Here is a 55,378-nt window from a genome sequence, read left to right as displayed (position 1 = left end):
AAATAAAGGTGTTCTCAACTTGCCTACCTGGTTAAATAAAGGTGTTCTCAACCAGCCTACCTGGTTAAATAAAGGTGTTCTCAACTTGCCTACCTGGTTAAATAAAGGTGTTCTCAACCAGCCTACCTGGTTAAATAAAGGTGTTCTCAACTTGCCTACCTGGTTAAATAAAGGTGTTCTCAACCAGCCTACCTGGTTAAATAAAGGTGTTCTCAACTTGCCTACCTGGTTAAATAAAGGTGTTCTCAACTTGCCTACCTGGTTAAATAAAGGTGTTCTCAACCAGCCTACCTGGTTAAATAAAGGTGTTCTCAACTTGCCTACCTGGTTAAATAAAGGTGTTCTCAACCAGCCTACCTGGTTAAATAAAGGTGTTCTCAACTTGCCTACCTGGTTAAATAAAGGTGTTCTCAACTTGCCTACCTGGTTAAATAAAGGTGTTCTCAACTTGCCTACCTGGTTAAATAAAGGTGTTCTCAACTTGCCTACCTGGTTAAATAAAGGTGTTCTCAACTAGCCTACCTGGTTAAATAAAGGTGTTCTCAACCAGCCTACCTGGTTAAATAAAGGTGTTCTCAACTTGCCTACCTGGTTAAATAAAGGTGTTCTCAACTTGCCTACCTGGTTAAATAAAGGTGTTCTCAACCAGCCTACCTGGTTAAATAAAGGTGTTCTCAACTAGCCTACTTGGTTAAATAAAGGTGTTCTCAACCAGCCTACCTGGTTAAATAAAGGTGTTCTCAACTAGCCTACTTGGTTAAATAAAGGTGTTCTCAACCAGCCTACCTGGTTAAATAAAGGTGTTCTCAACTTGCCTACCTGGTTAAATAAAGGTGAAATAAATAAACACCAGCGTTTATCCTGTCAGCGCCTGTCTTTTCCCTGCCTCTCTTCTTCTCATCCTCCTGGTTTTTGACCCTTGCCTGTCCTGACCATATACCCGCCCACTCTGCCTGTCCCTGATCCTGAGCATGCCTGTCGACCTGTACCTTTGCTCCTACTCTGGATTATCGACCACTGCCTGCCTTGACCTGTTGGTTTCCTGCCCCTGTTGTTACAATAAACAATGTAACTTCACACAATCTGCACTTGGGTCTTAACTTGATACCTGATATAAACTGTACTTTTCATGAAGACAAGTACAGTTTTTCCATAAACTTTTAATTGTTAACTTTGGATTTTATCAATTGACATATCATTCATATAATGGGAAGGATCCTGTAAAACAACTCTGTTGAGGAAAACTTCCTGGAATTAGGCAGAACATATTTATTAGCAATAACATTTCATTCAAGCAATTGCAGGGAAGTTCACTCTCAGGATATAATGGAGAGGAACTGAATTATTACAGAATCACAGTCTTTATATACTTCATCTACATGGGGCTCCTGAGTGGTGCAGCGGCCTAAGGCACTGCATCTCAGTGCTAGAGGCGTCACTACAGACACCCTGGTTCGAATACAGGCTGTATCACACCCGGCTGTGATTGGGAGTCCCATAGGCCGGGGTGGCACATAATTGGCCCAGCGTCGTCTGGATTTGGCTGGCGTAGGCCGTCATTGTAATTAAGAATTTGTTCTTAACTGATTTGCCTAGTTGTATAAATAAAAAAACACAAAGAGCTGCTTACCCCTCCTAGGGGGAGGCAAGCTTATATGAGAGACAAGGGGTACTTGTCTACATCTCCTTAAAGTATAATACAAACAAGAACAGTTTCTAAACAGTTCTCACAGTCTATGTATCTAAGATAGGGGAGTGATAAGATCTTTAGAGCCTAAACAGATAGAACAAGAATTCACCCTGGCTGGGCCTTTGGTGCTCTAAAGATAAGGAGCCAATAACAAATCACTCCTTTGTGTGCTGTGTGAAGAGGGTACTGGACAACTGTGGAAAATTACCAGTGCTATTGACCATATAGTACTTTTCAACTTAAGCATTTACAAAGCATTAGATTGTAACAGAACCATTTTGAATTAATGTACCACTCCGAATAAATAAATACTGTGCCTTTGAAGATTTGTCTCTGGTCATGCAAGTACCATGCAGGCATGCAGGCATTACCATGCAGGCATGTCAAAGCAAAGTCAATTCTGAATGTGAATAGATTTTTTGATTCATTCTCATCTTTGACAACATTCTAGAACTGAGTTATCACTCATCGAAGTCTGGTATCCTGGGCAATCTGGTTAATGATTATATCATTGATTTAGTGGTTCTTTCCTTGTAGAATGTTGACAGTTGTATAGAACATATTTTATTGCTAAGATGCTCAAACTTAACTTAATAGCTACACTCACAGATACAGGACAAACGTTATCCCTCATGCTGGCCCTGACCAAAGTGGTAAATTGCCCCTCACCAGAGTTGTGGACTTAAGTCACATGACTCGAGTCATGTGGATGCAGTCTATCACAGTGCCATCCATTTTGTCACCAAAGCCCCATATACCACCCACCACTGCGCCCTGTATGATTTCGTTGGATGGCCCTCGCTTCATACTCGTCGCCAAACCCACTGTCTCCAGGTCATCTACAAGTCTCTGCTAGGTAAAGCCCCACCTTATCTCAGCTCACTGGTCACCATAGTAGCACACACCCGCAGCATGTGCTCCAGCAGGTATATCTCACTGGTCACCCCCAAAGCCAATTCTTCATTTAGCCGCCTCTCCTTCCAGTTCTCTGCTGCCAATGACTGGAATGAACTGCAAAGATCTCTGAAGCTGGAGACTCTTACCTCCCTCACTAGCTTTAAGCACCAGCTGTCAGAGCAGCTCACATAGCTCATCTGTAAATAACCCATCCAATCTTTCTCATCCCCATACTGTATTTATTAATTTATTTATCTTGCTCCTTTGCATCCCAGTATCTCAACTTGCACATTCATCTTCTGCACATCCTACCATTCCAGTGTTTAATTGCTATATTGTAATTACTTTGCCACCATGGCCTATTTATTGCCTTACCTCTCCTATATTACCTCATTTGCACACACTGTATATAGACTTTTCTACTGTATTATTGACTGTATGTTTGTTTTACTCCATGTGTAACTCTGTGTTGTTGTATGTGTCGAACTGCTTTGCTTTATCTTGGCCAGGTCGCAGTTGCAAATGAGAACATGTTCTCAACTTTTCTACCTGGTTAAATAAAGGTGAAATAAAAATGTAAATAAAGTGTATATTTCCCAAGCTGCTGGAAAGAGAGACAGGTATGGCTGTGACAGTAATTGAATAACCGTGTAACTGACAGTTATGGCTGAAAACCATAATGAAAATAAAATAGTTTAAATAGGCCTACGTTCAGTTTAGGATTATTTGTATTTATTTTTTACTTTATTGTCATGTAGATAAACTTCACCTAATAACGGGAGAGTTTAGTAATGATTATAAGCAAATATTTTGCTAACTTAGTCTGTCTGTTAATAGTTCTACATCTCCTCCTCTTTCCAACTGTCCTTTGATATGGAATCTTTTCTTAATTTATAGACTTATCAACGCTGATCAGGCCGGGTCCTGGCCGATATGTCGCCCTAGGCAAGACAAAAAAAAATGTTGGCCCTCCTATCCTTGCAAAGTAGAATAATACCCTAGGCTGTGCAGTGTTGGCCTGCAATGTACTTTCATGAATGCCGATGTGGAAGCCTACTGTTTGTAGAAAAGGACATTTCCTGTTAGAAAGCCCATTCTGAAGGTGGCATGAGAGAGATGGTGGACTGAAAATGGCAGTGCAGAATGCCTCATGTGAAATCGCAATATTCAATATCTCTAAAACTGACTAAATAGTAGCCCTACACAGATCTATTTACTTGTGGGCAATAACATTCAAGCTGGACAATGAGCACAAAAAACCTATAAGGCTGGGGAAGTTTATTGATAAATATTACGAGCGCAGTCAAGGCCAATACATGTCGGAGAGGAACCAGGGACACAATGGAGAGCCAAACTCCAAGAGAAAACTACGAGATTGCTTGACAGACACTGATGATTTCTGCTTTTCACCACCTGGTACGGTAAGAGTGGATACAGACCTGCTAAAATCAATAAATGATCAATTGGGTTTACTGGAACTATTCAGTAAAGAAATAAAGGGGATGAAGGTGAGCCTCTAAATGAGTGACGAAAAAGCTGCGAAAATGGAGAAAGAAACAAACAAGCTATAAGGTATAGTCAATACTATTGAAACAGATGTTAAAGAACTTAAAAAGGAGAATATGTTTCTGAGAGAAGCCTTATTTGGAATACAGACTAGATCCATGCGAGAAAGAATTCCTTTATTTAAGAGCTACAGATCCCAGGCGATACTCTCAGCAAAAACTCAAATGTGTACACCGTTTCGGAAAGAGAAGACAGCGATACGAGCGCCCAATCATTGCCAAATTTGCATTAAAAAAAAATCAATCATGTTTAAAAGCCTGGGCAAAGACTTGTTGGCACGAAAATAGGAATGCATGTTCAGTTCCCTAAGGAAATTGGAGAATGGTGCAAAGTACCCACTCTTCAAGGTGAATAGACTTAAAGGGAAACGCGTAGCTCTCATAGTCGATAAACTGTACATCGATAATCAACACTATGAAATAACACATATGGAATCATGTAGTAACCAAAAAGTGTTAAACAAATTAAAATATATTTGAAATTCTTCAAAGTAGCCACCCTTTGCCTTGATGACAGCTTTGCACACTCTTGGGATTCTCTCAACCAGCTTCATGGGCGGAACATCTATTCTTGGTGTGGACGGACCGTAAGAACCTGGAATATCTCCGAACCGCCAAGCGCCTCAACTCCAGGCAGGCGAGATGGGCCCTGTTATTCACTCTTTTCCATTTCACTATCTCCTACCATCCAGGGTTCAAGAATGTGAAGCCTGATGCACTTTCACGTCTGTACAGCCCCGCTACTACTACCCCGAGACCATCCTCCAAAATTCCTGTCTAGCGACTGATATCATCTGGTGAATAGAGTCTGGTCCGCAAGGTGCAGTGTTCCCAAACCAGGGGGGGACTCACCTTTCATCCTGGCTCCCGTCGGACCTTGGCTTTCATCCGACAATGTTTTGGTGGCCTACCTTGGTTCCTGACGTCTCCGCGTTCGTTGCCAATTACTAGGAGGTGTGTGGGTGCTTTGCTGGTGACACTGTCAGGGATTTATTTAGAATTCAAGGCACACTTAACCATCACGGCTATCAAATCAAATCAAATCCAATTTTATTTGTCACATACACATGGTTAGCAGATGTTAATGCGAGTGTAGCGAAATGCTTGTGCTTCTAGTTCCGACAATGCAGTGATAACCAACAAGTAATCTAACTAACAATTCCAAAACTACTGTCTTATACACAGTGTAAGGGGATAAAGAATATGTACATAAGGATATATGAATGAGTGATGGTACAGAGCAGCATACAGTAGATGGTATCGAGTACAGTATATACATATGAGATGAGTATGTAGACAAAGTAAACAAAGTGGCATACTTAAAGTGGCTAGTGATACATGTATTACATAAGGATGCAGTCGATGATGTAGAGTACAGTATATATACGTATGCATATGAGATGAATAATGTAGGGTATGTAACATTATATAAGGTAGCATTGTTTAAAGTGGCTAGTGATATATTTACATAATTTCCCATCAATTCCCATTATTAAAGTGGCTGGAGTTGGGTCAGTGTCAATGACAGTGTGTTGGCAGCAGCCACTCAATGTTAGTGGTGGCTGTTTAACAGTCTGATGGCCTTGAGATAGAAGCTGTTTTTCAGTCTCTCGGTCCCAGCTTTGATGCACCTGTACTGACCTCGCCTTCTGGATGATAGCGGGGTGAACAGGCAGTGGTTCGGGTGGTTGATGTCCTTGATGATCTTTATGGCCTTCCTGTAACATCGGGTGGTGTAGGTGTCCTGGAAGGCAGGTAGTTTGCCCCCGGTGATGCGTTGTGCAGACTTCACTACCCTCTGGAGAGCCTTACGGTTGAGGGCGGAGCAGTTGCCGTACCAGGCAACTGCCCGCCAGGATGCTCCCGATTGTGCATCTGTAGAAGTTTGTGAGTGCTTTTGGTGACAAGCCAAATTTCTTCAGCCTCTTGAGGTTGAAGAGGCGCTGCTGCGCCTTCTTCACGACGCTGTCAGTGTGAGTGGACCAATTCAGTTTGTCTGTGATGTGTATACCGAGGAACTTAAAACTTGCTACCCTCTCCACTACTGTTCCATCGATGTGGATAGGGGGGTGTTCCCTCTGCTGTTTCCTGAAGTCCACAATCATCTCCTTAGTTTTGTTGACGTTGAGTGTGAGGTTATTTTCCTGACACCACACTCCGACGGCCCTCATCTCCTCCCTGTAGGCCGTCTCGTCGTTGTTGGTAATCAAGCCTACCACTGTTGTGTCGTCCGCAAACTTGATGATTGAGTTGGAGGCGTGCGTGGCCACGCAGTCGTGGGTGAACAGGGAGTACAGGAGAGGGCTCAGAACGCACCCTTGTGGGGCCCCCGTGTTGAGGATCAGCGGGGAGGAGATGTTGTTGCCTACCCTCACCACCTGGGGGCGGCCCGTCAGGAAGTCCAGTACCCAGTTGCACAGGGCGGGGTCGAGACCCAGGGTCTCGAGCTTGATGACGAGCTTGGAGGGTACTATGGTGTTGAATGCCGAGCTGTAGTCGATGAACAGCATTCTCACATAGCATTCTGCAGCGATACACCATCCCATCAGGTAATCACTTAGTGGGTCTTACATTTGTTTTCAACAGGACAATGACACAACACCCCTACAGGCTGTGTAAGGGCTATTTGACCAAGAAGGAGAGTGATGGAGTCCTGCATCAAATGACCTGGCCCCCACGATCTCCTGACCTCAACCCCATTTATTTGACTAGGCAAGTCAGTTAAGAACAAATTCTTATTTCAGGGATGCAAACTAGCCCTACGTGATTCGTGTAAATCCGATGTGAAAGGTTTGGGCGGGGGGGTGTTTATTTGAGTTCATGGTGTGAAAAATTAGCTGGCTAATTCAGACAGCTAACATTAAGTCAGACAGCTAACATTAACTAGCTAACGTTACAACATCAGATGAGCTAACGTTAACTTTAGTAACCTAACCAATTCTCTATAGTATTAACTGGTATATGACTCCTTGCCATTCAAGTTATAATGCGTTACTTGCTTACCGGACCCTGGCGTGAAATGTTAACTAGTGTTGATGTATAACTACCAGAGAGAGAGACCAAATCACGGACGCTGGACAGAGTGGATTTCAGTTGTAACAAAAGGCAGTTTATTTAGTCAAAGATATCTTGTCAAGCGTGCACGGACCTATTCATTTAGCTCAGAAGGAGTTAGCTGAAAAGGTTCCTAAACAGAGTGTGCAGTGGATTTTGTACATAGAATGACGTAGGTTGATTCTTGTAGTTCTGTCTTCTGACTGGTTGGTGAAGGTTGGAGGCAGGTCCTGTCCAACCCTGTGCCGGAGCCTCATTGCTGCTCCTTGAAGTCGTCTGATCCTGGCTCCTGCTCAGTTGAATGGGGTGGGGTGTGTGTGCGTTGAAATGTCTGTGTGTCTGTGTGTGTCCAGGAGTTGAGATAAGGGGAACTGGAACTGACAGTTGGCGCTTCAGGCTAGGCCGTTTCCTATTTTGACAGGGACGCATGTGATAGCTTCAGTCAGACAGATGAGTTTGGTATTCTACAGTTGCTTATGAGGTTAGAATCTGCTGAGGACAGAATGTGTTTGTGTTAATGCATAAGTATGTTTTGAGCAATAGCCCCCTAAGTCTCAGTCATGGGGTGTGTTTTAATTATAGGGTTGCAGACAGACTCTGCTAGGCTATGAGTCATTAATATATTAGGGATATACTACACTAGCTAACGAACAAACTACTAACTGCGAACTAATGTTTTCCCTCTACAGTATGTGGTTAATTTTCAGAATGAGAGAATTAGGTGAAAATGAGGCGTTGCTTGTTAAAGTGCATTCAGCAATCAAGTGTAGCTGGATGCCACTATAGAGATGAAAGGAACAACACACACTTTCCCTCTTTCTCACTTCTTCAATACAGTGGATAAAAGGGGTATGTCAGGTGTACTCTCTGCCTGAAAGAGATCATTTATGCCAACCAAGGGTGTCATGCTCTGCTGGCACATTGTAGAACAGATGTCCACAGGCAGAAAGTGTACAATTGTAATAATGTGCAGTGTAGCCCAAAGATTTTGCTTATGTTGTGTTGAACTTGACAGTAACACTTGTGTGTGAGTGAGGGGGGATTATTAAAAAGTTGACTCAGTGAACATTATTTTTGCACGTATGTAGCGCATGTAGCCTTGTGCACTTGACTGATGTCTACTGTTGTGGCCACTATAGAGCGGAAATAGAATGCATGTTTGTTTCATTCTATTTCAACTTTAAGCTGTTTTTTCCCAAGTGCAATATTTAGATGTTTGTGTGTGGTCACACATGTTCTATTATAAAGGCTGTCATGGCTAACTGCAATATTAGTGTATTGTTTTTTCTCAAGACTTGTCATTTGCAGTGAAGTCTAGGCAACAAATAACATTGGATTGCTTTCTTGAATGTTTTTAGCTGTGAGTTAGGTTCACATGAACCACTTTTTATTTTACACACAGACTGGTCATGTGGATCATATTATTTGGTATTTAATTAGTTAAAACCTGCATTTCCCCCTAGCAGAGATTTTTAGCATGTTTCAATGCAAAAAAAAGTGTCACCTTTTTGGGCCATCACCAGTTTTTATCCGTTATTTACAATGACGGCCTACCAGAAGGCAAAAGGCCTCCTGCGGGGATGGGGGCTGGGAAAAAATACAAAATATAGGACAAAACACACATCACAACAAGAGAGACACCACAACACTGAATAAAAAGAGACCTAAGACAAGGACATAGCATGGCAGCAACACAACAGGACCAAAACATTGTAGCAGCACAACATGGTAGCAGCACAAAACACGGTACAAACATTATTGGGCACAGATAACAGCACAAAGGGCAAGAAGGTAGAGACAACAATACATCACGCGAAGCAGCCACAAATGTCAGTAAGAATGTCCATGATTGAGTCTTTGAATGAAGAGATGGAGATAAAACGGTCCAGTTTGAGTGTTTTTTGCAGCTTGTTCCAGTCACTAGCTGCACTGAACTGAAAAGAGAAGCGACCCAGGAATATGTTTGCTTTGGGGACCTTTAACAGAATGTGACTGGCAGAGCGGGTGTTGAATGTGGATGATGAGGGCTGCAGTTGGCATCTCAGATAGGGGGAAGTGAGGCCTAAGAGGGTTTTGTAAATAAGCATCAACCAGTGTGTCTTGCGATGAGTATACAGAGATGACCAGTTTACCGAAGAGCGTAGAGTGCAGTGATGTATAAGTAGCATTGGTGGCAAATCTGATGGCCGAATGGTAAAGAACATTTAGCCGCTCGATAGCACCCATACCTGCCGATCTATGAATTACGTCTCTGTAATTGTAATGATTTGGGATGAATTTGACCGCAGAGGAAAGGAAAAGCAGCCAACAAGTGCTCAACATATGTGGGAACTCCTTCAAGACTATTGGAAAATAATTCCAGGTGAAGCTGGTTGAGAGAATACCAAGAGTGTGCAAAGCAAAGGGTGGCTACTTTGAAGAATCTCAAATACAAAATATATTTTAATTTGTAGAACACTTTTTTGGTTACTACATGATTCTTCCATATGTGTTATTTCATAGTTTTGATGTGTTCACTATTATTCTACAATGTAGCTTGAAAATCTATGGCAAGACTTGAAAATGGCTATCTAGCAATGATCAACAACCAACTTGACAGTTGTAATCATTTTTTAAAAGAATAATGTGAAAATATTGTGCAATCCTGGTGTGGAAATCTCTGAGAGACTTATCTGTAAAGACTCAGCTGTAATCACTGCCAAAGGTGATTCTAACATGTATTCACTCTGGGGGTTGAATACTTATGTAATCAAGATACACTGAGTGCACAAAACATTAAAGACACCTTGTTAATATTGAGTTGCGCCCTCCACTTTTGCCCTCAGAACAGCCTCAATTCATCAGGGAATGGACTCTACAAATTGTCGAAAGCATTCCACAGGGATGCTGGCCCATGTTGACTCCAATGCTTCCCACACTTGTGTCAAGTTTGCTGGTTGTCATTTGGTTGGTGAACCAATCTTGATACACGCGGGAAACTTTTGAGCGTGAAAAACCCAGCAATGTTGCAGTTCTTGCATAAACTGGTGCGCCTGCCATCTACTACCATACCCCATTCAAAGGCACTTAAATATTTTGTCTTACCCATTCACCCTCTGAATGGCACATATACACAATCCATGTCTCAATTGTCTCCTTTAATCTGTCTCCTCTCCTTCATATTCACTGATTGAAGTGAATTTAACAAGTGACATCAATAGGGGACCATAACTTTCACCTGGATTTACCTGGTCATGTCATGGAAAGACCAGGTGTTCCTAATGTTTTGTACACTCAGTGTAGATAGCATGCAATATTAAATCAAATGGTGACTTTGGATAAAGTCAATTTCATGTGCCTTGGCTTTCATGCCAGCAAAGTAAAAAACCTAATGAATCTTTCCATGTGCTCAATATTTTTTTGTTGATGAATAGGCATCAGCACCAGTTCACTCTTGTTATTATCCATTTAATCTCACATGACATCATTCACGACACAATGGGTCCAATTATCTGTTATTTTCTATTTTTTTATTACATTTTTCCAAAATTACAAACAGTCATGGTAAAGCCTACACCATAGGAACAAATAAATGGGCTATACAAAACAATGCCAAATAGTAATAAAATAAATATTTGATATGTAAAATGTGTTATACAGTATTATCAGGTCTGTATTCTTGCATGCATCGAGTCTGTCTGCCATACGAACAGTGTAGCAGGGCTGTAACCGTGTGGGTTGTGTAAATCCATTTGTTTCCCCATCCAGTCTGATCTGTAGTGAAGTAATGAGGAGTGATCTGTAGCTGAGACGCAAACTGAATAATTGCATTGAGAATATGCCATCTGGGAGTATTCAATTAGAGCTGTGTGTTTCTGCTGTTTCCGTCTGCTGTCTAGTACATGGGTGTACTGTATTCCGTTGCTTGGTCTGTGGCAGGAAGCAGCTGTGATTGATTTGTTCTGCAGGGGAGGCAACAGCAGCATTGGGGGAGTGGATACTCTGAAGGTTTGATAGTAAATGGAGCAGACTGAAGCTGGGATGTTTAAGGATAATTAATAGTAATGATTGTTAGGTGATACAAGTCTGTTCTGTCAGGGCTGATGCTAGCGACCTCTAGCCCAGTTACAACAAACCCACTTATGTGTCTTTACTACCACAGGACAAAAGGAACAGCTCACACAATGTTGAAGAGAGTCAATTTGGCCTGCATTATAAGGCCAGCTGACTGCCCTTATGCACACACACAGGACACACAGAAAACAGTGAACATTAACGTCAGAAGCGAGAGAAGGGGATAAATGAAGAAAGATACTAGATTGAAGCAGAATTGTTATAAAATAAAATGTTAAAATGTTGAAATTAACTTGCCTAGTTAAATAAAAGGCTAAATAAATATATTGACTTGTGATTGAGTAATATAATGTAGTTAACCATAATGAGTCATCGGTTCAGCCATAGCCGCAGGAAGATGTTTGGGGGTGATGCAGAATTGTAATTATTTTGCATTCACTACAGACAGGTATCTGTCTGATAATGCAAGACTAGTAAAGGCCTAGTGCACTACTTTTGTGAGAAAGAAAAAAAAGTTTAAAAAAAATGTATTCTGATTTTTCAGGGGGTGATGCAGCACCCTCAGCACCCCTATAGGGTTCAGCCAGAGATGGACATTTCTGGAGTAAAGGGACCTACGCCTGGAATTGATTGTAATAAATTATTGGTTAAAGTCCGGATAAGGTTGAATCTAGACCCCAGCTAGGTAAGATAATCCTTAGTAGACAAAGTGGAAGCCCTTACCGAAGAGTGAGTAGGTTGAAAGGGGCAGCGTAGCTAGAGTATTAGACTTGGAGAATTGCTCACCACACTGTAATGGCCCATATAGACTTGGTTGAGTTCAGTCCCTAGCTGAGACTAACCTATCTATAGGATAGGATCACACACACACATCGCACCGAATGTGAATCTCCTGTTCGTCTAGCGATCATGTAGCGCGCTGTTAACGTGCGACTGACATTTTTGTGCGATTGTAAAATCTGTTTGCACCATCATTGTATCTGTGCCATTATAGCGTCTGTGACTGCCTCAATGGCTCTGCCCATGCTATCTCCATTTTGAAAGTACATTTTTCTTCTTCACGATTGGCTGATCCCTTCTGATGACCCAGTTGGACATGATGCCAACAAGGTAACCAGGAGGGATCAGCCAATGAAGTTGGAAGTCCGATCCAGTTGACTACATTAAAATAGTGGAAGCTCTCTGTTACGAATACAGGTATTCTGTGTGTGTGTGTTTCTTTTCTCTCCTTCTCCCCTCCTCACAGGTGGCAATCATCATTCTCCAATAAGTCAACATGCAGTCAATCAGAAGACTCACCTCTTTTTCCCTTACCCTATCACATTTCCCTTTCCCTTGGTTTAAAAACCCAATCAGTTGTTTTCTCAGAGCTCGACCTCTGTCAATATCTCTGTCATACAATCTCTCGGTAGTCCTCTTGTTTGTTTTAGCATCTCCAAATCACTTTGTCCCCGCCTGTGAGTATTGTTTGTGTTATGGTGTTTGATGGTGGGAAAAGGGGGAACCAAGACATTTTGCCCATGGGCATACACTACCCGTAGGACTACTTTGTCTAAGAACACTAGGTAGAACTGGCCGGACCACCCACTGTATTTTTGGTTAGTTAGTTAGCTGTATAGTAGTAGGCTAGTCTAGCTTAGGGGTGTTTATGGATATTTGTTTCTTTCCTTGGGTCCAGCCCCCCCTCCCCTTTACCGTGTGTTTGCAAATAAACCCTGAGTGTTTGACGGTAGATATTAGTTGTCTGTGGTTATTTCGTTCTCACCATTACTTTGTCACTATTACACTTTGCATGAGTTATGTTACGGGTCTCGATACCACCCCCACCACCCCCCCAGACTGCTGGGCAAAAGGGAATCGTAACACTCTCAATGGCACTGCCCATTGGACACTATTGGCCTCCATCATTCTCCATGGTTTGCACTCGGTTTGTAAGTACTCTTGGCAGGCAAATGCTATCAAGTACCTCAGCCACCCGAGCCAAGCCCTGTTCACCCAGCTACTATCGAGAAGGTGAAGACGTTACTGGCGCATCAAAGCTGAGACCAAGAGACTGATAAACAGCTTCAATCTCCAGGCCATCAGACTGTCATCACTAGCTGGCCTTCGCCTCGTACCCTGCCCTGAACCTTAGAGACTGCTGCCCTATGTACTGGTCAATTTAATGTTTACATACTTGTCGAAACGACCACTAAGGACTCCAAGTCTAAGTTGAATTAACAGATATTTATTGATGTTGTGTAATATTGACTCAGAAATGCTACACCTTTTACTGGAACTTTTGAATTCAATTTAGACTTTACTACAAAGTAGCAAAGTCGTGCAATTCCATGGAACAACCCCTTTTCTCAGCACAGAGCTTTGCTTTTCTAGCATTACATCCTTACATAACGCATATGGGTACTCCCCATATGTAAATGAAATAACTCCTCTTGTCCGTCCGCCACCATTATCTTTTAGTCCCAGCTCTTGCTTGTTCACGCCCATTAACACCCACATCTGCTTCGTGTTAAATTATAATGGTGGCAGGACCCTTTATGTAATACAATAAATGTCTTTTTTTGAATACATATGTTTCACGTATTGGTCATTTTGTTACCATCCTGTCTCCATGTTCACCTGACATTAATATGTCCAGATGTGACAAATGTAGTTATGGGCATTTGCTAATGTAGTCATGTACATTAGCTAATGTAATCATTGGCATGGGTTTTGCTCAATCAGCATATGCACTAGATGACATAATTTCTACATTTAGCCAATGTAATTATTGACATGATCTCTTCTCAGAAATAGCAAATGCAATTAGTGGCATCGAATTATCTCCCACAATATCGGCCGGAGAGGTTACAACAAACAATACTTAGAGCACAAGTCTGTCAGAAGCTCTGATGGGGTGCTTCCCCTTCAGCACTCTTTATACTCATGCACAAACTAGGCATCTGCTCTTAGGGTGCAATAAACTGATAATGACCTTGTACACAGCTTCTAGGCGTTGGGCAAAAGTACAAATGGGTTCCATTCTTTCTGCTCTTCTATCAGTTTCCTCCCTGAGAGCAAAGTGACAGAACATCCAAACAGTCAGGAAACAACATGCTACATATCACACATTTGCAGATACAAGACACAAATGTCCACTACATACTGTTCTACCCAATCTATGTACAAGTTGAAGTCGGAAGTTTACATGCACTTAGGTTGGAGTCATTACAAATTGTTTTTCAACCACTCCACAAATTTAAGGGTTAACAAACTATCGTTTTGGCAAGTCGGTTAGGGCATCTACTTTGTGCATGACAAGTCATTTTCCCAACAATTACTTACAGATTATTTCACTTATAATTCAATGTCAGATGTTTACATACACCAAGTTGACTGTGCCTTTTAACAGCTTGGTAAATTCCAGAAAATGTCATGGCTTTAGAAGATTCTGATAATTGACATCATTTGAGGTGTACCTGTGGATGTATTTCAAGGCCTACCTTCAAACTCAGTGCCTCGTTGCTTGACATCATGGGAAAATCAAAAGAAATCAGCCAAGACTCAAGACATTTTTTTCCAAATGCCTGAAGGTACATCTGTACAAACAATAGTATGCAAGTATAAACACTGTGGGACCACGCAGCCGCGTTCTGTCTCCTAGAGATGAATGTACCTTGGTGCGAAAAGTACAAATCAATTCCAGAACAACAGCAAAGGATCTTGTGAAGATGCTGGCGGAACCAGGTACCAAAGTATCTATAGCCACAGTACAACAGGTCCTATATATACATAACCTGAAAGACCGCTCAGCAAGGAAGAAGCCATTTCTCCAAAACCGCCATAAAAAAAGCCAGACTACGGTTTGCAACTGCACATGGGGACAAAGATCCTACTTTTTGGAGAAATGTCCTCTGGTCTGATGAAACAAAAATAGAACTGTTTGGCCATAATGACCGTTATGTTTGGAGGAAAGGGGGGGGATGCTTGCAAGCCGAAGAACACCAGTCCAACCGTGAAGCACGGGGGTGGCAGCATCATGTGTGGGGGTGCTTTGCTGCAGGAGGGACTGGTGCACTTTACAAAATAGATGGCGTCATGAGAAAGGGAAATTATGTGGATATATTGAAGCAACAACTCAAGGCATCAGTCAGGAAGTTAAAGCTTGGTCACAAATGGGTCTTCCAAATGGACAATGACCCCAAGCATACTTCCAAAGTTGTGGCAAAATGGCTTAAGGACGATAAAGTCAAGGTATTGGAGTGGCCATCAAAGCCCTGACCTCAATCCTATAGAACATTTGTGGGCAGAATTGAAAAAGTGTGCGTGAGTAAGGAGGCCTACAAACCTGACTCAGTTACACCAGCTCTGTCAGGAGGAATGGGCCAAAATTCACCCAACTTATTGTGGGAAGCTTGTGGAAGGCTGTTCGAAACATTTGACCCAAGTTAAACAATTTAAAGGCAATGCTACCAAATACTCATTGAGTTTATGTGAACTTCTGACCCACTGGGAATGTGATGAAAGAAATAGAAGCTGAAATAAATAAGTCTCTACTATTATTTCACATTCATAAAATAAAGTGGTGATCCTAACTGACCTAAAACAGGGAATTTTTTACTTGGATTAAATGTCAGGAATTGTGAAAAACTGAGGTTAAATGTATTTGGCTAAGGTGTATGTAAACTTCCGAATTCAACTGTATATAGTGTATTCTGGCTAATGCTATATAAACTACTGCTGTACACACATTCTATTCATATACACAACATTCACATACATATACTGTATATTTATATTCCAGACTCTGACCTTGCTCTTCTGATAAATCTTAATCCAAAAGTTAAAAAACAAGAGATTTGTGTGTTATTTTATTGCTAGATGTTGCTGCATTGTTGGAGCTAGAACACAGAGCTAGAGCGTTCTGGACATTCTACAACGACCTCCACATTCTGAGTGTCTGAACAAAGGTGGAGGTAAACAAAAGTGGTTTGAAAGAGGCCATCAAAACAATTCAAAGGGTTTTATGTGAGAACAACTTTGTTTGGAATCCAGAACAACTCCGGGAGCCTAACCAATTGACACCCAAGTGTCACAGACTAGTGCTAATTGCTCTGGATTAGCATTCACACCTAACCAATAGACACATCTGGCTCTGGCAACAGAATGTACCCAGCCTGCAAGTACACTCTAAAGTCAACAAGAATATCCAAGTGAAGGATGCTCTAGAGATAAATATCAATGTAAGTATGTAAAATATTTATTTAGAAACAAATAACAAAATAAATCAACAAAGAAATAACACTAGGTACAAAAAAAAAAAGTTTACAAAAAAAATATATACATCAATGCACCAGGTTACTAATGACTCACGTTCCCTGACAGGGTTGATTGTTTTTGTCTGCCACACGCTCAGTTGTCTGTCACAAATGTGAATCTATAACTACGAAGAAGTATAAAAGTTTAATACTAAAATACAGAACCAGAATACAAAAAGGTCTAACTACTGCAATGCAACATTGTTTAAGCTGTCAGTGTCTTGAACCATATAGTCCTGTTCATCCTTTGTCAACAAAAGGAATCGGTTTGAATTCCAGCAAAATAACTATTGAGAATGAAACTATTGATAAGATATGAGAATGTAGAAGGTAAGAGTCAAGAAGTGAAATTATGTAGCCTACAAATTCAAATAAACTGCAGTACATTTTGCATAGTCCAAATTCTGTGATCCATGCAAACAATAAACATGAGGTTTGCATAAAATATTGTTAACCCCAAACTTTTTTCAAAAGTCTGAAATGACAGTGACAAGAAAATAGCCATCCAATTGGCCACAACTTCATTTAATGTTTTTTAATGACAAAGTCTTGCAATGTTGACTGTCAGGCCTGAGGTAGAGGAGGATACTGTCAGATATATTGGCTCAGTCATTTAAGAATATAAACAATAACTACGATAAAAAAAATACCCATATTATGAACTGCCCAACCTTACCACAATAAGGTCCAATTCTGCATTAGAAAATAACAATTTTATGAAAAAGGTTATCATAAACAAAACAAAATGAAATTGTACACAGACTATATTTCCATGGGAAACAAGTTACAAGAATCAGATTGTCAACAGTCCTCACTTCACTCCTCCATTCCTTAACTGGAGGCAATACAAACTAGTCTTGGGATAGCCGCTTGAATTTCCTCTGAAAGTCCTGGAAGGCAGTGGAGGAAGACTTGGGGATTTTAGTGGGCGAAGAGGTGAGAGGACAATATCTCTTCTGAGGGCCAGCAGACCATAAACCTACTGGGAGTGTAATAGTTCATTTGTTACAATAAATAAAACCACAAAAAAAACACCTCACATTTGACAGAATGGAATAAATAGAGATCGGGAACTGCATAGATACACTACCGTTCAAAAGTTGGGGGTCACTTATAAATGTCCTTGTTTTTGAAAGAAAAGCACATTGAGCATTAAAATAACATCAAATTGAGCCGAAATACAGTGTAGACATTGTTAATGTTGTAAATAACTATTGTAGCTGGAAACTGATTTTCAATTATTTACATAGGTGTACAGAGGCCCATTATGTGCAACCATCACGCACGCCTGTGTTCCAATGGCACATTGTGTTAGCTAATCCAAGTTTATCATTTAAAAAAGGCTAATTGATCATTAGAAAACCCTTTTGCAATTATGTTAGTACAGCTGAAAACTGTTGTGCTGATTAAAGATGCAATTAAACTGGCCGACTAGTAGAGTATCTGGAGCATCAGCATTTGTGGGTTCGATTACAGGCTCAAAATGGCCAGAAACAAAGCATTTTCTTCGGAAACTCGTCAATCTATTCTTGTTCTGAGAAATCAAGGCTATTCCATGTGAGAAATTGACAAGAAACTGAAGATCTGGAACAAGGCTGTGTACTACTCCCTTCACCGAGAAGCCCAAACTGGCTCTAACCAGAATAGAAAGAGGAGTGGGTGGCCAGGTGCACAACTGAGCAAGTGGACAAGAACATTAGAGTGTCTAGCTTGAGAAAAAGACGCTTCACAAGTCATCAACTGGCAGCTTCATTAAATAATACCCACAAAACACCTGTCTCAAAGTCAACAGTGAAGAGGCAACTCCTGGATGCTGGCCTTCGAGGCAGAGTTCCTCTGTCCAATGTCTGTGTTCTTTTGCCCATCTTAATCTTTTATTGGCCAGTCTGAGGTATGTTTTTTAAAATTTGCAACTCTGCCTAGAAGGCCAGCATCCCGGGATTGCTTCTTCACTGTTGACGTTGAGACTGGTGTTTTGCGGGTACTATTTAACTTGGTGACAGGAGGGCAGTATTGAGTAGCTTGGATGAATAAAGTGCACAGAGAAAACTGCCTGCTACTCATTCCCAGAAAGAAATAGAAATATAATATTAGTAGTATTGGATAGAAAACACTGAAGTTTAAAACTGTTTGAATCATGTCTGAGTATAACATAACTTATTTAGCAGGCGAAACCCAGAGGAAAAACCATTCAGATTTGTTTTTGATTTTTTGGGGTCACTCCCTTTTCAATGGATTTTCATTGGGAATCCAGATTTATGAGGGACCTTCTTGCAGTTCCTATCGCTTCCACTGGATGTCAACAGTATTTAGAAATTGGTTGAGTTTATTCTTTTGTGTAATGAAGAAGTACGGCCATCTTGAACGAGGATCACTTGAAGTGTACTGTTAGATAGGAGGCGCGTGACCAGAAAGCTAGCTACAGTTTGTTTTACTCCGGTATTGAACACAGATCATCCTGTCTTCAATTTTATTGATTATTTACGTAAAAAAATACCTAAAGTTGTATTACAAAAGTAGTTTGAAATGTTTTGGCAAAGTTAACAGGTAACTTTTGAGATATTTTGTAGTCACGTTGCGCAAGTTGGAACCGGTGTTTTTCTGGTTCAAACGCGCCAAATAAATTGACATTTTGGATATATATCAATGGAGTTAATGGAACAAAAGGACCATTTGTGATGTTTATGGGACATTTTTAATTTTTTTAAATGTATTTTACCTTTATTTGACTAGGCAAGGCAGTTAAGAACAAATTCTTATTTTCAATGACGGCCTAGGAACAGTGGGTTAACTGCCTGTTCAGGGGCAGAACGACAGCTCGGGATTTGAACTTGCAACCTTCCGGTTACTAGTCCAACGCTCTAACCACTTGGCTACCCTGCCGCCCCAAATATTGGAGTGCCAACAAAAAAAGCTTGTCAAAGGTAAGGCATGAATTATATTTTTATTTCTGCGTCTTCTGTCGCGCCTGCAGGGTTGAAATATGGTTTCTCTCTTGTTTACGGAAGTGCTATCCTCAGATAATAGCATCGTTTGCTTTCGCCGAAAAGCCTTTTTGAAATCTGACATGTTGGCTGGATTCACAACAAGTGTAGCTTTAATTTGCTCTCTTGCATGTGTGATTTAATGAAAGTTTAATTTTTATAGTAATTTATCTGAATTTGGCGCTCTGCATTTTCCCTAGCTTTTGGCCAGGTGGGACGCCGTCCCACATATCCCAGAGAGGTTAAATCAGCACAACAGTTTTCATTTGTGCTAACATAATTGCAAATGGGTTTTCTAATGATCAATTAGCTAATACAAGTTTATCAGTTTAAAAGGCTAACAAAACGTGCCATTGGAACACAGGAGTGATGGTTGCAGATAATGGGCCTCTGTACGCCTATGTAGATATTCCATTAAAAATCAGCCGTTTCCAGCTACAATAGTAATTTACAACAATAACAATGTCTACACTGTATTTCTGATCAATTTTATGATATTTTAAAATACACATTTGTTGTGCTTTTCTTTGAAAAACAAGGACATTTCTAAGTGATCCCAAACTTTTGAACGGTAGTGTACAAAAAACACTTTCCTTACAAAAGACATGCAATGTAGGAAGCCATAATACATACATTTTCAACATGTGGTTGGATAGAGCATGCTATTACCTTGGGATTTCCGGACTATTGTTTTAGTACTCTCAGTCGTCGCAGCACCAGCACCAGCCATTTCTTATGGGGAAAAAGTGTTTCAATGTGAAAAGGGTAGGTATAAATGTCTAATTACAGGTAATCGTAATTTGAGTAACCATAATTGGAGTAAGACTAGGGCTGGGCGATATGGCCAACATCTCATAACAATATTGTTCACATTTTTGACGATATGACAGCATTTTATGTTTTTGAATAATACAAGTTCTAAATATTCAGGAGCCTAGGGTGGCAACACATACATTATGTGATTTCAATGTGGCATTCTAGATTCTGATTGAACAGTATAAAACAACTTCAACCAAAAAATAATGTTCTGCATTTCCTGCACTTTTTGTATCATTTTCACACTGTCCCGTAGGGCTGCATGATAGATAAGGGAGAAAAAAAATCTAGGCCTACAGTAGTTTATTGGCGAAGTGTTGAAATCGTGGAAGTATAATGATTATTGTAATTCAATAGTTGGAATATAGAGGGCATCACTTTGAATACATTGTTATTTGACATGACAACAAATTAATAAGCCAGGGAGGAATTATTTTGACCGGATAGGAACGTGTTGTTCAGTGTTTCCTAGGGGACCCTATACAACGTTATGTGTGTATTCTCTTACATCATGTAGCTAGCTCGAAATCATGCTTCGCCTAAAGATGGGTTAGCTGACGTCACGAAAAAGATCTGCACGCTTCAAATGGGACAGAAGTCTGAATTGTTGTGATTCTGGATAGCCAGATATCTACCAACAATACAAGAAACTGTCATGTGGGGAATCGTAAAGGACTTGTTTTGACTGATTTCATGTCAATGCTAATATGGCAACAAAACAAAAAAAATCACTAGCTAGCTAACCAACAACTGTAACAATGTATTTGAGAGACAAGTGCTCATTGAGCAAATGTATTTGTTTTCAATAAACACTGAAGAAATATAGTTTACATGTCAACAACTAAACAAATGTTTTACTCCACAGTTACGCATGCATCGGTTGTGTTGCTAAACAATCAGCCTGTCTATTCCTCTCTGATTCAGAAACATCCTGCATCAGCAATGGTATCAATTAGGCCGCATTATTGGCTAGCTACGTTTGCGCCGACTGATTACATTTGGATAACTAGTTTGCGATTAGCATTAGTGGCGAACATTATTTATTTTAGCCCCAAAGTGCCAAGAAAAGGCAAACTAGATGTTTGCAGACTAAGATACACAAACTAGTAGTGTAATTACAGAATACTTAGAAAGCAGCATCGAGGAGAGGGACGACTTGCAAGAAGCAAACGGAGTAAAAAAAAGAAAAGACATTTCACACGCCAGAGTTGCATATCTCTCACCGGAGTTGCATTTAACAAACCAAACACTGAAATATAGTTTTAGAAGGTAAAGTTAATTAAAACCCAAACTGGTTCTTGCATCAATACCGGCACCCAGTCAAATATGCTATACCGCCCAGCCCTAAGTAAGACAGAGCAAGGATATTTGTTTTGGTACTCCTTACCCTTCATTGAACCAGTCTGTGTCAGAGTGTCCATGGGGTCTTGTCCATCTTTGAAGTTGAACGACTCTGGCAGCACACTGAACCTCAGAACACTGTTCTCCTCAAGAGGCAAAAGAGCAGGGCTCCTGATCTTAATTGTACTTTTTTCCACGGTAACAGGTTTGCTGGATGGCACTGCCTTGATCCTAGATTTCTTCAGTCTGAGTTTCAGGCCATTTAAGATTCTCTCTCTTTCAAAGTGCCGCAAAGTTTGCTTGACCCTTACGGTTCTTTCTGGTGTGGCTCGTCTTTCAGAGGATAATGCACTACCATCTGTGTTGGTCGAGGTAACAGTATTTTTGGCAACTTCAGCACAAACAATCTTCGGAGCAAAGCCTCTTCTGTTTCTTAGTCTTGGTCTGCCCCTGGACTTTGTCTTCTTTGTTGGCACAAAACTGTTCTCCCACTCATTGAAGAGCCGTTGTCTGACTGGGCTTTCCACTGGCGGGCTGGTCTCGGAGGGCTCTATCCTCCAGGACTTGACATTCACACTGAGGGTTAAAGGAGGTGCTGGAGCTTTGTCTGCAAAAGTTCTAGGTCGAGAAGAATTATGGTCCTTGCGTTGGCCAGTTACTACAGTCCCATTTGTCCTCTGGGGCGAGGAACCAAACAAGGCCAGACTTACTGTTGTGACCCTTGAAATCTTGGTCCCAATTCCAGGTTCTGCTGGCTTCTGGAGATTGCGACCGTTTGAAGATCGGTCTTCTTCCAAAGACTTAGAAGCACTTGTACTGGGGGACTCGAAATCGTCATCTGTGTCAGTCAAGTTGACCTCAGGAACAAGTTGAATGAAGGGACTCAAACCGTGCCTTATTTTCCTTCGCTTTCTTGGGACAGAATGAGGACCGTCAACACATCTCTTGTGTCCAACCCCTTTTTGTTTAACCTTCCAGCTACAATTTAATTTAGGCGATAGATGCTTGTGACATCTTTGTGCCAAGGAGAGTGATGTTAGAAAACTGATTTTCTCTGCTGGTTGGCGTAGCAGATTAGAAGTAGGAATGGTAACTGTAGGAATGACTTCACTACCCCCAAGGTTCCTTTCTTCCAAAGAGACACTAGGTGCTTGTACACATTCCATTTGTTTCTGGAGTGGACCTTGTAGTTGCTGCTTTGGCTGTACATTGTCCCACACTAGCTCAGACATTGGGGTGGATACTTTAAGAAAGTCTTCATAGCTCGAGAAGACATCTTCAATTTCAACTTCAACAATGTTTGGGCACTTGCTGGGCAGGCACAGTGATGGGGGTTTTGACAATGGCAAGCTCTTTGCCCCATTAGTGTATGGGCAATCAGTCTCAGATTCACTATCAGACAAGAAAATAGTTTGGCATTCAATGCCTGTAGATTTCCCTAATTGGGGATTCCCATTTTTACCAGGATTCCCTTCCCTCTTTCTTTCTGCTGTGCCATTTGATTTCCATAAATCCAGGCTTTCCCTTTGTTCTGCATTTGTTGTGCTTGGTTCAACAGCCAAAGTTCCCTCGACAAACATCTTTGCATTCACAGTGGCCTTTTTCAAACCCAATTCAGTCTTGTACTGGCATTTGCAGGACACAGAACTGGTGGACCCACTGAACACTGCCTTCCAACGTGAGAGACAACAGTAATCTTCCGATTGGACATCCACTTCATATTTTACAGTCGTCAACTTTACATCTACTCTCTCAGATGACTTATCCTCCACTGAGTAATCTTTCAACTCATTCAGCTCCACATCCTCTGGCAATTTCAACTGGTCTTCTCCCACTTTGTCTTGCAGTAGCTGGCCATTGAAAAACCGCATAGCCTCTTCTGGTGTCAGCACGTTGATCTCCAGGGAGGAAAATGGGTCACATAAAATGGTGTTTTCACTTTCTTTCTTAACTGGTGAGAGGGTGTGTGTAGAGCTGTGTGCCAAACTTGACCCTTGAATTTCTTTAGGATCAGATTCAGAGGGTGCTGGTCTCTCTGTCTGAATCACATCAGTCTGCATGTCACTGGCAGAGTCTTCATTTTCTACAGAATTTTCATTTTCGGTACAATTCCGTTTTGGTTGTTCATCTCCTCTTCGAAAAGTCTGTTGGTGATATATTAGTGACGAAGGGAATCCAAACTCCCTGTCTATGTCATCAAGCTGCTTATTGGTGTTCAGCCATGAGGACTCTTGACCCGGGACCACGGGGTAAACAGAATCATGTTTAAGAATGACACACTTCTCTTCAACTTGAGCCCAGTTTTTGCACCTGACTTGTGAAAATATGACAGACTGTGATGACATATCTTTGCCACAAACAGATCTAACATCTCGCATTATATTCTGGAAGATACCAGATCTTACAGCATCTATAAGCTTCTGCCCATCTCCATCCCAATAGAGGCTTAGTAGCTTGCTTTCAACCAGTGTCTCAGAGCATTTTGGATGTTGCACAGTGTTTACCAACTCCTTCAATTTACCAAGTCTCCATTTGATTACAGGAACTGAGGACAATTCAAAAATGTCCTCATCTGAAACAAGTTTTTCATTTGTTTCCTCACTCAATTGGTTAACATGCACACGAGTGGTCATTTCTGTGCCAGCTAACTCTTTTCTCTGAGTGGCTTGACATTTCAAATTAGATAATGGTTGAGAATCCACTTTCTCTACATGTAAGCAGTTCGATAGGGACGGTTCAGACTCAAAATATGAATATGTCTTTGCCAGTTCAACAACTGAAGTTTCTGAATCCTGAGTCACTGTTCTTCCAGCACCCAATTCTAATGTAGCTTCTGGTCTGACCTTGGGGACCTTTTGTCCAAATTCATTTGTCAAAGAAGCAGATACAGTAAGGGTTGTTTGGGCTTGTGATGGACTCTGGTCACAAGATTCTTTCCCAGGGTTGCTCACATTTTCACCACTAGTTGAGAACGACATACCTTGGGTAGTCAAGGGCATTCTATCAGCCACGTTGAGAGATGTGTTTGTCTGCATACACTGCGATAGTGGTTGTACAACGGCGATGGCCTTCTGCACCGTAGGAACAGAGGGGGCATTACTTGCAGATGATCCTTGCCGTACCAGAGCACTTTCATTAGGTTTATCTCCTATCAAAATAACCTTTTCTGCTCTAAATCCATTTCCACTTTTGTCCTCTGTTACCGTTACGTAATAGCCCTGTCTTATGGGGTATGACGGTGGCACAGACTCACAGTTTTGCTGGCCTGAAAACTGCGTACCATGGTTTAGCACAGATGAAGATGGTCCAGTGTTGGATATCAGAACACAGGTGTTTTTTGGCTTGTAATGTAGTGTATGGTCTGAGCCTTGGTTTGGTATGTATTGCAGAGAATGTGCTCCTGCCCCAACCACATGTCCCGTCTTGTTCAGCATGGGTCCATGTGAGTGCTGGCCTGGGTATGGTGGAGGAGCGGACTCACGGGTGTGCTCGACTGAAGACTGTATACTATTGTTTGGCACAGTTGAAGATGGTCCAGTGTTGGACACCAGAACGTCTGCCTTGTAATGTAGGTTGGATACGCCTTCGATACGGGGCCTAGGATATGGGGCATGGTGTGCATTATTTTTAATGGCCCCTGCCTGACTGTTCATATTTGCACAATTTGACACAAGTCTGTTCTGTTGTGGTGGGTTGGTAAGGCCTGCAGGGCGATATCTTTGAAAATTATTAAGAGAAGGGTTATGCATAACATTGTATTGAGGATTCTGGCTAATGTTATGCATTGGCATTGACTGCCCCACTGTAGCATTTGGTAGATTGACCTGGATGTTGCTGTCATGTTGAACCCTGTTCATCTCAGTCCTGTTGTTATTGTTTTGATTTAGAATCAAATACAGTTGTTTATATGCTGTGGGAGACTGTGGAGATGTCCTTGATGGCACACTACTTGTCTCCTGTGCAATTTGCAAAGAGTTTGGTGTTTGTGGATATCCCTGATGAAGAGCTTGAACCGCCATCCTACTTGAATCCTTTCCACTCACTACAGTCCATTGATGATTGACATGATTGGGACTCCTACCCATTGCAAGAGCAGCAGAGGTACCACTGGAGGTCCCCTCTTGTCTGCCAAGTACCAGCTGCTGACTGCCACTTGCTGGTCTTTGGAGATAAATACAATTTGTATTCAGTGATGCATTAATATCAGAGGGGCAGTGAATGGTTGCACCCTGACCATCCTGTACCAACCTCTGTGAATTGTTACCATTAACACCCAAAGACCTATGTCCCCGCTGGAAAGTGGTTTGAAAAGCATCGTTAACCCTTCCAGGCAGGGTGTGATGGTATCCACTTTGTGCTGTAACACTAGTTGATTGTGCAGCTGCATTGTTAGTCAAGAGTGATGTCAAAAGGGGACTAGTGGCCATTAGGGTCTGCTCTTTTGTGGGTGCCTGTTGATTCTGGGTCTGTCCACTCAAGTAACCTACACTGGTTACTTGACTGCTGTGTGGTAAGCATTCACCACCTTGAGTATATGGGACCACTGGTCCGACTTCCCTACCTAGTGTATACGCCACCGATGGTCTGACCATCCCATATTGATGAGAAGAGGTGCTCGGATTCCCACTCAGCTGACCACTGGTGACTTGAGGACTTGAGGATTGTCCAGTGACTGATCGATCCGGTCCATTTTGGGGCCAGGTAGTCTGCATTCTCCTTGGCTTCTCAGTCTCGCCTTCTGCCATGTGGTATGGCAGAACACAACCATTTCTGAAATGAAAAACCAGGATTAGCCCAACAAAACGCACAGTAACAAATATAGCTCGAATCCAATAGTAAAAATTTAGGGTACGGCAATCTGGTGCCAGAAAGCCATCATATTCTTTGAAAGCACAGAAGTGATCGGTAGGCTAGCTGCTATTTTTTCTCCACTAATCTAAACGGAGGTGGGTCGCTCGACTGGAGACACCCAAGATGTGGGCACATTCCATCAGCACTACAGCCATGACTTAGGGTAAGCAACAGATCAACTCGTTCACACATTCGAGGTTGAGGGGTCTGGAACGGTACATTGGTTTACTCCCCGTGAGAATGCACTGATGGGAACTGAAGACAAAAATCATCAGATGTACTCAAGGTAACGGAGGAGACTTGAGTCCAGTAGAAGTACAAGCGGTCACGTCAAGATAAAACGGCTACTATAAATTGAACCCTCTCCCGAACTCAAGGTTATACATTGACTTAATTAATGATACATTCATCACTACATTCTCATGACTATGTCATGTCTCTCATAAAACATGAGTTTGTCACAGGAGATGGATTTATCACAGAGCTTAATTTTCTTTATTTATGGTACATTTTCAATCTGTGCTGTATTGTTTCCTAAGATGGAAACTGTATGACTTGCGCACCTTTTTATTGTATAAATTAGCTCATTAGTATGTGTTAGGTAGTTGGAGCTTGTGTGCATTATTTTAGCAAAAAGTACAGAAAGTGTCGGTTTCAGGTCAGACAATATTAGTTCTGCATATTAAGATGAACCTCTTGGTGTTAGGGGGCAGTATTTTCATTTTTGGAGAAAAAAAACATTCCCGTTTTAAACAGGATATTTTGTCAGGAAAAGATGCTAGAATGAACATGCATATAATTGACAGCTTTGGATAGACAACACTAACGTTTCCAAAACTGTAAAGATATTGTCTGAGTATAACAGAACTGATGTTGCAGGCGAAAGCCTGAGAAAAATCCAATCCGGAAGTGTCCCAGGTTTTGAAAGCGCTGCGTTCCATCCAATGACTCCCTATTCAGCTGTAAATGTACCATCAACGAGCTTAAGCTTTCTACGTATTCCCCAAATGTGTCTACAGCATTGTGACGTAGTTTTACGTATTTCTGTTGAAGAATAGCCGTAGGCAGCCACATTGCTTAAGTGGTCACATGGTGGCTCCGAGAGAGATTCTCGCGTAAAATACAGAGGTAGCCATTATTCCAATCGGTCCTAGTGAAAAACGAATTGTCCTGACGGATATATTATCGAATAGATATTAGAAAAACACCTTGAGGATGGATTCTAAACAACGTTTCCCATGTGTCTGTCGATACAATGGAGCTAATTTTGAATATTTTTCGGCGTTGTGGTGACCGCAATTTCCGGGCAATTTCTCAGCCAAACGTGAAGAACAAACGGAGCTATTTCGCCTACAAAAATAATATTTTGGGAAAAAAGGAACTTTGGCTGTCTACCTGGCTGTCTACCTGGGAGTCTCGTGATTGAAAACATCCAAAGTTCAAAGGTAAACGATTTAATTTGTTTGCTTTTCTAATTTCTGTGACAAGGATGCCTGCTGCTAGCAAGGCATAATGCTATGCTAGGCTATGATAAACTTACACAAATGCTTGTATAGCGTTGGCTGTAAAGCATATTTTGAAAATCTGAGATGACAGGGTGATTAACAAAAGGCTAAGCTGTGTTCCAATATATTTCACTTGTGATTTTCATGCATAGGAATATTTTCTAGGAAGATTTATGTCCGTTGCGTTATGCTAATTAGTGTCAGATGATGACAACGGTCCCGTTCATGGGATGGGGTGTCACTACAGGTTAAGGAAGTATGTAAAAGAGCAACAGTTGGGTCTCAGTTCCTGTTAAGCAAAGCTAGTTCTTGTGAAACTAGGCCGAGCAGGTGGTGGAACTCAACAGCCAACAATAGTTGAAGAGTAAGGAAACATCTGGGAGGGGGGCCAGAGCGATCGGCCCCTCCCAAAAGATAGAATTTGTAGACAATTGTCCCTCTTTCTGGGACTGACCCACAAACAGGACCAAGCCTGGCCTGTTGAGGAGTGACAGACTCCATCCTAACTGGAGGGGTCCTCTCATCTTATGAACATAGACAGGTCTCTAACTCCCCTAGCTCTACAATGAGATAGCCAGCCTGCCAGCTTAGTGGAGCCTGCCACTAGCACAGTCAGTGTAGTCAGCTCAGCTATCCCCATTGAGACCGTGTCTGTGCCTCGATCTAGTTTGGGCAAAACTAAACATGGCAGTGTTCGCCTTTGCAATCTCACTAGAATAAAGAACTCCTCCATTCCTGCCATTTTTGAAAGATTTTGAGATACCTCACATCTCAAAATAGGGCTACTTAATGTTAGATCCCTCACTTCCAAGGCAGTTATAGTCAACAAACTAATCACGGATCATAATCTTGATGTGATTAGCCTGACTGAAACATGGTTTAAGCCTGATGAATTTACTGTGTTAAATGAGGCCTCACCTCCTGGTTACACTAGTGACCATATTCCCCGCGCATACCACAAAGGCAGAGGTGTTGCTAACATTTACGATAGAACATTTCAATTTACAAAAAAATTATAATAATAAATAAAAATAAATAAAAAGACGTTTTCGTCTTTTGAGCTTCTAGTCATGAAATCTATGCAACTTACTGAGTCACTTTTTAGATCTACTGTTTACAGGCCTCCTGGGCCATACACATCATTCCTCACTGAGTTCCTATCAGACCTTATGGTCATGGCAGATAATAGTCACACGGAAAACTCCACAGACCCACTCAAAAAGGCTTTCGGAGCCATCATCGACTCAGTGGGGTTTGTCCAACAACCTACTCACTGCCACAGTCATACTTTGGACCTAGTTTTGTCCCGTGGAATAAATGTTGTGGATCTTAATGTTTGTCCTCATAATCCTGGACTATCGGTCCACCATTTTATTACGTTTGCAATCGCAACAAATAATCTGCTCAGACCCCAACCAAAAATCAAAGGCTGTGCTATAAATTCTCAAGCAACCCAAAAATTCCTAGATGAACTTCCAGACTCCCTCCGCCTACCCAAGGACGGCAGAGCGTGGTGCCTTGTGTTACAAGGTTCATGGAAGTGGAAGACACTGAGCCGGGGCAAGGAGACAAAAGGAAGAGGCACATGGTCAAGTTGAGGTGGTAGTTGTATATTGCCCAAGACCCAAAGACCAAATTGGACTGTGTATATTCCTGCCATATGCTGGTGGACAGGAAGGCAGTTCCTGGAGAGGGAAGGGGTAGAAATGAAACTGCCCCTCCTGAGCCACAAGGGAAACTGAGAAAATGTATAAACCTATTAAAAAGAAAAACAACCACTGACATGTAAGACCCTGGAGAGGGTACATCAAGGCAAAGGGACACAGGCCATTCTAGGTCCCCCATCTATAAAGAATAAGAAACTAATGTACTCCTACTCTGTCTCCACAGGGAAACATGAGGCTGGGGGAATATAGAACCAGGCATAGAGAGTGTAAGGATGGTATTGGTGGGTAAGTATTCTTTCCACCATAATCATAGTGCCAAGCTCTATAGTATTTGGATTAACCCTAGGGTTTATTCATGAGCAACAAGAAAGAGAAGTATTAAAAAGGCATAGAAATAGAACAAGAAAGATGCCAGAGTAGCATCCCCACGTATAGAGCCTTTACCAAAAGATGGGGAATACCAATACAGTGCACCCCAATAAATAGGACAGATTGTCCGGGATATCCATCAGTAAAATTAAAACAAAAATTGAATAATACCAACTGGAACGATACCTGGAACGATAATAGCAATCTAGTGGTACTATGGAAATTAATAACTAACAACACCCTGCAAGGATGGCTAGTAAACATAACCCAAGGAGCGGTGTTAGTTAACTTAGAGATAGGGGGCAGCATTTCTACTTTTTGATAAATAGCGTGCACAATTTCAACTTCCTGCTACTCATTCTTTCCAAGATGGCACAGCAGTTCAGACGTCTTTTGTCCTCGTCTTGTCGTGTTCCGTATATATATTTACAACTTTTTTCACATACATTTTATTTTTATTTTCCATCAACTCATCTTCAAAACACTCTCCTGCAACCCACCTCACCAATTTATATTTATAAAAAAGTATTATCAAATCTGTAATCCTCCAAGAAGCTAGCCAGAAGCTAGCCCAGAAGCTAGTTAGCTTCTTTACTGGCAAATCGTTAGTTTTTAGCTAACCACAGTTTGTGGTCATCAGCTATCCTTTAGCTCGAAAATCTATCGCCAGTTTTGTACGGCGCAGCGCAGCGCGGCTCGGAACATACCGGACCAATTTTTCTCTCCATGTCCCTGGATTTCAACTGCTCTCTGGACATTCATACCTGGATCTCACAGCTAGCTAGCTGCTATCCGTGTGACTATCGGCTTTCGTCGATTCCAGAGCAAACATCAATTATTCCGGAGCTAGCCAGCTCCGTCAATCACTCCTGAGTTTCATCAATCACTCCTGGGCTGCAGTCACCTATCCGGACCCGTTTCACTGCCTACGCGGAGCCCCACCAGGCCTTCACAACTGGACTGCCGACGTTATCTACCCGAAGGAGTTATCCGGCTGGCTCCTCCGTCGCGACGTTACCTGAACGCCCATCTGCAGCCTGCTAACCGTTAGCTGTCTTACCGGCTGCTATCTGAATAAGACAAATCGGACAATTTATTTATTTTTATTATTATTATTATGTTTTCTTCTTGGGCCTCTATAACTAAATCTATTGTTTTTATTTTTGTTGTTGTTGTGTGATTTGGATTAATCCCCTCTACCACACGGAACCCCACTAATCTACTGACGGAATGCAAGAGGTGGCTAATAACAGACCTCCATCCTATGCTAGCTTGCTACCGATGGCCTGGCTAGCTATCTAAATCGCTGTGACACCCAACCGACCTCTCCACTCACTGGACCCTTTTGATCACCCGACTAAGCATGCCTCTCCTTAATGTCAATATGTCTTGTCCATTGCTGTTCTGGTTAGTGTTTATTGGCTTATTTCACTGTAGAGCCTCTAGTCCTGCTCACTATACCTTATCCAACCTATTAGTTCCACCACCCACACATGCAATGACATCTCCTGGTTTCAATGATGTTTCTAGAGACAATATCTCTCTGTTCATCACTAAATACCTAGGTTTACCTCCACTGTATTCACATCCTACCATAACTTTGTCTGTACATTATACCTTGATGCTATTTTATCGCCCCCAGAAACCTCCTTTTACTCTCTGTTCCAGACGTTCTAGACGACCAATTCTTATTGCTTTTAGCCGCACCCTTATTCTACTCCTCCTATGTTCCTCTGGCGATGTAGAGGTGAATCCAGGCCCTGCAGTGCCTAGCTCCACTTCTATTCCCCAGGCGCTCTCTTTTGACGACTTCTGTAACCGTAATAGCCTTGGTTTCATGCATGTTAACATTAGAAGCCTCCTCCCTAAGTTTGTTCTATTCACTACTTCAGCACACTCTGCCAACCCGGATGTTCTAGCTGTGTCTGAATCCTGGCTTAGGAAGACCACCAAAAATTCTGAAATTTTAATTCCAAACTACAACATTTTCAGACAAGATAGAACTGCCATAGGGGGCGGTGTTGCAATCTACTGCAAAGATAGCCTGCAGAGTTCTGTCCTACTATCCAGGTCTGTACCCAAACAATTTGAACGTCTACTTTTAAAAATCTACCTCTCTAAAAAACAAGTCTCTCACCGTTGCCGCCTGCTATAGACCACCCTCTGCCCCCAGCTGTGCTCTGGAAACCATATGTGAACTGATTGCCCCCCATCTATCTTCAGAGCTCGTGCTGCTAGGCAACCTAAACTGGAACATGCTTAACACCCCAGCCATCCTACAATCTAAACTTGATGCCCTCAATCTCACACAAATTATCAATAAACCTAACTACCAGGTACCTCCCCAAAGCCTTCAACTCGGGCATCCTCATAGATATCATCCTAACCAACTTCCCCTTTAAATACACCTCTACTGTCTTCAACCAAGATCTCAGCGATCACTGCCTCATTGCCTGGGTCAGCGGTCAAATGACCTCCACTCATCACTGTAAAACGCTCCCTGAAACACTTCAGCGAGCAGGCCTTTCTAATCGACCTGGCCGGGGTATCCTGGAAGGATATTGATCTCATCCCGTCAGTAGAGGATGCCTGGATATATTTTTTAAATGCCTTCCTAACCATCTTGAATAAACATGCCCCATTCAAGAAATTTAGAACCAGGAACAGATATAGATAGCCCTTGGTTCTCCCCAGACCTGACTGCCCTTAACCAACACAAAAACATCCTATGGCGTTCTGCATTAGCATTGAACAGCCCCCGTGATATGCAGCTGTTCAGGGAAGCTAGAAACCATTATACACAGGCAGTTAGAAAAGCCAAGGCTAGCTTTTTCAAGCAGAAATTTGCTTCCTGCAACACTAACTCAAAAAAGTTCCGGGACACTGTAAAGTCCATGGAGAATAAGAACACCTCCTCCCAGCTGCCCACTGCACTGAAGATAGGAAACACTGTCACCACTGATAAATCCACTATAATTGAGAATTTCAATAAGCATTTTTCTACGGCTGGCCATGCTTTCCACCTGGCTACTCCTACCCCGGTCAACAGCACTGCACCCCCAACAGCAACTCGCCCAAGCCTTCCCCATTTCTCCTTCTCCCAAATCCGTTCAGCTGATGTTCTGAAAGAGCTGCAAAATCTGGACCAATACAAATCAGCCGGGCTAGACAATCTGGACCCTTTCTTTCTAAAATTATCTGCCGAAATGGTTGCCACCCCTATTACTAGCCTGTTCAACCTCTCTTTCGTGTCGTCTGAGATTCCCAAAGATTGGAAAGCAGCTGCGGTCATCCCCCTCTTCAAAGGGGGGGGACACACTCTTGACCAAAACTGCTACAGACATATCTATCCTACCATGCCTTTCTAAGGTCTTCCAAAGCCAAGTCAACAAACAGATTACCGACCATTTCGAATCTCACCATACCTTCTCTGCTTTGCAATCTGGTTTCAGAGCTGGTCATGGGTGCACCTCAGCCACGCTCAAGGTCCTAAACGATATCTTAACCGCCATCGATAAGAAACATTACTGTGCAGCCGTATTCATTGATCTGGCCAAGGCTTTCGACTCTGTCAATCACCACATCCTCATCGGCAGACTCGACAGCCTTGGTTTCTCAAATGATTGCCTCGCCTGGTTCACCAACTACTTCTCTGATAGAGTTCAGTGTGTCAAATCGGAGGGTCTGCTGTCCGGACCTCTGGCAGTCTCTATGGGGGTGCCAAAGGGTTCAATTCTTGGACCGACTCTCTTCTCTGTATACATCAATGAGGTCCCTCTTGCTGCTGGTGAGTCTCTGATCCACCTCTACGCAGACGACACCATTCTGTATACTTCTGGCCCTTCTTTGGACACTGTTAACAACCCTCCAGGCAAGCTTCAATGCCATACAACTCTCCTTCCGTGGCCTCCAATTGCTCTTAAATACAAGTAAAACTAAATGCATGCTCTTCAACCGATCGCTACCTGCACCTACCCACCTGTCCAACATCACTACTCTGGACGGCTCTGACTTAGAATACGTGGACAACTACAAATACTTAGGTGTCTGGTTAGACTGTAAACTCTCCTTCCAGACCCAAATCAAACATCTCCAATCCAAAGTTAAATCTAGAATTGGCTTCCTATTTCGCAACAAAGCATCCTTCACTCATGCTGCCAAACATACCCTTGTAAAACTGACCATCCTACCAATCCTTGACTTTGGCGATGTCATTTACAAAATAGTCTCCAATACCCTACTCAACAAATTGGATGCAGTCTATCACAGTGCAATCCGTTTTGTCACCAAAGCCCCATATACTACCCACCATTGCGACCTGTACACTCTCGTTGGCTGGCCCTCGCTTCAGACTCGTCGTCAAACCCACTGGCTCCATGTCATCTACAAGACCCTGCTAGGTAGTCCCCCCTTATCTCAGCTCGCTGGTCACCATAGCATCTCCCACCTGTAGCACACGCTCCAGCAGGTATATCTCTCTAGTCACCCCCAAAACCAATTCTTTCTTTGGCCGCCTCTCCTTCCAGTTCTCTGCTGCTAATGACTGGAACGAACTACAAAAATCTCCGAAACTGGAAACACTTATCTCCCTCACTAGCTTTAAGCACCAACTGTCAGAGCAGCTCACAGATTACTGCACCTGTACATAGCCCACCTATAATTTAGCCCAAAAAACTACCTCTTTCCCAACTGTATTTAATGTATTTATTTATTTTGCTCCTTTGCACCCCATTATTTTTATTTCTACTTTGCACATTCTTCTTTGCCACCATGGCCTTTTTTGCCTTTACCTCCCTTCTCACCTAATTTTCTCACATTGTATATAGACGTGTTTATACTGTATTATTGACTGTATGTTTGTTTTACTCCATGTGTAACTCTGTGTCGTTGTATCTGTCGAATTGCTTTACTTTATCTTGGCCAGGTCGCAATTGTAAATGAGAACTTGTTCTCAACTTGCCTACCTGGTTAAATAAAGGTGAAATAAATAAATAAAATGCCAGGAATATATTATATGCATATGATTAGTAGGTGTGGATAGAAAACACTGAAGTTTTTAAAACGGGTTCAATCATGTCTGTGACTATAACAAAACTTATGTAACAGGCAAAACCCCAAGGAAAAACTGTTCAGAATAAAAAAAAAATGTTTTTCCCTCTGACAGTTCCCTCAGTTGTCTTTGCCAAGGGAAATTAGATAGCGCCCATTTTACAGTTCCAACGTCTTCCACAGGATGTCACCAGTCTTTGGAATTGGGTTGAAGTTAATCGTTGGTGAAACGAAGAAGAGGCACTTCCTGGAACAACGTTACACGTTTGATAGTTACGCAAGAGGGAAAAAGGAGCATGTTTTGTTTACTTTCTCTATCGAATACAGTTTGCCTCGTCTACAATTTCATCGATTATTAACCTCTTGAAACTCTGGGGGCAGTATTTCATTTTTGGATGAAAAACGTTCCCGTTTTAAACAAGATATTTTGTCACGAAAAGATGCTCGACTATGCATATAATTGACAGCTTTGGAAAGAAAACACTGACGTTTCCAAAACATCAAAGATATTGTCTGTGAGTGCCACAGAACTAATGCTACAGGCGAAACCAAGATGAAACTTCAAACAGGAAGTGAGCCAGATTTTTGAGGCGCTGTGTTCCAATGTCTCCTTATATGGCTGTGAATGCGCCAGGAACAAGCCTACACTTTCTGTCGTTTCCCCAAGGTGTCTGCAGCATTGTGACGTATTTGTAGGCATATCATTGGAAGATTGACCATAAGAGACTACATTTACCAGGTGTCCACCTGGAGTCCTCCGTCGAAATTGGTGCGTAATCTCCAGCTGCATGTATTTTTCCATGTGATTCAGAGGAGAAACCAAACTTCCACGAATGATATATCATCGAATAGATATGTGAAAAACACCTTGAGGATTGATTCTAAACAACGTTTGCCATGTTTCTGTCGATATTATGGAGTTAACCTCTTGATCTTAGCCATCGTGAATACACCCCCAGGCTCATTACCATAACGCAACGTTAACGATTTCTAAAAATCGCAAATGAAATTAAATAAATATGCCTGCTCTCAAGCTTAGCCTTTTCTTAACAACACTGTCATCTCAGATTTTCAAAATATGCTTTTGAACCATAGAAAATCAAGCATTTGTGTAAGAGTATTGATAGCTAGCTTAGCATTTATCGTAGCAATTTATCGCACGCAACATTTTCACAAAAACCAGAAAAGCAATCAAATAAAATAATTTACCTTTGAAGAACTTCGAATGTTTTCAATGAAGAGATTCTCAGTTACATAGCAGGTGTCCAGTTTTTCCTGAAAGATTCTTTGTGTAGGACAAATCACTCCGTTTTGTACATCACATTTGGTTACCGAAACAAACCGAAAATTCAGTCACCAAAACATCTAACTTTTTCCCAAATTAAGTCCATAATATCGACCGAAACAGGGCAAACGTTGTTTGAATCAATCCTCAAGGTGTTTTTTCACATCTCTTCATTGATATGCCGTTCGTGGAAGCATGCTTTCGTCTCAGAATCCCATGGAAAAATACCAGCAGCTGAGTTTTGCGCACCAATTTCCACGCAGGACACCGTGCGGACACTTGGCAAATGTAGTCTCTTATGGTCAATCTTCCAATGATATGCCTACAAATACGTCACAATGCTGCAGACACCTTGGGGAAACGATAGAAAGGGCAGGCTCATTCCTGTCGCATTCACAGCCATATAAGGAGATAATGAAAAACAGAGCCTCAGAAACCCTGCTCATTTCCTGGTTGCAGTTTCATCTTGGTTTTGCCTGAAGCTTCTGTTCTAGGGCACTCACAGTGAATATCTTTGCAGTTCTGGAAACGTCAGTGTTTTCTTTCCAAAGCTATCAATTCCATGCATAGTCGAGCATCTTTTTGTGACAAAATATTGCGCTTAAAACGGGCACGTCTTTTTATCCAATAATGACACAGCGCCCCACTAGGATGAACTGGTTAATTTGGGAAAAAAGTTTGGCGTTTTGATGACTGAATTTTCGTTTTTTTCTTCTTAGCCAAACGTGATGAACAAAACGGAGCGATTTCTCCTACGCAAATAATCTTTTTGGAAAAACTGAACATTTGCTATCTAACATAGTCTCCTCATTGAAAACATCCGAAGTTCTTCAAAGGTAAATGATTTTTATTTGAATGCTTTTCTTGTTTTTGTGAAAATGTTGCCTGCTGAATGCTAGGCTCAATGCTATGCTAGCTACCAATACTCTTACACAAATGCTTGTTTTGCTATGGTTGAAAGGCATTTTTTTTAAATCTGAGATGACAGTGTTGTTAACAAAAGGCTAAGCTTGTGAGCCAATATATTTATTTCATTTGCGATTTTCATGAATAGTTAACGTTGCGTTATGGTAATGAGCTTGAGGCTATAATTACGCTCCCGGATCCGGGATTGCTCGTCGCAACAAGTTAACGTTTAAAAATACCTACGGTTGTATTACAAAAGTAGTTTGAAATATTTTGGCAAAGTTTATAGGCAACTTTTGAAATGTTTTGGATTGAAGTTCTGTTTTGGAAAGCTGTTTTTTTCCGGATCAAACCTGCTTTATAAATGGACATTTTGGGTATACATGGACGGAATTAAGGACCAATTGTGATGTTTATGGGACATATTGGAGTGCCAACAAAGAAGCTTGTCAAAGGTAATGCATGTTTTATATTTTATTTCAGCGTTTTGTGTAGCGCCGGCTACGCTAATTATTTTGTTTACAACTCGTTCAGGTGGTTCAGGGGGGGGGTGCATGCTATCAGATAATAGCTTCTCAGGCTTTCACCAAAAAGCATTTTTAAAATCTGACATGTTGGCTGGATTCACAACGAGTGTAGCTTTAATTGAGTACCCTGCATGTGTGATTAAATGAAAGTTTGAGTTTTATCGCGTTTTATTTGAATTTGGCGCTATGCATTTCCCGAGGCTATTGGCCACTTGAGACGCTAGCGTCTCACTATCCCTAATTAATCAAACCTGTGAAAATGGCCAATATAAGGGCAACTGGGAGATTGCTACGCTGCTACTGAGATTACATTTATCTACGATCAAGCTACTCATGGTCAGCCATGGACGGGGGTGGAGTGCCACAGCCCTAAGGCCACAATGAACTCCACGACCTGGCCTCCGACATCAAAAACTCTGTCTATTACCATGACAGCCTAGAGCCCAGCTGTCTCGGAATATAACACGAGCCGTATGACTAATTTAACCACACCAACTGCAAGCACGACCGTAACCACAAGTGCTTCAGGAAACAGTAGCACAGGAAACAGGCCTAGTGTGAATACCTCAACTGACACATCAGCTGAGGCACAAAAACAAACGCAGGAAATCACAGAGACATTAAACGTGTTATGTGTTAACCTCTTGCTCCTACCTGGCACGCAGGCGTCCCATCTAGACATCTGGAAATGCAAATGCGCTACGCTAAATGCTAATAGTACTAGTTAAAACTCAAACGTTCATTAAAATACACATGCAGGGTATTGAATTAAAGCTACACTCGTTGTGAATCCAGGCAACAAGTCAGATTTTTAAAATGCTTTTCGGCGAAAGCATGAGAAGCTATTATCTGATAGCATGTAACACCCCAAAAGACCCGCAGGGGACGTAAACAAAATAATTAGCATAGTCGTCGCTACACAAACCACACAAATAAAATATAAAACATTCATTACCTTTGACCATCTTCTTTGTTGGCACTCCTAGATGTCCCATAATCACTATTGGGTATTTTTTTTCCGATTAAATCGGTCCATATATAGCCTAGATATCGATCTATGAAGACTGTGATAAACTAAAAAAAATAGCGTCTTATAACGTAACGTCATTTTTTTTAATTAAAAAAAGTCGACGATAAACTTTCACAAAACACTTCGAAATAGTTTTGTAATAGAACTATAGGTATTAGTAAAAGTTAATAAGCGATCAAATTGATCACGAGGCGAAGTATATTAGCTGTCCGTCTGGAAATAATGTCCGGGTAAATCTCAACCAAAATATCCGGTCGGAGACTGGAAGAACTTTACTTTACCGTATGCGAAAAACAGAACTTAACTACCCAGGATTCATTAGTGGCCCTATGGATAGATTCCACAGAATGGAGTATGGAGTGTGGGGATATGACATCCCCCACTCCGCAAGAGCTGGAGAAAAACCAATAAAATATTCTACCACAGGGTGGGTATGTCTTACTACCCATAATAGTTCAAACCCGGGAATGGCCTACCCTAGGTCAACCCTATGGACCACTCTAGACCTTCGAAGTTTGCAGGAAAATGATCAACCTAGTCTAGAGATGGTGCAGGAAATGTGTACTGAAGCTCCCCTATGGAACTGGGGACAAGAACCAAACAATATGTTCCATAGGAAAAAAGGAAAAACAGCACAACATTATTATGACCAATGGGTTAAACCCCCCGCGAATAAGACAGAAGCCTGGGCGAGATATCATTGTATTTCAGCCCATGGCAATCTAAAAGAGTCAGGGATCCCCCACTTTCATAGATGGTCAGGGGGAGGGGGGCATTATCCCTCACCCGGAATGTTGGGAGTAGCTCCAGCATTGTTTCGGAATTATTATGAATAAATTAATAAACAATATCCCCATTTTAAATAGAATTGTAACTAAGTAAACTTATACTGTGTTTTATTATATCTGATTAACAATATGAGTTCATAAGAAGGGATTGTGTGACACGGACAAGGAGTAATTAAAGTTAATGAACACCATTCCAACTAGGAAGAAACGAATGGGTTGGGGACTGTGTAAACACAAGGTCGTTAACCTCGCGTTGAACCTACAGAAACTTAGCTCTGGGGTTTTTAGATAAGACAGTGAGTGCATTCCTAAGTTCTCTGTTAATTAGACCTGTCAGCTCAGTGGTGATCGATAATGTTGAGGGGTCAAAAGTTACCTGGGAGTGTGTTCGTAAGTTAGAATGAACTTTTCACCTCACTTTGTCCCGGTCGAGAGGGGATTCTGTTAAAGCAATGAAATTACATCATGATCTGTATATAAACTGTTGCTCGTGGTTAAGTGGCAGCGCACTCCGAGAATAAATTCTGTTGCCTATTATTAAAAGACTGGTCTGCGTCTATTTAATGCAAACAAGAATCTTACACATTCTCATAAAATAGATTAAGGGTTTTCAATTAATGAAAGCACATTGGCATAATTAAACGTTAACAAGCATTCGCAGGAAGAAATGAGGAAGCGAACCAACGACTGATAGATTGGGCAAACACGAGGGGTGCGTGCCCCTCTAGAAAGTTAGTTGGGGGAGCCATTAAGAGGGAAATTAGATTACAAGATAGAATGGAACATGTGCATCAGTTTGGGTACACAGTTTCCCACCCATAGGCAAAGTGAACGAGGATTCGTTCATTTAGATGTATGGTTTAACCATACAAAAATGGAACATCACTGAATCAGACTTCTCTTTCACTGTTACTCTTAGCGGGGGGGGGAAACACAGGAGAGAAGGAGCCCATCCGCTGTTTACCTCGTGTGCATTTGCGTCATTCTGATTGGTCAAGAGTATTATTCATTTATTGGAACTTCGACTATCCATATGGGCCTTTTTCTGCTATAGTGGTCCTGGATGGCAGGAAGCCTGTCTCCCCAGTGATGTATTAGGCCGTATGTACTACCCTCTGTAGTGCCTTGCGGTCGGAGGCCGAGCAGTTGCCATACCAGGCAGTGATGACACCAGACGCTCTTGATGGTACAGCTGTAGAACCTTTTGAGGATCTGAGGACTCATGCCAAATCTTTTCAGTCTCCTGAGAGTGAATAGGTTTGGTCGTGTCCTCTTCACAACTGTCTTGGTGTGCTTGGACCATGTTAGTTTGTTGGTGATGTGGACACCAAGGAACTTGAAGCTGTCAACCTGCTCCACTGCAGACCCGTCGATGAGAATGGGAATTTGTTTTATTGTGGCCAAAGTTAACACACGATTGTATTTAAAATGGTTATTTGTTGTGCAATGACGGATTACAAAAGCAGGTTGCACTCCAGTAGCCTACAGACTTTTTGAGGAGATACTCTATTGCTGTCTGACAGGTGGTAGGCTATTCCACTCCTATAACTAGGCTCTGTATGCTGCGCACATGTGACAAATAAAATGCATGACAACTAACGAAAATACACATGCACAAATGTAATTCCACACAATTATGCAAATTAACCCATAAAACGATAAGCGTGACCGGTCAAATGTATTTTTCGGCAGCTAACTGATTAACGGTTGACCATTAACATCCCTAGTTTACATGTCCTAACGATTAGAATGATTGCTAAGAAAACCAGGTGTTTTTAATCGCCGTACGCCTACTTCGATTTTGAATAAGACGAGTAAGGTATTTATGACTATTGCATAATCTGTTTATTGCCAAAACTAGTGTGCATGTAAACCTACTCAGTCATTCATGGTGTGTTATCAGATCAGTCCCTCATATCTAATAAACTTAGGTTAGCTGACATATGTCAGTGGTTTTCAAACCTCTCCTGGGAGACCCCAGACATTTCAAAGTTTGGTTGTAGCCATGAACTACAGGTAACTGCAAAAATAAAGGAAACGCTAACAGTGTATAATAGGGCGTCAGAACAGCTTCAATGCACCTTGGGACAGGTTCTACAGGTGTTTAGAACTCTATTGGGGGGGATGTGACACCATTTTTCCACAAGAAATTCCATCATTTGATGTTTTGTTGATGGTGGTGGAAAACCACCAATAAATAAATAAAAAATAAATAAAAAGTAGAAATACTGGTATGCAAAAGAGCAGAAAGGTAAATAAAAATGAGGTAAGTAGATTGGATGGGCTATTTACAGATGGGCTATGTACAGCTGCAGTGAACGGTAAGCTGCTCTGATAGCTGATGTTTAAAGTTAATGGGGGAAATATAAGTCTCCAGCCTCAGCGATTTTTGCAATTCGTTCCAGTCATTGGCAGCAGAGAACTGAAAGGAAAGGCGGACAAAGTAGGAGTTGGCTTTGGGGATGACCAGTGAGATATACCTGTTGGAGTGCGGGTTACGGGTGGGTGTTGTTATCGTGACTAGTGAGCCGAGATAAGGCAAAGCTTTACCTAGCATAGACGTATAGATGACCTGGAGCCAGTGGGTCTGACGACTAATATGTAGCGAGGGCCAGCCGACTAGAGCATACATGTCGCAGTGGTGGGTGGTATATGGGGCTTTGGTGACGAAACAGATGGCACTGTGATAGCAAATTGGATGTAGTCTGAGTAGAGTGTTGGAGGTTATTTTGTAAATGACATCGCCTAAGTGAAGGATCGGTAGGATAGTCAGTTTTACGAGGGTGTGTTTGGCGGCGTGAGTGAAGGAGGCTTTGTTGCGAAATAGGAAGCAGATTCTAGATTTAATTTTGGATTGGAGATGTTTAATATGAGTCTGGAAGGAGAGTTTACAGTCTAGCCAGATACCTAAGTATTTGTAGTCGTCCACATATTCGAAGTCAGAACCGTCCAGAGTAGTGATGCTGGTCAGGCGGGCATCGAACGGTTGAAAAGCATGTATTTGGTTTTACTAGTGTTTAAGAGCAGTTGGAGGCCACGGAAGGAGAGTTATGGCATTGAAGCTCATCTGGAGGTTAGTTTACACAGTGTCCAAAGAAGGGCCAGATGTATACAGAATGGTGTTGTCTGCGTTGAGGTGGATCAGGGAATCACCCGCAGCATAAGTGACATCATTGATATTTACAGAGAAAAGAGTCGGTCCGAGAATTGAACCAAGTGGTACCCCCATAGAGACTGCCAGAGGTCCAGACAATAGGCCCTCCGATTCGACACACTGAACTCTGTCCGCAAAGTAGTTGGTGAACCAGGCGAGACCGTCATGAGAAACCAAGGCTGTTGAGTTCTTCAGAAGTTCCAGCTAGGCAATCTAACGTAAGTTAGCTAATTCATCTGCTAGCTATCATACAGTAGCCATACATTAATAATTATATAGCTAATATAAGTAGACATGCAATCATAATTTACTGTAGCGCATATAAAGCACCCACAAACTACCGGTTGTTGAAAACACAATCATTGCGGGATGCACGACTGATGACTTTCCGGGCAATTGCGGTCCATTTAAAAATAATTCCTTCCTCCCTCACCCTGCAAGTGTACACTAGTCAGGCATCATGATACGTCATCAGAAGTATCTACTTAATTTGAGGGCTGAGGGAATACGGTGTGTATTTTAAGTGTTTGGAATGCAGCCCTGGTTAGACACAGGCTGCCCAATTCTGAACTTTAAAAAATATATATATTATTTGTCTTTTTACCAATCAGATCAGCTCGGAAAAATATCTGCTGTGAAAAGATCTGATATGACTCGTCCAAAGACCAATTGGTGGAGAAATATCAGAATTGGGCTCCCTGTGTAAATGCAGCCACACACACCCTTTAAGCCCACTATGCTCCTTTCAGACCCCTCTTTCAAAATCACAGATCTCTTCTAGCCATGGTGGCCAAAATAATGGGCAACTGGGAATTGTTATAAGTTACCCTAAGCATATTAATTGCTTAATTAAGTCAGGAACCACACCTGTGTGGAAGCATCTGCTTTCAATATACTTTTCCTTTATTTTGGCAGTTACCTTAAGATCTCCTGATTCAAGTAGTCAAGGGCTTGATAATTAGTAGACAATTTGAATCAGGTGCGCAAACTCTGGAAAGATACCCATTTACAACTACTGTCCAGACAGCTCTCCCTTTGCTGTGAGCCACGTGAGTCACATCAGCCAGGCTACACTGTACTATTAGTGGATACTCACTGCTTTCAGGGCAGGTCTGACGGTTTTGACTAGCAGGGGAAACTAGGCCAACTTACGCACAAGGTTAGGGTGATCTCACATCAGCCTCTGTGAGAAAGTCCGGACGGTGTTCCATGGCATGTCCTCAGGGCATGTGCAGACCAGCTGTCAGGCGTCTTCACAGACATTTTCAACCACTCCTTGTCCCAGTCTGTAATAGCCATGTTTCAAGCTGACAACCATCATTCCGGTTCCCAAAAACTTTAAGGCATCCTGCCACAATGACTACCGCCATGTAGCACTCAAATCTGTAATAATGAAGTGGTTTGAAAGGCTGGTCACGACACAGAACTCTATCATCCCAGACACCCTGTACCCACTCCAATTTGCATACAGACCCAACAGATAGATCCACATACATTGCAACACCTCCCTCTGCAACTGGACTTTCTGACAAGCCAGATAGTAAGAGTAGGCAACAACTCTGCCATGCTGACCCTCAACATTGCCCCCAAGGGGTGTGTGCTTAGCCCCCTGTACACCCATGACTGTTTCCACTCACCACTCCAACAAGTTTGCTGATGACACGGCAGTGGTAGGCCTGATCACCAACAGCAATGAGGTCAGAGACCTGGCAGTGTGGTGCAAGGACAACAGCCTCTCCCTCAACGACAGGTAAGACCAAGGTGCCAATCGTGGAAACAGGGGCGGGTGCACATCCCCATCCACGGGGCCGCAGTGGAGAGGGTCAAGAGCTTCAAGATCCTTGTGTCCATACCACTTAGGACTTAACATGGTCTTCTCACGCCAGCACAGCCGTAAAGAAGGAATGGCAGTGCCTCTTCTCCCTCAAGAGGCTGAAGAAATGTGGCATGGCCCATTAGATCCATAGGAACTTTTACAGTTGCACCATCGAGAGCATCCTGCTGACTGGTTGTAAAACCGTCTGGTATGGCAAGTACACAACCCTCAACTGGAAGCCCTTTACAGGCTGGTGCCGACTGTCCAGCACATCACTGGGAGGAGCTCACAGCCATCCAGGACATACACGCGAGGCGGTGCCTGAGAATCTGGATCTGAAAACTAGTCACTATCTGGTGACCCCCATTTGCCTCATGCAGCACGACACATACATATCCTTTGCATAGAGTTGACCAGGCTGTTGATTGTGGCCTGTGGAATGTTGTCCGGAAATATTGGTGGGAACTGCAACACACTGTCGTACACATTGATCCAGAGCACCCCAAACAGGCTCAATGGGTGACATGTCTGATGAGTATGTAGGCCATGGAAGAACTAGGACATTTTCAGCTTCCAGGAATTGTTTACAGATCCTTGCGACATTTATCATTCTGAAACACGAGGTGATAGCAGCTGATGAATGGCACGACAATGGGCCTCGGGAGCTTGTCACGGTATCTCTGTGCATTCAAATTGCCATCAATAAAATGCACTTGTGTTCGCTGTCTGTAGGTTATGCCTGTCCAATCCATAACCCAACCTCTGTTCGCAAACCGGTCGCACCACATAAAGTCATACACACTGTCATCTGCCAAGTAGAGTTGAAACCGGGATTCATTCATGAAGAGCACACTTCTCCAGCATGCCAACGTCATTTGCCCGCTTTAGTCAGTTACAAAGTGTTGTAGAAATATTTGCTTTATTTCATTTCTCAGATACCGGAACTTGTGAATACAAATAGACTTTATTACAAAGTAACAAGCCGAGCTGGTTCATGGGTCAACCAACTTTCCAGCCTCGGCACACACTTTCTATAGTTTTCATCCTTACGTCACACACATAGTAACTCCTCTTTATGTTAATGACTCATCCCCTCTGGCATTTAGCCACCATTATCTTTTTGCCTTGCACTCACTTCAGCTTGGTTTCCATTTTCTTATTGGCAGACATTAGGGCATAGATTATATTGGTAGCGTAACCATAGCAATGGTCCAAAAATAAACAGACTCCCAAGGCACATGCATGTCTAATGGTGCTAAAGTAAAACAAACCTATGCTCCTAATTAGAGGTTGACCGGATATGATTTTTCAACGCCGATAACGATTACTGGAGGACCAAATAAAGCCGATACCGATTAATTGGCCATTTTTTATTTATTTATTTACTTGTAATAATGACAAATACAACAATACTGAATGAACATATTTTAACTTAATATAATACACTAAATCAATTTAGCCTCAAATAAATAATGAAACATGTTCAATTTGGTTTAAATAATGCAAAAACAAAGTGTTGGAGAAGAAAGCAAAAGTGCAATATGTGCCATGAAAAAACATTTAAGGTTATTTCAATTGGCTGATTTCCTTTTATGAACTGTAACTCAGCAAAATCTTTGAAATTGTTGCGTTTATATTTTTGTTCAGTATAGAAGGTTGATTAACTGTATTGCAAATATATAGACAGTGGTAGGCCTGATCACCGACAATGACGAGACAGCCTATAGGGAGGAGGTCAAGACCTGGCCAGGTGGTGCCAGACTAAAAACCTATCCCTCAACGTAACCAAGACTAAGGAGATGATTAGGGACTACAGGAAAAGGAGGACACAGCATGCCCCCATTCTCATCTCCGGGGCTGTAGTGGAGCAGGTCGAGAGCTTCAAGTTCCTTGGTGTCCACATCACCAAAAAAGAAACATGGTCCAAACACACCAAGACAGTCGTGGAGAGGGCACACGACAAAGCCTATTCCCTCTCAGGAAACACTATTTTTTTTACCCCAAGCCATAAGACTCCTGAACAGGTAATCAAATGGCTACCAGGACTATTTGTATTGTGCCCCCCACCCTTCTTTACACTGCTGCTACTCTGTTTATCATATATGCATTTTCACATTAACCATACCTTCATGTACATACTGACTCAATTAGTCCGATTTACTGGTGCCTGTATATAGCCTCACTACTGTTATTATTCACTGTCTTTTTACTGTTGTTTTTTTTAGTTCCTTACTTATTGTTCAACCAATACCTATTTTTTACTAAAATTGCACTGTTGGTTAGGGCCAGTAAGTAAGTATTTCACTGTAAGGTCTCCTACACCTGTTGTATTCGGTGCACGTGACAAATAAACTTTAATTTGATATAGGCATATTGTTCATTTGGAGAAATGGGAGGTGTTTGATGCACAGGAATTCTAATAATGGTAGGCTAATAAAAACGTAGGTCTAATGACAAAACAGTGCATTTGCCGTTGGTAAGGAGATAGCATAGCAGCATGTCATCTAATATGTTTCCTTGACTTTTATAGGCCTAAATAATCTTATTGCAGGACATCTCTCCTTTTCTGACATAAGTGGTCTAAATTATTCCCACCCCACAACAAATAGTAGGCTAGCATTTATCAAATCACTCATTCAATAGCCAAGCATTCTCAAAGGTAAATAGATCGGTAGCCTTGACAGTATGGGTAGGCTACAGTATTTCGGTACAATATTAGGTGTTCAACATCATAGCCCATTTAAAAAAGGTGCTACATGTTTTATTTGTGGCCAGAAAATCTATTGTCAAATTGACTGAAGCTGAGTGATTTGTAGAAGTATCACATCCTAACAAATTGTGTTATGTAGTAGAAATATTGGTCCAATAATATTTTTCAGATACTGGAACTTGTGAATTCAAATAGACTTTATTACAAAGCAACAAGCCGAAATTGGGATATATTGTTTTTAGACCTGAGGAAAGAGTGCCTACTACTGGCCCTTCAACACCACTTCCAGCAGCATCTGGTCTCCCATCTAGGGCCCGACCAGGACCAACCCTGCTTAGCTTCAGAAGCAAGCCAGCAGTAGGATGCAGGGTGGTATGCTGCTGGCTTATCTCTTCGTCTTGCTTCTACCTTGTTTACACCCATCTTAACTTGGATATCCCTCTTAATGGCACAGACTTCAGAGCATAGATTCTACTGGTGGCGTAACCATAGCAATGATACAAAAAAATGCCTAAATGACCCTTCCCTTAGCCTAATGACCCAGACACACACATACGGTAAAGCCTATATTGATTCTGTTTAGTACTCTAAGATACATAACACATGTAATGAAAAATCCCCTATAGGCACATGCAGGTAGCTGTGGCACAATCGGGTAGCGGGCGGCTCACCAATAAGAAGGCTGCAACATTAAAATGCATTATTTGGGGGGGGGGGGGTGTCTTTAAACACTATTATTCCTCTACTACTGTAGATATATTAAAAGACATTTTTTTTTAGAACTACAGTGCTAAAATATTATATGTAGTACCTCTAAATTTCTGGCAATATATAAAAACCAGGAGATGAAACCAATCATTCACAGATAAAAAAATATTGAAAAACAATTTTGGAAAAACCACTGAAACGTTCTACACACACCTCTGCCAAAATGTGTCATTGTGCTTTCTTTAAGGAACTTTCATGGCCCAGTTCCAACATCTCCAAATTAGGGTGGGGTTTTTTTTACCATAAAATGTGAACTAAGGCGTTTTCACGGCAGGGTTTGTGGTGGAATATCGTCTTTACAAATATAACACTTACAAGAACATGTGAAGTGGAACAACCAACTTCCTTAAGCACTGGTTCTGTATTTATACACATACAGCATATGAGTTCATCCCACATGCAAATTAATTTACTTCTCCCAGTCCATCTGCCACCATTATCTTTTAATGTAAGTGTCCTGTTTGTTCACGCCCATATCTGCTTTCAGTTAGTTTATAATGGTGGCAGGACCCTTCATTGTCCTAAAAATAATATATGTATAGCTACCCTGTGGACTTTTAGCTCGGTGTGCTCTTTGGTATGTTGCCCTTGTTACGACTAAATAGACTGTGTGTGTCCCTCCATCAGTAGTATGTCCATTTATCCTAATCTTTGGTATGCTGCCCTTTCCAGACTAGCAAATACATGTCGCCTTTTCCTCTCGTGGTCTAATGTATACATGTCATTGTTCTATGTAACTTCCACAGGTTTTAGCGCTCGTTCACAAAGCACAAATATAATATGGCACTGTTTTATCAATGAAAACATACTAGGCTATGTTGTGTGTGACAGTTTTCTAAATCCCCATAATTTGTGGCGCACGAAAAATCCTAAAATCTCCATTTACGTCAGAATTTCGTCAAATGTAAGCACTGTTAATGATAAATGAGGCCCCAGGCTTCGTGGAGTTCAGCTAACGTTACGCCCTTACAAAAACAGATCGCAGTCAGCGTGCAATATAACTACAGTATGCTGCAAATACTTCGTCCAAAACAACGTTTTTTCGCAGTTGTAAATTTGCCGTGTAACTGCAGTTATAGTGCAGTATAACTTTTGTTATACTGCAGTTTCAAAACTACAATATGTTTGGTAAGGGCGCGACTACTCCATTCACCCAAGGTCTATAGCCTACTTTAATGTACATTATAAAACGCTTACCGTGTACCTATGTTTGTCCTCCGTAGATGCGTGCCTTTGTTTGCTGAAATCTATAAGTTTTCAAAAGTTAATACAATACCATTGACTGCATGCTCATTTATGTTTCTCGAAGATGGCAACAAAGCGAAAATGCGCATGCTCAATAAGTATTTGGAGACCTAGGCCTGTCGTCTGATTCAAGGTATGCGTTTCTGAACGAAATCTTTTTTTTAAAAGTATTGACCTTGAGCGAATCTATTTAGTCGGAGATTAATCCCACAAAGCCTGTTCTCTGCTCGACTCCGTTAGAGTTAATCAGAAACTTCCTTCACGATGGGTTGAGTTTAGTCAGCTACGATGGACTACCCTGGGTCACGTGTGCATCATGCTAGTCTGAGTTGCTATGCGCAAATGTATTAATAAATCACAATATCATAGGCAGGATCATTTAGCCTAATATAGCCTACTTTCTTCCTTTTCAGTCGGTCAAATAAACACTGCCTTACAGAATTGCCTTGCTTTTAGTCAGAAAATATTAGCCTACAGTTTGAGTTATCTGCTGTCCAGCATGGACAGATAACTATTTACTTCATGTTAGTAAGAGATAGACCTAAAATTATATTTGAGAAAATGTACTTACAGATTATTCTAAAGACCGTTAAAACCCGTAATCCTCAAATTGCTCCTTTGACTCCAGCTTCAGCAGCCACACCAACTACGTTTTCTACGGTACCTTTTTCTGAAAAGGCATGTACAGATTATCCTATCCTAAAATCACATTGTCTGTTAAAACCCGTAATCCTCAAATTGCTCATTTGACTCCAGTTTCATCACCCACGCCAACTACGTTTGCTACGGTAACTTTTTTTCTGAGGTGCGTTCAATTCGCTTGAACGTTTGCTACGTTGCGGAACTGTTTGTACTGAACCACACGTTTCCCCCGAAACGTTCTTGGTACGTTTGTTCCCATTTGGTGGGTGTGGCTTCAGAGGTGAAAATCTGATATCAACTTTGGAGGGGACAATTACATTACATTTTCTCAAGAGCAATTCCTGAGGGTGACACCAAAAGTAGTGCTGTAACACAGCCTACGTTGTAATATGTTAAATGTATATTGAGGAACCATAATTACTACTACTGGATAATTGATAGGTACAGTAGTTAAATGAAGGGTTGTCCCAACTTGTTAAATTGTTTAAATCATTATAATACGAATAGTTATAGCAGTGTTCCTTATCAGTCCAGTATGTTTGCGGGTATTTGTATTTACAACCAGCAATACCAAGCAAGGCCAGTAGGGGGTAATGGTACTGTTTGGGTGCAGGTTTCATAAATACAATGAACATGGTGAGATCTCATCTCAAAGAATCTCCATTGAGAACCATCACAAAGTTGGTCTACGCACTGAACTGTCCTTTTTATTGAACTTTTTCTGATTCATTTATATAGTCATTAAATATGTGCCACTGGTTTGAGTCTATTACAACATCTTTACAAGAACAAAACGCTCAGAATAAGTACAGTTCTAAAAGCAAGATAACTACTTCAATGAAAAACCCAAACAAGTCAACCAAAATATCCTTCAGAAATACTTAGTTATTGTTCAGTCAGTGTCTCAACTCTTCAAACAACAGCTATGGACAAGTATGTCACACAAAGTATGCAATTTTAAATAAAATAAATAATTAGTAAGTGTACTGTCATGTACTAAAAACGACTAAACAAAATAACAAATATCATACTATACACCAGGGGTTCTCAAACAGGGTAGGTGGACCCCTAGGGGTCCCTGGTGTAATGGCAAGGGGTCCATGAAATAAAAAAGTGTAATGAACGTATTCAGCAGCACAAGGATTCCACTAACTTTACATATAATATAGAGGGTGTGGAGGTCCCTGAGGACCACTCAAAACCTTGCCTGCCTTTCATCAAAATATGCAGGGGTTCCAGTACTCAAAAAAGGTTGAACCACTGCTATACACACTACTGAACAAAATAACAGAACCTATGTTTGAGGGTTTCAATGGATCCAACAAATTGCTGACAGATATTTTCTGTCAGCCTGTCTTTATGTCCATTACAGACAAAATTCTGATCAGCACCTCAACTTGGTCAACCAACCCCCGCACCTCCACTGGAAGCCTCCTGAGGACCTCTGCTGCCTCAACTGCTGCTACAGGGGTATTTGTTGCGAAAGAGAGGCAACTGCACTGAAAGAGAATCTATGTTCAGCTCAGGGTACTGATCTAGAGACTCATCCAACTCCCCCGTGAGAAGCACTCTTTCCAACTTTTACAGAATGTTTAGACTGTCCTGGTCAAAACGGTCGCCAAAATGAACCTCCACACCATCCAGCACTTAAAAAAATTCTGCCCTATAGTGATCCACTGCTTTGCCAGCAAATCTTCTTGAGTGTGTCTCAATGGATTCAATCAATGTTGTTGCTTTCTCATACAGTGCAAGGTAGCTTTCGTCATTTCTGCTGTTTACCACACGCGCTGGATAACTGGACACTGATTGGATTTAGCTGATGTGCTGTTGCAGTTACACAGTGGCGGTGGGTTTGGCAGTTTTGATGTGCTGTGTATTTTACAATGGCTTTTCTCCAGTTCCTAAATCCTGCACTAATGAAGGCAGCATCTGCTCTTTGGCCAAAAGATGGCTGGCTTGAAAACCCTTGGCTACAGTGAAAACAACACTCCTTTTATTGATGGATTATAATGTAGCCGGGGGAAATCGCGAAACCATCTCTCTTGAAACGTCAACACTCTGTTGGCAAGAGTTTGCGGTTCTATAAATTGTGGGTGTGGCTGATATGGTTTTGTGCCATCACTGAGGTAACTGGACAATGCTGTGCCACTGTCCCTTATACTGGTGCAGCTGGCAACAAGGTTGACACCTGGTCCTGCTGTGGCTGTGCCACTGTCCCCTATACTGGTGCAGCTGGCAACAAGGTTGACACCTGGTCCTGCCGTGGCTGTGCCACTGTCCCCTATACTGGTGCAGCTGGCAACAAGGTCTCCAGTATGTAAACACCAACAATATGCTGCAACCTTTTGTCATTTTAATATAGTTTGTTTCATATTGGCTGGCTTCCAACAATAGATGAATTTGCAAAGCTAGCGAGCACCAATTCCGTATCTGTGATTCCATCTTTGACGACGCCACATGCATGAAATAGGTACTAGCTAATTTAATAGTTCATGTTTGCCCGCTAGCTCTGCACATTCAGCTAGTGTGTGTGTAAACCCTGCCAACATAAAAAAAAAACATTGCTATGGCGCGATTGACTGGAATAACCTCACGTCAGTTACGTGCATTGAGTGCCTTTCAGAAAGTAGATACGAACTCTCTGTTACCTGCCAGATAAGGAACTGGCAGTGGATCAAACCATTGTGAGGCAAAGGGTCGCAATCATTTGAAACATAAAAACACGCTATTAAGTGTCTATAATCAGCACAAGTGCTGTCATTGCGTATTATTAATATTATTGCAATTACATAGTTATGTTTACAGTGATATATTGGGGTGGACAAATCATATTTTTCCCAGGATGGGGGGTTGTGTCCCCCCCGTCCCCACTGGGATTTCCGTCTATGTGTGGCTTGATCCAAACCTTCCCCGTTTTTCAACTGGTCTTTCAGTACAGCCAAATATTATGAATATTACTAACAAGCATTTCGCTTGTATGCAACCAATACAATTAGTTGGCTCCCGAGTGGCGCAGCGGTCTTAGGCACTACAAGCACCCTGGTTAGAATCCAGGCTGTATCACAACTGTCCGTGATTGGGAGTCCCATAGGGCGGCGCACAATTGGCCTAGCGTCTTCCGGGTTTGTTCTTAATTGACCTGCTGAGTTAAATAATGTAACGACCCTGGGTTTATAAGCGCGGAAATCGACTCTGCAGCACGAGAATGCTTTTGCGGCACACTGCAAAATGAAGTTATTAAATAAGAAAAACTTCAAAACACATTTACGAAGAAAGCATACAGGTTGCTTTGAAACAGTGTCCAAGGAAAGAGTTTTGGCATGTGAGTGTATTGATGTGAGAAATGGTGTGTTTGAAGTTGAAAATACATTTTATGGACCAGCAACATCCATACATGTGAAAAATACTTGGGCTAATTCAGTTCCAACTGTGTTCAAAACTGTTATGCATGCTGGAGTATAAAAAAGGTGTTGAATTTTACTTTTTCTTCACTTTCACATACACTGTGTTCACAGAAACATTGCTCGAATCTTGTCCCCTGGACATTGGAGGACTTTTGGTGTGAATGATGTTCAGGTTAGATATTCCTTTAAATTATTCCGCTGAACTGTACCATTTGATTGTCATTCCAGCTCACAGATCACTGCACCTGTTCATAGCCCATCTGTATACAGCCCATCTAATCAAATCCAATCTAATTTTATTTGTCACATACACATGGTTAGCAGATGTTAATGCGAGTGTAGCGAAATGCTTGTGCTTCTAGTTCCGACAATGCAGTAATAACCAACAAGTAATCTAACTAACAATTCCAAAACTACTGTCTTATACACAGTGTAAGGGGATATAGAATATATACATAAGGATATATGAATGAGTGATGGTACAGAGCAGCATAGGCAAGATACAGTAGATGGTATCGAGTACAGTATATACATATGAGATGAGTATGTAAACAAAGTGGCAAAGTGGCATAGTTAAAGTGGCTAGTGGCTAGTGATACATGTATTACCTCATCCCCATACTGTATTTATTTATTTTGCCCCTTTTGCACCACAGTATCTCTACTTGCACATCCATCTTTTGCACATATACCATTCCAGTATTTAATTGCCATATTGTAATTACTTCACCATCATGGCCTATTTATTGCCTTAACTCCCTTATTTGACCAAATTTGCACTCACTGTATATAGACTTTGTCTTTTTTTTCTACTGTTAGAGTTGCGTCAATTCGAATCTGGTATCAGGATAAATATGACAATGAGTTACCAATTGTATACTATGTATTTTTTATTAGCTAAGCAATAAGTGGTAAATACAATTTTCGTATATACAGGCTCTCTGTCCCACCTCGCAGGGCAAACAGAGAACTGACTAAATATACCCTGACAGAAATAGTTCCTGCTTCCGAGCCGGCCTGTCAGAGTAGAGACTGGGCGTGGTTTAAACTCACCCAGTGTAACGGATGTGAAACGGCTAGCTTAGTTAGCGGTGTGCGCTAAATAGCGTTTCAATCGGTTACGTCACTTGCTCTGAGACCTTGAAGTAGTAGTTCCCCTTGCTCTGCAAGGGCCGCGGCTTTTGTGGAGCGATGGGTAACGAAGCTTCGTGGGTGACTGTTGTTGATGTGTGCAGAAGGTCCCTGGTTCGCGCCCGGGTATGGGCGAGGGGACGGTCTAAAGTTATTCTGTTACACCAGCCTATCGTTGATTGTTGGCGCAGAGGCTCGTCCCAGCCCCCTAAGCGCTTCAGTTGATAGATGTAACTGTTGCTGTGAAGAATATCTATGCGCTCATGCTCGATACCGTTATCTCGCACCTGGCTCCTGTTATCTAACAAAAGACTGTTTGTTCTCGCAACACTACGTTCTGAATGTGCCTCCCCCAACTCATTGCACAGTTCCTGTCTTCATGTTATTCTGTATTTTTCCATCATGAGAAAGGCCCATGGTCCTGAGACTGTTAACAATGTTTCAAGTCAGCTATGTTGCAAAACACATACATCCACACAAGCCAACAGCAGATAATATTCAATCACATATATGGTAACGGGCTATAGTGCATAACACAGAATCCTCATACCAGTGTGTTATTGACTGTATGTTTTGTTCATTCCATGTGTAACTCTGTGTTGTTGTAGGTGTCGAACTGCTATGCTTTATCTTGGCCAGGTCGCAGTTGCAAATGAGAACTTGTTCACCTGGTTAAATAATGGTGAAATAAAATAAAATAAAACATTGAAAATTGTACCTTGTTCACACCACAGGGCCTACCAAAGCAAGGTTTCTCAAACAACTGTGGGATGTTTGTTGTGATGGTAAGATGCTATTCAGTATACTATTTTCTGTTGAAACATATGAAAAGTTA

The 55,378-nt window shown here is 41.7% G+C and overlaps 1 protein-coding gene across 6 annotated transcripts; it reads right to left on the bottom strand.

Annotated features, from left to right (window-relative positions):
- Window positions 1–16,476: 16,476 nt before the first annotated feature.
- On the bottom strand, window positions 16,477–50,205 carry si:ch211-106e7.2 (uncharacterized). 6 transcript variants are annotated; one of them, XM_035737721.2, is made up of 5 exons: window positions 49,939–50,205; window positions 49,320–49,369; window positions 21,744–26,467; window positions 20,210–20,272; window positions 16,477–17,538 (listed from the first exon to the last, which is right to left on the bottom strand). In XM_035737721.2, exons 3-5 carry the CDS (start codon window positions 26,440–26,442, stop codon window positions 17,408–17,410), a joined length of 4,893 nt encoding a protein of 1,630 aa, XP_035593614.1. In that variant the 5' UTR covers window positions 26,443–26,467; window positions 49,320–49,369; window positions 49,939–50,205; the 3' UTR covers window positions 16,477–17,407. The 6 variants fall into 6 exon arrangements, with proteins under 6 accessions (XP_035593614.1, XP_035593613.1, XP_035593616.1 ...); XM_035737720.2 differs by lacking the exon at window positions 49,939–50,205 and adding an exon at window positions 49,543–49,665; XM_035737723.2 differs by lacking the exon at window positions 49,320–49,369.
- Window positions 50,206–55,378: the final 5,173 nt, after the last annotated feature.

The sequence above is a fragment of the Oncorhynchus keta genome, chromosome 26 (genome assembly GCF_023373465.1).
Source record: "Oncorhynchus keta strain PuntledgeMale-10-30-2019 chromosome 26, Oket_V2, whole genome shotgun sequence".
Classification (NCBI taxonomy): Eukaryota; Metazoa; Chordata; class Actinopteri; order Salmoniformes; family Salmonidae; genus Oncorhynchus; species Oncorhynchus keta.
The sequence above is the reverse complement of the archived record's forward strand: the minus strand, read 5'-3'. Positions and strand labels throughout refer to the sequence as shown.

Bases quoted from the DNA above. Each gene is read 5' to 3' on its own strand.
- si:ch211-106e7.2 (XM_035737721.2), bottom strand. From the start codon at position 26,442: ATGGCAGAAGGCGAGACTGAGAAGCCAAGGAGAATGCAGACTACCTGG. The intron at 20,273-21,743 runs GTAAGGAGTACC...TTTCCCCATAAG, and splicing joins ACAGACTGGTTCAATGAAGG to AAATGGCTGGTGCTGGTGCT. The intron at 17,539-20,209 runs GTAATAGCATGC...TTACACTCCCAG, and splicing joins AATAGTCCGGAAATCCCAAG to TAGGTTTATGGTCTGCTGGC.